The 72,089-nt window shown below is 41.1% G+C and overlaps 2 protein-coding genes and 1 long non-coding RNA gene across 4 annotated transcripts in view; 2 read left to right on the top strand and 1 right to left on the bottom strand.

The window, feature by feature from the left end:
- Positions 1-2,805: 2,805 nt before the first annotated feature.
- On the bottom strand, positions 2,806-44,516 carry LOC109871008 (ras-related protein Ral-B-like). Its single transcript, XM_020461751.2, has 5 exons — positions 44,348-44,516; positions 6,144-6,360; positions 5,246-5,454; positions 4,845-5,022; positions 2,806-4,660 (listed from the first exon to the last, which is right to left on the bottom strand). The coding sequence occupies exons 2-5, from the start codon at positions 6,255-6,257 to the stop codon at positions 4,535-4,537; spliced, it is 627 nt and encodes a 208-aa protein (XP_020317340.1). The 5' UTR covers positions 6,258-6,360; positions 44,348-44,516; the 3' UTR covers positions 2,806-4,534.
- A 7,950-nt stretch (positions 44,517-52,466) lies between these two features.
- LOC109870648 (uncharacterized) lies at positions 52,467-60,473 on the top strand. Of its 2 annotated transcripts, XR_004205643.1 has the most exons (5): positions 52,467-52,896; positions 53,369-53,555; positions 56,928-56,963; positions 57,634-57,748; positions 58,524-60,473. It is a non-coding gene; the product is annotated as an uncharacterized LOC109870648 (long non-coding RNA). The 2 variants fall into 2 exon arrangements; XR_004205644.1 differs by lacking the exon at positions 56,928-56,963.
- Positions 60,474-68,146: 7,673 nt separating this feature from the next.
- The window catches only part of LOC109871248 (inhibin beta B chain), an 11,750-nt gene continuing 7,807 nt past the window's right edge, over positions 68,147-72,089 (top strand). Inside the window, exon 1 of the mRNA XM_020462057.2 lies at positions 68,147-69,251. Within this exon, the coding sequence (XP_020317646.1) occupies positions 68,852-69,251 (400 nt within the window). The 5' untranslated portion in view covers positions 68,147-68,851. The remainder of the gene's footprint in view (positions 69,252-72,089) is intronic.

Below are 72,089 nucleotides of genomic sequence, written 5' to 3' on the forward strand. Positions count from 1 at the left end.
GGCACCTACTCTCATACCTGGTTCAAAGGCACTTGTCTTTTGTCTTACCCATTCGCCCTCTGAATAGCACACAAACACAATCCAAGTCTCAATTGTCTCAATGCTTAAAAATGGTAGTAGACATCAATAAAGATCATAGCTTTCACCTGGTGAAAATGGTAGTAGACATCAATAAAGATCATAGCTTTCACCTGGTGAAAAAGGTAGTAGACATCAATAAAGATCATAGCTTTCACCTGGTGAAAATGGTAGTAGACATCAATAAAGATCATAGCTTTCACCTGGTGAAAATGGTAGTAGACATCAATAAAGATCATAGCTTTCACCTGGTGAAAATGGTAGTAGACATCAATAAAGATCATAGCTTTCACCTGGTGAAAAAGGTAGTAGACATCAATAAAGATCATAGCTTTCACCTGGTGAAAATGGTAGTAGACATCAATAAAGATCATAGCTTTCACCTGGTGAAAATGGTAGTAGACATCAATAAAGATCATAGCTTTCACCTGGTGAAAATGGTAGTAGACATCAATAAAGATCATAGCTTTCACCTGGTGAAAAAGGTAGTAGACATCAATAAAGATCATAGCTTTCACCTGGTGAAAATGGTAGTAGACATCAATAAAGATCATAGCTTTCACCTGGTGAAAATGGTAGTAGACATCAATAAAGATCATAGCTTTCACCTGGTGAAAGCAAGTCTATTGCAAGTCTATGTCATGGAAAGAGCAGGTGTTCTTAATGTTTTGTATACTCATTGTGTATATAACCACCTCTTCCTCTCTTACTAACAATAAAACTGTGTACGTTGCAATTTTATTCTTATGATATGCTTAGGGAAATTACCAAAGTCTAGCTAAGAAGTTTTGGGGTTCAAAGTCCAGTATTTATTATGTTTGAAATTACGGATGTAGCTAGCAAAACTCGTGTTTTCAAACCAGCTAGCTAGCCCACGAGTTGTCACGCCGTCCGGTCACTTTTTGGAGTCCGCAATGTGAACGTGGAAGGCAAGAAGGAGCGCTATAACGCCTAGCCAGTTAAGCTTCTGGTGTTCAAAGTTTCATGGAAATATGCTCAGTTGTTACAATATTATCCACATGTTGTTACAATATTATCCACATGTGCATGGCTTACATATGAGGTTGAGAGGAAATATCCTTTTAGCAGATCATCCGAGCAGCCCAAGCACCCGCCATTTTCCCCAATCCTCTCCTCCTTCACATGTTCGAATATGCCCAAAACTAGAACGGAATTTTTCAGGGAGCGAGCGAACTAGCCGGCAAGAGAAAGAAAAAAGATCCACACGGTCCCGAAATATTGGTAAAATTGAGAAGATACCGTATCTGATTAAATGTTTGTTAAAACATCTCCCGAAATGAATGCACTTTTATTTACCAACATAATCATTCAAATGGATATCTATAAGCAAGCTAGACAGCCCATGCCATTCTAAAGCCAGCTAAATCCGAATAAAAATAATTATTGGTTAATGAAAAATTCACCTGAAAATCTTAACAATATAACCATCAAAATCTAGATAGCTAGCTTGATATTCCAAGCAAGTCTATTAATATAGAGCTGTAAGGCAGTGGCCTGCAGTCTTAGGGGTATTGAGCTGTCAAGCCAAGGGCCTTAATAACTCTTTCTGTAAACTCCTGGACAATATCTTAGTAACATCTGTATGCTTTATGAATGTAATGAAATAAGCAAGTATAAACCAACATAATAACATAAATGCTTAACGGCTACAATATTTTCAGCATTTAAAGATATTATTTAGTACTCTTGTATACTTTTTAGTCAGTAGTTCTGAAAGTAGCACTCACGAGACAAAAGTGGTCCCCGACAATTGCGGACTACGTCACATATGTGCAGAAATGTCCACCATGTCATTGGGCTCTCTGCTTTGTCCACTGAGCAGTTGGGCCCGCCCTACAGCTTCATTGGGTAACACTGGGAAGGCCTCTTGCTAGCAGTCACTCAAATGCGAGAGGCTGAAGCTCATTGGCTCAAGCTTGTTGGCTTCCCCGTGGGGGGAAATGTAGGGAAAACAGTCACTTTTAAACTAAGTATTCCATGGCTAATTGAGGCACAACAGTAATTATGCTCATAAATTAAGCAAGTATGAAATGAGGACACATTGACACATCCAGCCCAAAGTGGGAGGTTAAAAAATGACTTTCTTAGTCGCCAAAGTACCGGAGCATGCCAGGGCTCTCTGGCCCCCGTTCCTGGAGCGCTACCCTCCTGTAGGTTTTCAATCTAACCCCAGTTGTAACTAACCGGATTCAGTTTATCAACCAGCTAATTATTCAAATCAGGTTTGCTAGATTAGGGTTGGAGTGAAATCCTACAGGACTGCAGGTCTAAAGGAACAGGGTTGGAGTGAAATCCTACAGGACTGCAGGTCTAAAGGAACAGGGTTGGAGTGAAATCCTACAGGACTGCAGGTCTAAAGGAGCCCTGTTTTTTTGCACCATCATAACACGTGACATGTATCCATCTAAATAACAGCAAATGACTAGCTAAGGACACCGTCTGGTATTTTTGCTTCCCTGGTCCATAACAACATGATGCAAACCATTACTTTACTTACGCTAGGAGGGTAACTGTAGGCTACTGCACATGCATGCAATCAGAAACACAGTTGAGAGGTATATCAAGTACTGGAATACTAGTATGCTTTTCCAAATATACATTCCAAAAAGTACATCAAAAGGAAATATTGTCTACTCCCATTTGGTTGAATCAAATACATTTTACACACTATAGTGACAATTTTACTTTAAGAAGACCATGCCAATATTACTAAGAAAAAAGCATTTATTTGGCAACATTTTGAAGTCATTTTTTTGTTCAGAAGACAGTGAAAAACCTAGCAATAGTAGACTAGCTTTAAAACAACAGAAGAGGACACACATTTTTATAAAAGAGCAGAACAGTTAGGACAGTTGTTGGAAATATTACTTTACTGTTGTAGGGCAGAACAGAGTGACTGATCCAACAATAACAGTGAACAAACTGTGTCCCTCACCAGAGTGGCGTTCATTAGGGCACAATGTTTTTCAGCATCAACAAAAAAGTCCCTTCCTGTTTCAGTCAATTTTCTTCCATTTGGTGCCAAATAACATGACCCAGGTTTCATTCACACGGACACAAAGGAACCAGAAGTATCAACTGTTGTCTGATGCACATACATTCACTCAGTTAATTAACAAACATTATTTATATAGAGATTAGTTGGTAGGCGATATCATGTTATCCTTGTGTTGATGGCACAAACTGCTTTAGCATTCTCTAGCATGGGAACTCTGAACAGTTATTTTTTTAAGGTATTGGCAACAATGTAGTGCACTTTCTACAAAAAAAAGCATTTGAATAAAACCCAAAATAAGTACAAATATTAATAACCCAAAACTGAAGGTGACTGGCTGATAGTTATGGTGCCAACTCTTATGGTGCCAACTGACCCATATCGAAAGGACTAATCGATGTGGGGGCAGTTCCATTTTCAGTTCCTGTATTTACCAAGGAATGCCAGCAGGGGTCTCCAGAAACACTGCCTGTCCATTACCACAGGACCTCTGGTTAGTAAACTGTTACAAATTCACACTTCAACATCCATCCTACTTAGACCAGGGCCAGGAGTTTTTCCTGACAATGTAAACTGACTGGCCCTAATAATATCACATGTGCTTTGAATCCTAAGACGATGAGCCTTCTTGATTGACAATTGCTTTATCCTATTGTAGAGGAAACAATTACACGTTCAGTCCTAGTCCCTCTTACTAACTGGTAAATATTTCTTTTTTAAATCATTAACAAACTAAGCTTAGTCTGATGTCCATACCACAAACAGACATCAGTGAAAAGCATTGAATAGAGTTTCGCTACATTTCTGTCCTTGACTGAACCTATCCCCATTCACAGATCCATTCCCATTCTAGATTAAAATCACCATGCACGTTGTAGACTAAAATAAATGACATGACCATCTGTTGATCATAAAGGACAGACATATTGAGATAGACAGAACAAGATCCAAGCAGACTGAAGTTAGTGTTTGGGGCAGTTTGGTAATTGGTTTGTTGTTATCAGGGGAGAGGTCATGCATTGCAGTCCATGTCACAGAACAGTGGTCACCTTCCATTAAAAAAAATAAACGTCCAGAATATCTATCAAAGCTTAAGTTTTAGATGCAAAAACAGTGGTTGAGAATGTGGTAAACACCTGGGTTGGAAAAAAAATCCATTTCACTTCAACAAGTAAACTGAAATTCCAAATTCCAATTTTCTGTATTAAAAAGCAATGAGCAAAATTGCAATTGGAATATTAGTTAACTTCTGGAATTGACAGTTTAAATAGAACTGACCCCAAACCTGCTAAACAGCACTAAAAATATGGCCAGATTCAATACTAACAGACACATATTTCAACTCAACGTGAGGATGGATGCTCTGTGATTCTGGTCAAGTTGGTTCCTCCTCGTAACGATAGATTGTGGTGTTTTGTGTTGTAAAGGTCCATGTTGCGTTCAGAGTAAACAGCATCGCTCTTTGAAACTCTTCTTGTTCTTATTCTTGTGCTTCCCCTTGCCGTTTTTGTCCTTGTTTTCCGACATCTTCTTTCCCCGCACCTCCCGCATCAGGTCAAAGAATACCTTGAGAATGAAAAGGAACCATGTTACCACACACATTTACCTGAACAGACAATTACTCAAGTGATAGTCCACCACTATTTCTGAATTACTTGAGCACCTTGAAAATTACATATAGAAGAGAATTGTCTGCAATATGTAATTATAAACACGCCCACCCACCCATACACACAAACACACACAGTACCTTGTCGACGTTGGCTCGCGTCTTGGCTGATGTCTCCACATACTGCACCCCCCACTCCTCTGCCTTGGCTCGGGCCTCGTCTACAGACACCTGTCTGCGGTCCTCCAAGTCAGACTTGTTCCCCACCACCAACAGAGGAATCTTATCCTCTTCCGCTTTCACACGCAGGATCTGCTCTCTAAAAAACACACATTATAAAGACTTATTAGGATTGTAGATCCACAAACAAGCATTTAAGGTACACAGGTCCTAGATGCATGCACCCCCCACACACACACACACACACACATCACGGCTTGGGTCTTCTATCGTTACTGTCATCATTGTGACTCTCCAATCTGACTCACCGCCATATGACTGTCATCACTGCCATACATGCTAACTAATGAAGGATCACCAACCTGAACTCTGCTGTGGCTGTGAAAGACTCGTGTTCTGTGATGGAGAAGACGAGCAGGAAGCCCTCTCCACTCCTGAAGTAGTTGTCTCTGATAGCAGCATAGTCCTCCTGTCCAGCCGTGTCCAGGATATCGATCTGGACCTCCTCTCCATCCAGCACTACCTTCTTCCTGTAGCTGTCTGCCTTGGTGGGCTCGTAGTCCTCTACGAACTAGGAGGAGGAAACCACAGAACCGTCAGAATGTCTCCAACAGACAAGACTAAGTTAGGCAGATAGTATGTAGCTGTCTGCCTTGGTGGGCTCGTAGTCCTCTACGAACTAGGAGGAGGAAACCACAGAACCGTCAGAATGTCTCCAACAGACAAGACTAAGTTAGGCAGATAGTATGTAGCTGTCTGCCTTGGTGGGCTCGTAGTCCTCTACGAACTAGGTGGAGGAAACCACAGAACCGTCAGAATGTCTCCAACAGACAAGACTAAGTTAGGCAGATAGTATGTAGCTGTCTGCCTTGGTGGGCTCGTAGTCCTCTACGAACTAGGTGGAGGAAACCACAGAACCGTCAGAATGTCTCCAACAGACAAGACTAAGTTAGGCAGATAGTATGTAGCTGTCTGCCTTGGTGTCTCGTAGTCCTCCTCAAACTGGGCAGAGGACCAAGACGAACACCTCAACCACACAGTCATTGTGTCTCAGTACTTAACGGGAAACAGTTGAACTTTGGGTAATGTGAACTTTTATTTAATTCTTGTCAAGTTGGATAACAGGGTTCAACACAATGTAACAATGATGTATGATAGGCTAGCAAACATGGAATGCTCAGTTTGTGTGAGCATGAACCGTGTCAATACTGCTGTAGCTATGCAATGAGTTGAGCTAAGTGTGTGTGTGCATGTTCTCACCTCGTCGTACATGAACTGCAGTGTGAGTGCAGACTTGCCCACACCACCACTGCCTACCATGATGACCTTGTGCAGGGCCAGAGAACTCTGGGTCTTATTCTTACTGGCAGCCATCGCTGGTCTCTGTCTCACACACACACACCGTCACACACACACACACCGTCACACACACACACACACACACTGTCACTATGCCCAAAACACTCACTGACACCACCTGTGGACACAGAGGGCACAACAGGTAGACAGTGAGTAAAACACATACAAACAAGCAATACTGATATTACACACAGTACTACACACAAGGCCCAGTCAACAGTCTACAGAGCTTGGGCGGTATATTGTATATACCGTATACTGTGGTATCTGGAAAAAGACACAGGGTGGTTTTTAAATACCATCAAAACTATTTCTCTGGAGTTCTCCAATAAATGTCAATATTCGTAGCTACTTTTTAAGTTGATACCCGCAGTCAACTTGTGCAATACGTTAACAGAGAAAGTAGATTACGTTCTTCATTTCACCTGTCACATTATTTTACATTATGAAGCTCACCGTAGTTCTGCAGAACAGTTGGGCCAGTCACGTGTTTGTAAATAGCACAACAAGAGAAAGCGGAAGCCGGTGAGTCCATAACCTTCTATATCTATCGGCATGTCTCTGTTGTGCGGTGCACATGAGGTGATGAAGGTACACTTTTATGCAATTTCCTACTACATGTTTGCCATCAGATATATTATAATGGCTTTCTGCCAGATGTCAAATAGCTCTAGATGAGTTATATGTACAGTTGCCATTTTTTCCCTGTGCTTCCTACTAGTGTTTTATTCTCTGCCATTCTTCTCCCCTCTGCACATGCTGCTCTTCCTTCAGAAAAGCTGGCATCACAACTTTGTTAATTTGCGCAATTTCTCTCATTCACTTTCGTTTGTAAATGTCCACACTATCCGAAAATGACATTCGGTAGCTACTGGCTTGTATAACTTTATCAACTGTATTTGCCTGTCTTTGCCATTTAGTTTATTTTCGCTTTTGCTCGTTAGCATTTGTGATTTCGCTATTAGTTTGTTCTAATTGTGTTAGCATTCTGGTAATCTAGGCCCAATGGGCATTTCTTGCCTTTTTAGCACCCCCTTGTATGCTATGCTGGTAATACTGTAAATCCCGGGATGAAAGACAGTATGATGATATGAAAATCTTTATGATGATATGAAGCCATCATGCCTACTCCTGTTGGGTGTCATTTTTAAATAGGATAAATCCCTCTTAAGGACAGCCTAACTCATAGAAAACCTCAGAAAGATACAGCCACCTTCAGGGCAGGGCAATAGCTTTGCATATACAGAACACTGTGCAGTTACTGTCAGGTTACTTTTAGTGCCAAGAGACATTATGTCAAAGTAGTTCAGTGGGTGAAATTATAATATGCTCTGGCCAACTGATATCCCTTGACAAGGCTGTTTAATAACATATCATCTGCCATATATTTGAACCATCATGGCCTTTGAGCTTCAGTGAGAACAGTTTCAGAAGTTTCAAACTGAGAACAGTTTCAGCAGTGTCAAACTGGGAGTTATCAATAGAAAGAGTCATGGAAATAGTCATCTCCAAATGTTTCAACAACTACCCTCATACAGAGTCATACCCTCATACAGCATCATAGCCCCACCCCCCCAACAACACATTGTCTCAGCTCCCCCGCCCTCCTCCCCCAGCAAGGGCATCATGTGGGTAGGCAACAACAACAAAAAATATCTTTTTTAAATCCAATCACGATTTAAAATGCAATGGCTGTTTACTGTAATGGCTGACTTTATTACCATGTGGAGCATTGCTGCCAGCCTGTGCCCCTTTTAGAGGGCAGAGACAGTTCCATTTGATTTACTGGTCAGTGGTTTAGGCAATGTTCCAATTGCCTTGAATTTGATGTCAGCATTTGAACTTGGCCTAGTAAACCTTGTTGTAATCTGATAGCCAGGGGTTAATTTAATAGGGAAGTGGGGAGCCCTCCTTTTTGGTGACCATTCAAAACCAAACGCTGTTTTGTTTGCTATTAGCTGTGAGCCTAATTGTTATTTTAATTTATTCACCCAACGGGCTACTGCAATTTTGGTTTCATCTAAGCCTATTGGTATGAAAATATACTGAACAACTTGATATTTAGAACATTTCCCCAAAATACATGTCTTGTTTTTGGCTTCAAAGACAATAACAATTTTAGGCTATAACAAATGATGATGATAATTGAGAATGCAAATAATGAATGATTACCTAACTTTTTTAACTTCTTGCTGTAGGCCTACATCATCATCCCTACATGTACAGTGGCAAGATAAGTATGTGAACCCTTTGGAATGACCTGGATTTGCATACAGCCCCAACAGATCCACAGATGATGCAATCTCTATTGCATTCCAAATGGTCCTTTCCCACCTTGACAAAAGGAACACCTATGTGCGAATGCTATTCATTGACTAAAGCTCAGCGTTCCACACCATAGTGCCCTCAAAGCTCATCAATAAGTTAAGGACCCTGGGACTAAACACCTCCCTCTGCAACTGGATCCTGGACTTCCTGAGGGGCCGCCCCCATGGCAACTGCTTGGCCGCAAGGCACTACAGAGGGTAGTGCGTACGGCCCAGTACATCACTGGGGCCAAGCTTCTTGCCATCCTAGACTCCAGCCACCCTAGTCATAGACTGTTCTCTCTGCTACCTCACGGCAAGTGGTACCGGAGCGCCAAGTCTAGGTCCAAGAGGCTTCTAAACAGCTTCTACCCCAAGCCATAAGACTCCTTCCTCCCAGTCAGTCCTGACCTCAACCCCATTGAGATGCTGTGGCATGACCTCAAGAGAGCAGTTCACACCAGACATCCCAAGAATATCGATGAACTGAAACTCAAATGAGTTTTGTAAAGAGGAATGGTCCACAATTCCTCCTGGCCGTTGTGAAGGTCTGATCCGCAACTACAGAAAACATTTGGTTGAGGTTATGGTTGCCAAAGGAGGGTCAACCAGTTATAAATCCAAGGTTTCACATACTTTTCCCACCCTGCACTGTGAATGTTTACACGGTGTGTTCAATTTAAGACATGAAAACGTATCATCGTTTGTGTGTTATTAGTTTAAGCAGACTGTGTTTGTCTATTGTTGTGACCTAGATGAAGACCAGATTTTATGACTAAGTTATGCAGAATTCAAGGTATTTCAAAGGGTTCAAGGACTTTTTCTTGCCACTGTATTATACCTGCCTGCCTTTGGTATAATGCATTTCCACCTCTTAGTCTCGCTTGTCCATCTTCCTGAATTAAAACAGATTAATCTTGCTGGCAAAACGTCATTAAACATAATTTAGCTTTAGTGTGGATGTAGGGCTGGTTTTTGTATATAGTGAGCACACAGATACTGTGTAGGCAACACAATAATATCAGAAAGAGACAAGCTGCCTCTGCGTTGGCTACTATGTTGCAATATGAATATTCTCAGAGCAGTCTTGTTGATACAAATGTTTCAATATTCTCTGAGCCGCCTTGTTCCGTTATACAATGTTTCAATATTCTCAGAATGTTTCCCTTTTCTAGTGAATAATGCAGACAGGAAAATACAAAAATGAACTGGGTGCACACATTATAATGAGTCTCTGAGTCACATTATAATGAAGTCTCTTCCCACCAACCATTTTGGTGGGAAGCGTACGAGACATTTACACTGTCATAGTAGACTGTGTGCACCGTTCCACAAGGGTGACTTCATATAGCAGGGGGTCTGCAACTTACAATTGATCCTACAATTTCTAAAGATATGTGTCCAGTCAGGATTTTCATATGAAGCATTGTAGGCTACTCAACTGTGCCCAGAAAATGTCTAATTGCCCACAAACTGAATAGCCTAATTCTTGCTGGGAACTAAACAGAGACACTGTCCATTCAGCCACACCCCACGGAGCTCCACTATGCCTACCTGTACCGAGGAGCTGTCCATTCAGCCACACCCCACGGAGCTCCACTATGCCTACCTGTACCGAGGCGCTGTCCATTCAGCCACACCCCACGGAGCTCCACTATGTCTACCTGTACCGAGGCGCTGTCCATTCAGCCACACCCCACGGAGCTCCACTATGCCTACCTGTACCGAGGCGCTGTCCATTCAGCCACACCCCACGGAGCTCCACTATGCCTACCTGTACCGAGGCGCTGTCCATTCAGCCACACCCCACGGAGCTCCACTATGCCTACCTGTACCGAGGCGCTGTCCATTCAGCCACACCCCACGGAGCTCCACTATGCCTACCTGTACCGAGGCGCTGTCCATTCAGCCACACCCCACGGAGCTCCACTATGCCTACCTGTACCGAGGCGCTGTCCATTCAGCGGTGCTGAATCACGGGTGTGGCCTTAATGTGTAGATTTGTCTTCATTCCTTGGTCGAGTTTGTTTGTCTTGTCGCTGTCAATTGTAGGCCTTAGTCATTCCTTTTGATGTATGCCTTATTTCAATGCATGTGTAGGATTTACCTGGCATAGCCGTTTTATGCTCTGGTTACTTTTACATTGACGTCGGTATTTGAAGTCAGCCTTGATAGCGAGTATTATGCATCTATTTCATGTTGCACTGTATGCACTGTTCCACAAGTAGGCTAAATTAGTCAATGTAGCCTATGTATAATGAGGTTGAGTAGTACATTGTACACACCATTCCACAGACCTTTAAACCTAATATACTGTAAACCTAATACTGCTGTGATACTGTCTGGGGGACATTTTTTGGTTGTGTTTTTGCTGTTCTCCAAATAGCATTTTAGAGCAAAACAAACACAGCACCCCCACCCCAAACTAGTTCCTGCAGCTATGTACAGAGTCACTGTAATGAGGATAAATTGGATCTGGAAAATTAACTGCGTCCTGTAACATACTGTAACAACTCCCTTCACACTGTGAAGGCTTTGTCAAGGAAGGGACCAAGCCCTGTCCTTCCTGCTTCTGTGTAGCATAGCCTACTGACACACATCTTTCTCTCTCCTCTCTACCCCTCCCTCCCTCCCTCCAGGCATGGCCACAACCAAGCTTAGCTGGTTACCATGACAACCTCCACCCTGCCCCAGTACAGGTAATGTCTTGTTGACACATGCACATAACATAAATGGTTGTCGCATCTGTCGACCGACTGTGGGATGCAAGACTAATGAGGAACTTTGTTCCAGTACACTGATTTTGTCACTGATCATTTCAAGGGGACATTTAGCCCATTGACTTGTCATAGACTTGCCCCAAACTGGCAGAACTTTTTCCGTTTAGAGGGGTGGCGACTTCACTAGTCTCATTAGTACATTTTCTAACACATCTTCCCAAAGAATTTAATCGAACATCTGACACAATTATGCAAAACATTTTGTTCTGGGTATATAGGTAAACACATGAACTGTAACTGCTGTAAAATTGATGCCCGGTTTACATTGTGACGCATTTCATCATCACAAATTCTACTGAACGGACAAGTGTGGTGTTTGTAAAGCAAGATGGAGGTGAACCCATCTACCGTCAGAGATCGCTTTTATTTTGGGAGATTGCAAAATATGACCTTTTTATTCAAGACATGATATATATAATAGATCGTTTCAGGTGATAATAAAACATGTTTTGTTAATTTTTCCTCAACTTTTTTCTCTAACTTTACAGCAAGTCAAGCTAGCTTGCACTGCAGAGCAGCTAGCTACCTAAAAGCTAGCCTAGGTTGAAGATACCACTGTAGCTAACGACCTATATCTAATAATTATCATCAAAAACAAACATCACAGCCTCCTGAGTGGCGCAGAGGTCTAAGGCACTGCATCGCAGTGCTTGAAGCGTCCCTACAGCCCTGGGATCAATCCCAGGCTGTGTCGCATCCAGCCATGACCGGGAGACCCATGAGGCAGCGCACAATTGGCCCAGTGTCGTCCAGGTTAGGGGAAGGTTTGGCCGGCCTGGATGTCCTTGTCCCATCGCGCTCGAGCGACTCCTTGTGGCGGGCCGGGCACCTGCAAGCTAACTTTGGTCGCCAGTTGCATGGTGTTTCCTCTGACACATTGGTACGGCTGGCTTCCGGGTTAAGCGAGCAGTGTGTCAAGAAGCAGCGCAGCTTGGCAGGGTCGTGATTCGGAGGACGCATGGTTCTCAACCTTAGCCTCTCCCGAGTCCGTACAGGAGTTACAACGATGGGACAAGACTACCAATTGGATATTAGGGAGAAAAAAAAGTGAGGCAACAGTCATAATATAAGTGGCTTAGCAGCCAAAGTGTATTATTTAATACTACTATTAATATAGTACTCACTTGTAGCAATGGGTAATTATTAACAAGTTGCAAGCTATCCCATTAAAACTTCTTAGGGCTGCAATCCCGTTAACGGGATCAATATGACAATAGCCAGTGAAAGTGCAGGGCGACAAATTCAAAACAACAGAAATCTCATAATTAAATTCCTCAACATACATGTGTTTTATATCGTTTTAAAGGTAATCTTGTTGTTAATCAGTGTCCGAAAACAAATCTCAGTATACATTGGCGTGTTACGTTCACTAGTTCCAAAAACATCCGGTGATATTGCAGAGAGCCACATCACTTTACAGAAACACTCATTATAAATGTTGATAAATACAATTGTTAGACATGGAAATATAGATATACCTCTCCTTAATGCAACCGCTGTGTCAGATTTCAAAAAAACTTTACAGAAAAAGCAAACCATGCAATAATCTGAGAAAAAAAATATATATCCGCCATGTTGGAGTCAACAGAAATCAGAAATAACATTATAAATATTCCCTTACCTTTGATGATCTTCATCAGAATGCACTCCCAAGAATCCTTCTTTGATAATGTCCATTATTTATGTCCAAGTAGCTACTTTTGTTAGCACGTTTAGTACACAAATCCAAACGCTCGTGCAGGTCCAGCCGAACGTAGGATGAAAACTTCAAAAAGTTATATGACAGGTCGAAGAAACTTGTCAAACTAAGTATGGAATCAATCTTTAGGATGTTGTTATCATAAATCTTCAATAACGTTCCAACCGGAGAATTCCATTGTCTGTAGAAATGCCATGGAACGCAGGTCGCTATCATGTGAAATGCGCATGACCAGGACCTGGCTCTCTGCCAGACCACTGACTCAAAGAGCTCTCATCCGGCCCCACAATACAGTAGAAGCCTCATTCAAGTTTCTAAAGACGGTCGACATCTAGTGGAAGCCTTAGGAAGTGCAACATAACCAATATCCCACTGTGTATTCAATAGGGGCTGGATTGAAAATCGACCAACCTCAGATTTCCCACTTCCTGTTTGGATTTCTTCTCCGGTTTTTGCCTGCCATGTGAGTTCTGTTATACTCACAGACATCATTCAAACAGTTTTAGAAACTTCAGAGTGTTTTCTATCCAATACTAATAGTAATATGCATATATTAGCAACTGGGACTGAGGAGCAGGCCATTTACTCTGGGCACCTTTCATCCAAGCTACTCAATACTGCCCCTGCAGCCATAAGAAGTTAAGCCTTCACCGAAAACCACATTTAAATCTTCTTCTGTGGTTTGGTAACTTCCTGTTCTTCGACAGACTCTGGCTGGACTGAAGACAACATAAAGTTATTTTTTGTTGTTGAAATATATGGAGTCCGTCTCGCAACGGATCCTTCAAATGCAAGGGGGCATTGCAATTCCACTCGATTGTGGACGTCCCCAATTGAAATGCATGACATCCGGCGCAACGTAATTGAGTGCTTATGGGTAATGTGGAGGCTTGACATGACACTTTGCTACTTCAGCTTGGTTTCTGAGTAAAGGCTCACACACATCGCACCGAATGTGGATCTAGCGTTCTTCTGCCGATTGTTCAGCACTCTGTGTTTAGGGACCACCCGCTGCAGACTTGTTGGCTGACTGCCAAACATGATTCCACATGTAAAATCGGTGTCCACTCGGTTCGCAAATTACGTTCAGAGGTGCTAAGTACTCTTGGCCAGCAAATGCTATCGGTGTGTCTGAGCCCTAAAGACAGACATTTCCATTCAAAAACTGAGCACACTACCAGCACATGACAGACAGACAGAAGAAAAGAACAACAGGAATCAATTCATCATACAGTCAGCACACAGAGATAAGAAACAACTGTCTCTGTTAAGGCAGAGCATTAAGCCAGTCTTAAGTCTATTTCCGAAGCATCTGCATGTCAACCAACTCAAGTTGTCATATCTTTACCCCTCCCCATACCCCTCTCTTTCCCTCTCTTCTCTGTCCTGCCTCAGGGGATTTCAGTCACATCTTTCCCAGGTTCATGTGAATGTCTCCAACAAACATGTCAGCGCAACATAAACAAACACAAACACTATTTCACTAAACTGTGCATATTACTGTTTGACTAGCTGCAAGTCAAATTAATGGGATCCGGGATAGAGAATTTTAAATCCAAATGGAGAAAATGACACAAAACAAATGTTTCATTACTATTGTGTATATTGATTAACATGCATCTGTTTTAATGCACACTTGGCCACAGTTAAGTTATAATTTATCTACAGCAGAAAACGAATAACTCCATTAGGTTAGTTGATTATTGCCAAAGTGATACATGAGAAACACTGACACACACAGGTTCCATAATAAATTGATTAGAGCAGATGTTTTGCTGTGGGGCATCACAGTCAGCTACGGGCTACGGTCAGCTGGGCCTAGCCTATACTGCTGGGACATGTAGGCCTAATGTCAATGTAAAACTCCACTGACTCGGGGGCTAGGGCAGAAGTAGAGTTATTTTCAAATCTAATTTTATTTGACTGGTTGTGGTGTGTACGTACAGAACTGTTGGGACGAAGTCATCAACGCACTTATTGATGATGCCAGTGACTGATGTGGTGTACTCCTCAATGCCATCGGAAGAATCCCGGAACATATTCCAGTCTGTGCTATCAAAACAGTCCTGTATCTTATCATCTGACCGTTTCAGGAGGATAGAAATATGGTCAGATTTGCTAAATGGAGAGCTTTGTACGTGTCTCTGTGCGTGGAGTAAAGGTGGTCGAGAGTTTTTTTCCCCTCTGGTTGCACATTTAACATGCTGGTAGAAATTAGGTCAAACGGATGAGTTTCCCTGCATTCAAGTCCCCGGCCACTATGAACGCCACCTCTGGATGAGCGTTTTCCTGTTTGCTTATAGCCGTATACAGCTCATTGAGTGCGGTCTTAGTGACAGCATCGGTTTGTGGTGGTAAATAGACAGCTACGAAGAATATAGACAAGTTGCTTGGTAAATAGTGTGGTCTACAGCTTATCATGAGATAATCTACCTCAGGCGAGCAAAACCTTAAGACTTCCTGACTATTAGATTTCATGCACCAGCTGTTTACAAATATACACAGACCACCACCCCTTGCCATACCGGAGGCGGCTGTTCCATCTTGCCGATGCAGCGTAAAACCCATCAGCTGTATGTTATTGATGTTGTCGTTCAGCCACGACTCTGTGAAACATAAGATATTACAGTTTTTAATGTCCTGTTGGTAGGATATTTGTGATTGTAGTGTGTCTATTTTGTTATCCAATGATTGTACGTTGGCTAATAGTACTGATGGTAGAGGCAGATTAACCACTCGCCATCAGATCCTTACAAGGCACCCTGAAGTGCGTCCCCGCTATCTCAATCTCATCTGAATCACGGGGATTTGGGCCTTTTCGGGTGTCTGAAGTAAATCCTTCACGTCCAACTTGTTAAAGAAAAAATATTCTTCCAGTATGAGGTGAGTAATCGCTGTCCTGATATCTAGAAGCTCTTTTCGTTCATAAGAGACGGTGGCAGAAACATGTACAAAATAAGTTACAAATAACGCCAAAAAACACACAATAGCACAGTTGGTTAGGAGACCGTAAAGCTGCAACCATCTCCTACTGTGCCATTATTACATTTACGGGATGTAACTTATTTTACCCCTGTGTAACTTCCTGTCTTTGTTTCTAGTAACCATGGCAACATGGAGGCCGACTGACAGAGGCAGCCCTGAACTGACAGGAAGGACACACCGGCTGGCAGCAGTCATCAGGCCCTTCTGGCTGACTGCAGAACTCAGCACTTTTAAACAGGAGGCACATGTGTTACTAACTTCCATCCAACACACAATGAGACAGGGCAAGAGAAGCGGACCTGCTACACTACAACTCAACCTAGTTAATCACTCGTTCACTTTCAGTTAGGTCTCAGTTTAAAATGTTGTACCAATACAATGCTACTGCCTAATCTACATTACAATACCTTAACAGTTTCATTACAGATAATGTCATTGTAGGCTCATTGAAGAACAAACCGTGAATCGCTTGTGAATGAGTCAGAGTCATGGGATCCCTTCTTCGTGTCCTTTAACTTCACGGCCAGGCAGTGACAGTCTCAGCTAAGTTTAAATGGAGGGTGGCCCCTCGTGCCAGGCCTCAGCAGAAATCACTGCCTTCTACTTGACCTATATATACAGCCTAGTACAGTACAGGGCTGTAAGGATGTACTAGGCCTATCTGACTGGTCCGTCTGTGTCTGGCAGCTAGAGGCTGTGGAAATATAAATGACCGGAGCGTACAGCCAGGCTAGAGGAATTCAGTTGGATTCCCTAGACCAGGTATTCCCAAACTGGGGTACACGCAATGCCATCAGGGATACGCCCTATAAAAATGTGATTCACATTTTTTTTTAATTAGTATTCTCGTTTCACTGCCGAAGATAAAACTAAACCATCTAGTGTCCAGCAGTACTACACTGGCACCTGTCAACGACACAAGTTGTTCTGCTTCCATGAGCACATCCAATGCTAGCATCAGTAATTTTACATTTGTTGTTAGCTCACCTAGCTCACCCCTTACCCAGGAAAGCACCGAACAACAGGCAGGGACAATGGACCGTCGACGAGGCGCAAATATGATGAGAACTACATTGATTTGGGGTTCACTTATATTGGGAGTAGTGCCTTTCCTCGGCCAGTGTGTTATACAGCGGTTCCTCCTTTAAAAGTTGCGAGCTTACACCACGGGACTTAGAAGTACCCAGCGTCACAGCTTCATTGCTCCAGACCACCACAAGGGGGAGTTAGAGCACTCATTATGCATTTGAGTCCCAAGGTTTTTATATGAACAATCATATCGAGTGGTTGACGAACAATGATGAATTTGACGCGGGAAACCAGTCCCTGGCAACTTTCTTCAGCAAAGATGGCTGACAAAACATTACAGTGGAAGCAAATGTAAGCAGTTATAACGTCATAATGAGTCAAGCAAAACATTTACAATTGAGAGGAATATGTTAGTTAATGTAGAGATAAACAATTGTGCATATGTTTTTGTCAAAGTTAATTTGCGAAAACCGATATTTAGCAAGTTAGCTGACTAGCTGACTAGTTTACCACTCCTGCTCCTGGGAATCAATGATTTCACATTGTAAGACTGATGTAATCCTGCATTAATCTAAGGACACAGAATAGGTGTAGTATTCTAATGAGATACTTCATTTCAACCAGTGGAGAATGTGAAATGCTTTATTGAAAGTTCATTATCCAGGTGTTATAAATACATAATACATTAATTATAAATATTATATTTGTAAAATTCTAAATACAAGTTCAATCTGTACTTCAATGCACATATGGTGTGCATTATTATAAGAGGAAGAAAGGTGGGGAGAGGGGTGTAGAAGACAGAAAAGGAAAGAGGTAAAACAGAGAAGCAGGGAAGACAGCATGATTAATGAATTACAGTGCTACCCTAATATTCTCTCAGTTCATCACAATTCCATAGTGTCTCTAGCGGTGTCTCCTAATCAGCCTTGGGCTCCCAGTCGGCCCGAATCTTAAGAGTGGGTGAGGTGGCGATGACGGGACTGGCTTCCTCTCTCACATCAAAACATACCTGTAGACGAGAGGCCGATGGATAGAGAGAGAGAGCGCATGATTAAGCTGTTTTGTTTTTTATTCTAACATGGTCAGTCATCATAATCATCAGGAGGTGAAATGCAAAACTGACCTTGGATCATTAACTCTGGGACTACTACATCTCTATCTGTATTTCAATGTTTTTTATTTGGTCTTTTTTTTATTTCACCAGGTAGGCCAGTAGAGAACAAGTTCTCATTTACAACTGCAACCTGGCCAAGATAAAGCAAAGCAGTGCAACACAAACAACAACACAGAGTTACACATGGAATAAACAAACGTACAGTCAATAACACAGTAGAAAAGTCTATATACAGTGGGTGCAAATTAATTGAGATTAGGGAGGTAAGGCAATAAAAGGTCGAAGTGGCGAAATAATTACAATTTAGCAAATAAACACTGTAGTGATAGATGTGCAGAAGATGAATATGCAAGTAGAGATACTGGGGTGCAAAGGAGCAAAAAATAAAAAATAACAATATGGGCATAAGGTAGTTGGATGGGCTATTTACAAATGGGCTATGTACAGGTGCAATGATCTGTAAACTGCTCTGATAGCTGATGCTTAAAGTTAGTGAGGGAGATATGCGTCTCCAGCTTCAGTGATTTTTGCAATTCGTTCCAGTCATTGGCAGCAGAGAACTGGAAGGAAAGGCGACCAAAAGAGGAATTGTCTTTGGGGATGACCAGTGAAATATACATGCTGGAGCGCATGCTACTGGTGGGTGCTGCTATGGTAACCAGTGAGCTGAGATAAGGTGGGGCTTTCCCTACCAAAGACTTATAGATGACCTGGAGCCAATGGGTTTGGCAACGAATATGAAGCGAGGGCCAGCCAACGAGAGAATACAGGTCGCAGTGGTGGGTAGTATATGGGGCTTTGGTGACAAAACAGATGGCACTGTGATAGACTGCATCCAATTTGGTGAGTAGAGTGTTGGAGGCTATTTTGTAAATGACATCGCCGAAGTCAAGGATCAGTAAGATAGTCAGTTTTACGAGGGTATGTTTTGCAGCATGAGTGAAGGATGCTTTATTGCGAAATAGGAAACCGATTCTAGATTTAATTTAGGATTGGAGATGCTTAATATGAGTCTGGAAGGAGAGTTTACTGTCTAGCCAGACACCTAGGTATTTGAAGTTGTCAATATATTCTGAGTCAAAACCGTCCAGAGTAGTGATGCTAGGCGGGCGGGCGGGCAGGTGCGGGCAGTGAACGGGTTGAAGAGCATGCATTTAGTTTTACTTGCATTTAAGAGCAGTTGGAGGCCACGGAAGGAGAGTTGTATGGATGGCATTAAAGCTCGTCTGAAGGTTAGTTAACACAGTGTCCAAAGAAGGGCCAGATTTGACACACAGAACTCTATCTGAGAAGAAGTTGGTGAACCAGGCGAGGCAGTCATTTGAGAAACCAATGGTCGGTGATCTGTAAAGCATCTCTTTAATAATACTTCCTGTATAATATCACTTATAACAAATCATGATAACATTGGATAGATAGATGCATGTGTAGCATGTGACAATAGCAGAATCATATCAAGGATAGCGTCACAAATACATAAATATCACTTGAAGCTTGATGATGAGTTATTAATTTGAATCAGAGCTAAGGCAAAAACAGGTCCAATCCCCAGGACCAGGACTGAGAACCACTGCTTTTCATTGGGACCTCTTCATCTGCAGACAGGCTTTCACAGCTCTCTGTATCTGAGGACAGAAAACCTCACAAGAAATAGAATACACAAAAGTACCTGCTCTATCCAGAATAGTCTACTCTCTGGCTTTGACAGCTGGGCCTGCTATCCTTTCACCCTCCTCCAAAAAATACAAATGTTAGCCATTATCAAGAGTGGCACTGGGGCTAAAACAATATCCTATATAGTGTGGGAGGACTGCACCTGAAAAGGCTGGAGACTCATAACTAATCGAAGCGCATGCATCAAATCAAATCAAATGTATTTATATAGCCCTTCGTACATCAGCTGATATCTCAAAGTGCTGTACAGAAACCCAGCCTAAAACCCCAAACAGCAAGCAATGCAGGTGTAGAAGCACGCATGCATACATAACATGCATGCATATGTCCTGACCAGTGGTAGGGTTCACTTGACGTTGCATCACAGCAAGATTCTCAGTAGACAGGGGGCATGGTAGGTCAGGAACAATGACCCCATTGTCACTGTTTCCAGATTCCAGATTATCCTCCCAATAAAGCAGGTCCTCCGCCTGCTGAATCTGGAATGCTCAAGAGAAACAAATCTGTATTAGTGAGGATAAATTTGGCAGCAACAGGGGCTTGATAGTCCAGGGACAATGCCAATGTTTATGTGGTGTCAATCTTAAAATTAGCAGCTGACATCTTAAGAGTTTTTTAATGAATGCATGTGAGACAGGTTCCATGTACAACAAGACAGGCAGAGAGGAAGAGAGAAGAAGAACACCGAACAGTTTAATTACCTCTGGTTATGGACACTTTTGGCAGCAATAAAGCTTCCACAGCCTGTTCCTCGGACAGTGAACATCTGGAAATATCTACATTTTTGACCTCTTGATCAGTTCACACTCTGAAAGTAAAGAAAATAGCTTATTTTTTGTAGATATGAAAACAATAACTGAGATATGACAGTTCGATCTAAAGCAGCAGATGTCATTTTCAGGATACGTCAATACAACACAGAAAGCAATCTTACGAGGTTTGATGAGGAAGATGTCAAGGGTTTCTATACAGAAAGTAACTCCTCACAAGATGTTAGAATATACATAATACAAGTCATTATTTATTTAATTCTAGCAATATTTACCTTGAAGGCCATCCATTGCTGCCGACTCCATCCATAAAGTATCCAAAAGCAGTTGCTGCTTTGTTATTGGCCGCAGTGTCCAGATAGAACATCTATACAAGAGTTAGCCTACGCTTAACACCAGACTGGTATTGTGGTTGTTCATTAGGTGATGGGAAATATGCAATATGCATACAAAATAATAACTGCCAAAGATGACAATGTTGTATCTTGAAAAAAAAGCATTGGAATTAAAAGTGAAATGTTTAACCGATTTAACCTGCTTCATTATTTATGTATTACTAGTTGATGAAGATCAACTCCAGTACATCATTGAAAATTTGTCTACGAATAAGTACGAATAAAAAAGTTTAAATAACTTCTTAGATTTTATGAAGACATTATACATCTTAGTACCTTATCAATTTATGATTTGTACCAATGTGGATGAGGGAGCAGGAACAGAGCATCATTGCCGAGCAATGCAACGAAGCTGGATCATTCTGGCAATGATACCTGCACCATCTACACTCTGCAAAGACTCCTTAACTCTGCGCCATTGTACACGATGGCCCATGGCTTGGAGACTTCCTTTGACCATTCTAAAGCTTGCATGGGGCACCATCTACACTCTGCAAAGACTCCCTAACTCTGCGCCATTGTACACGATGGCCCATGGCTTGGAGACTTCCTTTGACCATTCTAAAGCTTGCATGGGGCACCATCTACACTCTGCAAAGACTCCCTAACTCTGCGCCATTGTACACGATGGCCCATGGCTTGGAGACTTCCTTTGACCATTCTAAAGCTTGCATAGGGCACCATCTAAATGCTACGAAGACTCCCGCACTCTTCACCATTGTACACGAGGGCCCATGGCTTGGAGACTTCCTTTGACCATTCTAAAGCTTGCATGGGGCACCATCTAAACGCTACGAAGACTCCCTAACTCTTCACCATTGTACACGAGGGCCCATGGCTTGGAGACTTCCTTTGACCATTCTAAAGCCCCCATGGGGTATCTATGCCTTAATGGCTCTGACTTTCTGGTCTAACTCTTCATCTGACATATCAGAATAGGATTCCCTGACAGACATATTGTGTTCTTTCATTCTTCTGTAATAAAAGCTAACCGTTACACTGTCATGAAATATGATTATATATCGACTATGAAACAAAATATGACATGACCTGCTTATGAGTTGCAAGAAAGTTAGATGAATTCAACTGAAAATGGCGAGAACAGGCATTCTTAATTCAAATGTTTTTGGATCGCTTGAGAATAATAATTGCATGATTTATCATTCTACGGTATGTATGTATGTATGTATGTATGTATGTATGAATGCATGCATGTATGTATGTATGTATGTATGTATGTATGTATGTATGTATGTATGTATGTATGTATGTATGTATGTATGTATGTATGTAATATAGTATGTATGTATGTATGTATGTATGTATGTATGTATGTATGTATGTATGTATGCACGCACGCACGCATGTATGTATGTATGTATGCATGCATGCATGCATGCATGTATGTATGTATGTATGCATGTATGTATGTATGCATGTATGTATGTATGTATGTATGTATGTATGTATGTATGTATGTATGTATGTATGTATGTATGTAATATAGTAGAATGTTATGAAACGACACTGAATCGTAAGAGCTAACTACTAGCTATGTAGAAGTTGGACAGAAGAACGCCCAGTGCTGCTTACCTGAGATGCCATCATCACACAGTCCTTCATAGGTGTCCGGATATGACTTCCTTTGTGTTGGTAAGAAAGGCTGAATAGTATTGGTTGTAGCCAAACCAACACTCAAAAAATTGCAAAAATGGAAAGTGGTTTATAGCGAAAATAAATTGGAGTTTAATTGAACAATTTAGCAACCGAAGATGCTGCCGTATCCTGCACAGGCACAAGTGAGCCACTCTGGTGGAGAATGACACGTGGAAGAGGGCAAGGACAAGATGGGAGTAACAACAATTTGTTGCAAGTTGGGGAGGGGGGCTAATAGCTGAACAATAGACTATTCAACCTTACTAAAGAATAGTCTAAATAGCCGAGCTAGTTGAAAAACCCCTCTCCTATCACAGACCAGATTTGCCCTAACGACCAAGGGGGAGTCAGAGCACTGATTATGCTTTTGGGTCCCAGTGCACTACTGTGTTTCTAACTGACAATGAATGGGAAATATAAACCAAATAATAAACTGATAGTTGTGCATGACTTGAAATGAAACAAGTAGGGAGCAGGTTTCCAACCCTCAACCTTCTTGCACGAAGTCCAGCGTGCTATCGACTGTGCACCAAAAGCATGCTCAAGCCGCAGAGTTGATAGAGTGCGTCCTCGCGGTAGCTTGCTGCTCAATGTAATAAAGTAATGACTTTTCAAACAAATTACCTTACACGTTATGTTGGCTGACAATGTTAGCTATGTTGTCCTTACGAACCACGTAGCATATCATTACAGCAGTATGTTAGCCATCTACCTAACGTTAGTAGTTATGCATCAAACTTGACAGTATATTAACTATAGGATTATTCCCGTCATTCATAGCTTAGCTAAATGGTATAGTCGTTAGGCGTTCTCAATGGACATTGGGGTGCTTTCGTAAATCCGCTCTGGCTATCTACTCCAATTTCAGAGCGCTATCCTCTGAGTGTACCAGAGAGCAGAATAATTCATTTATGAACACTCAACACCTGTCCTTCCTCCCCGTCTGAGAATTGAATCACGGTCTTCCGCGTGCCCTGCCCGCACGACACAGGGATTATTTAGCCAAATAGCCCAGTGATGTACTATGCCTACCCAGGACTGTACTATGCTACACAGTAGCCTAATAAACAAATACAGGTGGCTTATCTTCAAAATGCGTTAAATGCTTTATTATCCAAATGTAAAACATATACTGCACAGTGCTGTATTTCTTCACTAGCATCGTTATGCTTTCGTTAATAAAGTAATGATGAAAATACTCTTTCAAAATGCAGATGTTGATTTAGTCATGGATCCATAGCAAATTACTATGGGAATAAATATCACTGATTTACAGAAATATTGGAACAAAGTTGTCTAATGAAGGCAAACAATTTAGAATCCTCTTATGCTGTAGCCTACTCCTGACTGTCACACTGTACAGTGTCATATTTTCCATTACATCCTAATGGAAACCCTGAGGGTTTTGTTTATCTCGGAATAGAAACACCATAATATTAATCAAGCCAAATTTCTTAAAATCAATCCCATATACTATGTTATTACAAAAAAGGTTTTAAATTCTCTTGTAATGCCAATATGGAAGTCTATCAAATGCTTCTCAAAGATGCCCTCTGGTGGTCAAACTAGCTCTAACTCACATTAACAGAAGTATTGGCTGACAATTAGATAAAGTGCCTCAGAATGCTGCTGCAGCAGCCCGCAAGGTGTACTGCAGCATGACGCAACTTTTAAAGGAGCAACCACTGTCTGTGCAAAAGTAATATCTCACAACTCGATGAAACCGTCACTCTTGCACAGACATTTAGAAACAAAACCTGCCAATTTGAAATATAAGCCACGGATGTTTTTGGAGCGAAAGAAGATGACTTTCGAGTAGTAAGACATGTATAAAAGCAACATATATCATTAATAATAAGGGGCTAGAAGAGTCTTATATGGTGAGCTACCGAGTGGCTAGGACAGGCAAACCCCATACTATTGGGAAGGACTTAATTTTTCCTGCTGCCGGATATGGCTGGGGAAATGATGGGGGAAAAGACCAAAAAAAACTATACAGACAATGTCTTCATCAAACAAGACTGTTTCACGATGCATCAGTGACATCGCAGGAGATGTTTTGAAACAATTACAGCTTCGCGTACAAGTCAGTGAATTCTATGCGTTCCACCGAAGGTGGCTCCTCTCCCTGTTCTGGCGGCGCTCGGCGGTCGTTGTCACCGGTCTACTATCTGCCACCGATCCCTTTTCCTTTTCTGTTGGTTTTGTCTTGATTGTTTTCACCTGTTGCTTATTTTGGTTCATCAATGTTCTATTTAAACTTCCAGTGCCCGCCTGCTTTTGTGAGGGTTTATTCCTACTGTCAGTGGTGAAGTTGGTTTCCTTCTGTGTAATTTGTTGTATGTTATTTCCTGGTTTTTGGAGAAATACCTGATTTATGGTCTTTGCCTGATGGTTGGCTAGGCCAAGCGAAATAAAAGCATCCGTCGGATGTATTGCTCTCTGTGTCTGACTCTACACCTACCACTCCTAGAATTCCGTGACAACTTGTCTGTCTGCTTGCATGATGACGAGTTTCTCACACGACTGGCGTATTTGGGTAATGTTTTTTCCTCACCTGAATGATCTGAATCCAGGATTACAGGGACTCTCAGCAACTATATTCAATGTGCTGGACAAAATTGAGGCTATGATTAAGAAGTTGGAGCTCTTCTCTGTCTGCATTAACAAGAACAACACACAGGTCTTTCCATCATTGTATAATTTTTGTCTGTGCAAATGAACAAGTTTACGGACAATGTCAAATGTAATACAGCGAAGCACCTGAGTGAGTTGGGTGCACAATTACACAGGTACTTTCCCGAAACGGATGACTCAAACAACTGGATTCGTTATCCCTTTTATGCCCTGCTTCTCGTCCACTTACCGATATCTGAACAAGAGAGCCTCATCGAAATTGCAACAAGAGGTTCTGTGAAAATTGAATTTAATCAGAAGCCACTGCTAGATTTCTGGATTGGGCTGTAGTCAGAGTATCCCACTTTGGCAAATCGCGCTGTTAAGACACTGATTCTCTTTGTAACCACGTACATATGTGAGAGTGGATTCTCGGCCCTCACTAGCATTAAAACTAAATAAAAGCAGACTGTGTGGAACATTATTCAAGACTGAGACTCTCTCCAATACAACCCAAAACTGCAGAGTTATGTGCATCCTTTCAAGCACACCCTTCTCATTGACCTGTGGTGAGTTATTCACACCCTTCTCATTAACTTGTGGTGAGTTATTCACACCCTTCTCATTAACTTGTGGTGAGTTATTCACACCCTTCTCATTAACTTGTGGTGAGTTATTCACACCCTTCTCATTGACCTGTGGTGAGTTATTCACACCCTTCTCATTAACTTGTGGTGAGTTATTCACACCCTTCTCATTGACCTGTGGTGAGTTATTCACACCCTTCTCATTAACTTGTGGTGAGTTATTCACACCCTTCTCATTAACTTGTGGTGAGTTATTCACACCCTTCTCATTAACTTGTGGTGAGGTATTCACACCCTTCTCATTAACCTGTGGTGAGTTATTCACACCCTTCTCATTAACTTGTGGTGAGTTATTCACACCCTTCTCATTAACTTGTGGTGAGTTATTCACACCCTTCTCATTAACTTGTGGTGAGGTATTCACACCCTTCTCATTAACCTGTGGTGAGTTATTCACACCCTTCTCATTAACTTGTGGTGAGTTATTCACACCCTTCTCATTGACCTGTGGTGAGTTATTCACACCCTTCTCATTAACTTGTGGTGAGTGATTCACACCCTTCTCATTAACTTGTGGTGAGTTATTCACACCCTTCTCATTAACTTGTGGTGAGTTATTCACACCCTTCTCATTAACTTGTGGTGAGTTATTCACACCCTTCTCATTGACCTGTGGTGAGTTATTCACACCCTTCTCATTAACTTGTGGTGAGTTATTCACACCCTTCTCATTAACTTAACTTGTGGTGAGTTATTCACACCCTTCTCATTAACTTGTGGTGAGTTATTCACACCCTTCTCATTAACTTGTGGTGAGTTATTCACACCCTTCTCATTAACTTGTGGTGAGTTATTCACACCCTTCTCATTAACCTGTGGTGAGTTATTCACACCCTTCTCATTAACCTGTGGTGAGTTATTCACACCCTTCTCATTAACCTGTGGTGAGTTATTCACACCCTTCTCATTAACTTGTGGTGAGTTATTCACACCCTTCTCATTAACTTGTGGTGAGTTATTCACACCCTTCTCATTAACTTGTGGTGAGTTATTCACACCCTTCTCATTAACTTGTGGTGAGTTATTCACACCCTTCTCATTAACCTGTGGTGAGTTATTCACACCCTTCTCATTAACCTGTGGTGAGTTATTCACACCCTTCTCATTAACTTGTGGTGAGTTATTCACACCCTTCTCATTAACTTGTGGTGAGTTATTCACACCCTTCTCATTAACTTGTGGTGAGTTATTCACACCCTTCTCATTAACTTGTGGTGAGTTATTCACACCCTTCTCATTAACCTGTGGTGAGTTATTCACACCCTTCTCATTAACCTGTGGTGAGTTATTCACACCCTTCTCATTAACTTGTGGTGAGTTATTCACACCCTTCTCATTAACTTGTGGTGAGTTATTCACACCCTTCTCATTAACCTGTGGTGAGTTATTCACACCCTTCTCATTAACCTGTGGTGAGTTATTCACACCCTTCTCATTAACTTGTGGTGAGTTATTCACACCCTTCTCATTAACCTGTGGTGAGTTATTCACACCCTTCTCATTAACCTGTGGTGAGTTATTCACACCCTTCTCATTAACCTGTGGTGAGTTATTCACAATTTGATGAACAAATAAAGTTTTATATGTAAGATGGCAAAATAAAAGAGCAAAACTGATTATTATTATTTGTGCCCTGGTCCTATAAGAGCTCTTTGTCACTTCCCACGAGTGGGGTTGTGACAAAAACTCACACTCATTCCTATGTTTAATAAATGTACTGTATAGTGTGTGTGTGGCAGGCTTACAATGATGGCAAAAAACAGCATTTGAGAGTGCGCTGACCCTGGTGCTAGAGGGGGTACACAGCTGGAGGTTGAATGTTTGAAGGGATACGGCACTAACATGTTTGGGAACCACTGCCCTAGATGAAACAATGAGTCCATATAGCAGTTAGAGGGAAGCCCATGTTGTCTACTCAGATGATACAGTGAGCCCATACATCACAGCCTAGCGCAGGGCCAGGCAGCCAATGTTCCCCACTGCCTTCCCCCCTTCCACATCACATACATACAACAGATAGCACAGTGATATAGTAGCATAGAAGAGCCAGGCAGCCCATGTTCTCTACTACACTGTCTTCCTCCCTGACACCTGGAATAGCCTACCAGCCAGTGAGACACACATGTTCACTCTTCAACAGCGACAGGGGTTTCATACATTCAAAGCAGGGTGATGATTAATGAATCTGATATATTGAGTCAAGATGGGCCTACACACTAATGTACACAGGATTTATAGTCATGTCAGTCGACGACACACCTCACAATGGGGAAAGTCCTTATTAATTAAGCCTGCCAAGGCAAAGTTCTTTTTAATCAAGCAGAAAGTGAATAAATAAGTTAAATATGTAAAAATCCCAAGCCTAGCCATAGTCATCCACAGCCAGTCCCTGTAGGCCTATTTATTAGTGTAATATGCAGAGTAGTATCAGCATATAAAATATGTCTCAGTCAGCATTCATTTGCATGTGTACTACACTGTACACTATTTTTTTATTTTTTATTTAACATATATTTAACTATGCAAGTAAGTTAAGAACAAATTCTTATTTACAGTGGCGGCCTACCAAAAGGGAAAAGACCTGCTGCGGGGACGGGCCTGTGATTAAAAATAAATATATATAAATATAGGACAAAACACACATCATGACAAGAGAGACAACACAACATTACATAAAGAGATACAGTGGGGCAAAAAAGTATTTAGTCAGCCACCAATTGTGCAAGTTCTCCAACTTAAAAAGATGAGAGAGGCCTGTAATTTTCATCATAGGTACACTTCAACTATGACAGACAAAATGAGGGAAAAAAAATCCAGAAAATCACACTGTAGGATTTTTTATGAATTTATTTGCAAATTATGGTGGAAAATAAGTATTTGGTCACCTACAAACAAGCAAGATTTCTGGCTCTCACAGACCTGTAACTTCTTCTTTAAGAGGCTCCTCTGTCCTCCACTCGTTACCTGTATTAATGGCACCTGTTTGAACTTGTTATCAGTATAAAAGACACCTGTCCACAACCTCAAACAGTCACACTCCAAACCCCACTATGGCCAAGACCAAAGAGCTGCACCAGGTTGGGAAGACTGAATCTGCAATAGGTAGGCAGCTTGGTTTGAAGAAATCAACTGTGGGAGCAATTATTAGGAAATGGAAGACATACAAGACCACTGATAATCTCCCTCAATCTGGGGCTCCACGCAAGATCTCACCCTGTGGGGTCAAAAATGATCACAAGAACGGTGAGCAAATATCCCAGAACCACACGGGGGGACCTAGTGAATGACCTGCAGAGAGCTGGGACCAAAGTAACAAAGCCTACCATCAGCAAGGGCATTGAAGATGAAACGTGGCTGGGTCTTTCAGCATGACAATGATCCCAAACACACCGCCCGGGCAACGAAGGAGTGGCTTTGCAAGAAGCATTTCAAGGTCCTGGAGTGGCCTAGCCAGTCTCCAGATCTCAACCCCATAGAAAATCTTTGGAGGGAGTTGAAAGTCCGTGTTGCCCAGCAACAGCCCCAAAACATCACTGCACTAGAGGAGATCTGCATGGAGGAATGGGCCAAAATACCAGCAACAGTGTGTGAAAACCTTGTGAAGACTTACAGAAAACATTTGACCTCTTTCATTGACAACAAAGGGTATATAACATGGTATTGAGATAAACTTTTGTTATTGACCAAGTACTTATTTTCCACCATAATTTGCAAATACATGTGATAGCAGCACAAAACATGGTACAAACATTATTAGGCACAGTCAACAGCACAAAAGGCAAGAAGGTAGAGACAACAATACATCACCTAAAGCAGCCACAAGTGTCAGTAAGTGTGTCCATGATTGAATCTTTGATTGAAGAGATAAAACTGTCCAGTTTGAGTGTTTGTTACAGCTCGTTCCAATCGCTAGCTGCAGTGAACTGAAAAGACGAGCGACCCAGGGATGTGTGTGCGTTGGGGACATTTAACAGAATGTGACTGGCAGAACGGGTGTTGTATGTGGAGGATGAGGGCTGCAGTAGATATCTCAGATAGGTGGGAGTGAGTCCTAAGAGGATTTTATAAATAAGCATCAACCAGTGGGTCTTGCGACTGGTATACAGAGATGACCAGTTTACATAGGAGTATAGAGTGCAGTGAGGTGTCCTATAAGGAGCAGTGGTGGCATTTCTAATGGCTGAATGGTAAAGAACATCTAGTCGCTCGAGAGCACCCTTACCTGCCGATCTATAAATTATGTCTCCGTAATCTAGCATGGGTATGATGGTAATCTGAATCAGGGTTAGTTTGGCAGCTGGGGTGAAAGAGGAGCGATTACAATAGAAGAAACCAAGTCTAGATTTAACTTTAGCCTGCAGCTTTGATATGTGCTGAGGTGTTCAGAACAAGGTTAAGGGTAGAGAAAGCTTGTTGGACACTAAGAACGCTTTGTCGTAGAGCATTTAACACAAAATCCAGGGAGGGGCCAGCTAAGTAGAAGACTAACATCTGCATATAAATGAATGAGAGAGCTTCCTACTGCCTGAGCTATGTTGTTGATGTAAATTGAGAAGAGTGTGGGGCCTAGGAACAAGCCTTGGGGTACTCCCATCGTGACAGGCAGTGGCTGAGATAGCAGATGTTCTGACTTTATACACTGCACTCTTTGAGAGAGGTAGTTAGCAAACCATGCCAAAGACCCATCAGAGACACCAATACTACCACTACTAAATGCTTATCTCTGGATCTGTGCATGGTTGGATGAGAGGTCCTTGACCAGGGTGACCTCACACCCTCTCCATAGCAGAGAGGAGATAAGTGGGAGGGCTGGGGCCGATCAAGGCACATGTCAGGACAGGAGCTCAGCCCAGGACACGGGGGAGGGGAATGAGTGCAGGAAGAGGAGGAGCAGAGCAGGTGACTGCTGCTGGAGACATGACAAGTTAGATTGGTGAGGGTAAAGTCAGGCAACAGGCGCCATGCTGTTTACTGGTTACTGCACTCATGACACATAGTTCAGCCTAGCAAGTGGCGCTAAAGCTACTGTGGTATTTGATCCAAAATAAACAGCAGTCAACCGAATAGAACATTAAGTGCTATATTTTAACAAACCGAACCCAATTGTAAATCTATGCCCTGACAGTAGCACTATAGGTCCGGGGGTGTGTCAGAAATTATTTTAGCTATTTTCACAGCCGTTATTATGAGCACAATAGCTGGTGGTGGCGCAAAATGGTGGGTTTTTGATGAATAATCTAGTTTTAGGTGTGACAAGGGCTTGGACACTTACTGACCAATCAAGGCATTCCATGGCTTAATACTGCACGAGTTTGTCTCAAATTCTGTAGATTAACTCTAATTCAGCTGGGGGCACAGAATATTCTCGTCCTAGTCCATTGTGGACTGATACAGTATTTTATGTTACTTAATAAACTGTAGTAACAAGTGATAGCAACTGTAAAAAATTATAATAAATAACATCCAGTGTTTGCTCCATATGTTTGGAGTGTTGACAGTCAACATTGGTGTAACTGGCTTTAATGAATATTAACCGGACAAGTGTCTCTCTTTGGAAATGGGGATGGGTACAAGCCGAATCGAGTATGTTCTGCAGGTAGGTCTATATGAATTGGGAATAATGCAAAAGCCTCATGAGTAGACCATTTAGAAATATTTTATGGATAGGATACTTGGGTAATGCATGTCTAGGATAAGAAAGACACTAGACACATTGCTGTTGAACCAACTTTTGTTATAGGCTACTGTAAGGGCTTGTTTTCTGATCAAACAAACAGAAAACAAGCAATTGTTAAAGGAAAATAATTGAAATGTTTCTAAATATGAGCATCACCGGATTATCCAATCTCTCGTTCCATAGCCTTCATGTATCTTTTTTTTTAAATGTTTAAAACACACATCCAAAATAATAACAGGAGCTGGCTAAAATAATGTACTTGCCTACACAGATAAAACGGTGATGTCTACTCACTGTTTTGCTGTTGCCAAACTTGATCTTTTAATTAAGCTTATTTTCAAAGCAGTCTCAGGAGTCAAACCCTTTATTGATAGTCTTAACTACTTAGCGAATGCATTGGGCAGGACCGAAAAAACTGCCTTCGCTGAGAGAGGAGGCTATTTGTTTTTTATGTTTCTAAATACGAGGTTTACGGGCACAAAAAAACTATTGTGCTTTGGAGTGCCAAGATTTTCATATGTATATTTTCGTGGAAGTTAAGTTGAATTTATAATAGTCTTCATATCTCAATGTCATGTGGTTAATAAAAATGATATCTAAATGAAAATGATACAAATCTAAAAGTAACTTCTATTGCCAATATGTAAATATAGCCTACATAAAGCCAACAAATAAATACATTGCAGCCCACAGGTAGAAAATATCCTGATAAAAATATATATCCTTTATTTTATTTTTTTACCCCTTTTTCTCCCCAATTTCGTGGTATCCAATTGTTGTAGTAGTTACTATCTTGTCTCATCGCTACAACTCCCGCACGGGCTCGGGAGAGACGAAGGTTGTAAGTCATGCGTCCTCCGATACACAACCCAACCAAGCCGCACTGCTTCTTAACACAGCGCGCATCCAACCCGGAAGCCACCTGCACCAATGTGTCGGAGGAATCACCGTGCACCTTGCAACCTTGGTTAGCGCGCACTGCGCCCGGCCCTCCACAGGAGTCGCTGGTGCGCGATGAGACAAGGACATCCCTACCGACCAAGCCCTACCTTAACCGGACGACGCTAGGCCAATTGTGCGTCGCCCCACGGACCTCCCGGTCGCGGCCTGTTACGACAGAGCCTGGGCGCGAACCCAGGGACTCTGATGGCCCTTGACCACTGCGCCACCCGGGAGGCCCCCAAAAATATATATACTTTAAATCACATTGGCTATGCATGGACTGTCTGCAAGGAACTTGAAACATTGTATCAACTATTAACTTGGTCCAGCCTGCTCATGCTAGCTAACTTACAACATTATGTAAAATATTATTGGACCTCATAGTTTCCTGCATCAGTGAGTTCCGGACAGACAAACACAACTATTTTCACAACGGATAAGAAGTAATCGGGTAATTTTATGACGTTTCGACAGGATCAGAGCATGACATTTTTTTTCGCTTTCATGCAAAATCCTGGTCGACCAACAGCCCATCGACCAAACAAATCGACCAGTGGACTAAATGGGGTCAGCCCTAAGGAGAAGATAAACTATTATTGGGATACATCCCTTGTTTATGATCATGGAGTAGGTATTCATAATGTAGGACAGAAACGGGTTTTACTTTTACTTTAATTGCACATTTGTCAACGTTTACTTTCTTTAAAGATCATGTTTGAAACAGTACGTAAGGTTCATTCAGTTAAAATACAGATTCTGTAGCTAGTTTGTGATATAAGGCAGCTCCCCAATCTCAGCCGCCCGACACCCCACAATGCATACTAACCATCCCCAGCAGAGGGACACACAAAGGACTCTTTGACTCATTTTGGCAGCAGGATGCTAAACTCTGTCTCTCTTTCAAGCCTGAGCCAACCACCCTAGTCGCTTAATAGTAGATTCACTCTTCCGAATTCTTAACCCCCCTAATTCACTTCATTCATAAATTCACTTGTGAAGTGCCTTCCCTCGTATTTAAATTGAGGGAATAGATAAGGGCTGATCTAACACACTTGCACATATATGTCTTAGAGCAGCGGTGGGCAACTCCAGTCCTCCAGGGCCTGATTGGTGTCACACTTTTTCTCCATCCCTAGCAAACACAGCTGATTCATCAAACTGCATTCTAAACTGAAGATCATGATTAGGTGATTATTAGAGTCACGTGTGTTAGCTGGGGCTGAGGCAAAACTGTGACACCAATCAGGCCCTCAAGGACTGGAATTGCCCACCCCTGTCTTAGAGGAAGATATAGTAAATGCACAAAGTTCTGGAATATATAGAGCAAAAACACCATGTGATGACATCAGGGAGAGTAGTCTTTCAGCTGGGGGCCAGTATTAGAGAAATGGCTCATCTGAGTCATCTGGAAATTATTAAGGGAGTTACTAATAGAGGGGATACAAGGAACCTCCCAATGACTAACACCCTCCTACATTCTCGAACACTCACCCCCACCCAATCCCAAAATACTGTCCCACACTGCCACACACTCATACTCCCAAGTAGGGATGGGCTTTTGAAATTATTTTACCATTCGAATAATAGTACATTTTTTTCAGATTTCCCCCAACAACAAAAAAATTGCGCTTAAACTCTTGGCTAATCAGAATGACACAAATCCACATGGCAGAGGTAAACATCGGACACGCTGCTTGCTTTTCTCTGGTCATTTAGCCAACAGTAACAGCAAAAGAAAAGTCTGATTTCCGCTATGATAGAACTGATTTTGTAATTGCTATTTGAACTGGGGAATAAACAATAGGGCTTAATGCACAGCAGTAGCTCCATGCACCGTTATTCAAATTACATTAAAAGTTTGTTTAATTAAATTAAGAATTGGTATATCCTTGTAGGTAAAAATCTGTTGGCCCAATCCAACACACAAAGCAAAGAAATCAGAGTGATGGCAACAATCACATCTGACAAACGAAGAGGTGTAATGGGTTCACACTCAAATGTTGCATAAAGCTTCATTAATCAATGTTTTACATTTTTTACTGTATTGAGGATAGCGTACACAGACATTTTGGCTTACAGCCTTCAGTGTGTAAGTACAATTTTCTTTCATTCAAAACAGCATTTTTAAAGAATAACAGATGGGCAGAAAGTGCATCTAATCAGGGTTGCCACTCATCTGCAAATCAGGGACTACCTGTATACAAATTAGTCACAAAAAGATAGAATTATAGGATATGGGAGCAAATCAATCGCCGCAGGTGTCCGCTCACCTAAATACATCACATCAATTCATGTGAATTGCTGTCCTTGGTGGTGGGAGAAGACGTTCAGAAATATGTGGGGCCAACTCATAAACAATATGTTAAATCTAATATGGACAGTGTTCTTGTATAACAATCTAAACGTGGCTTATAGGAAGGAGGTGAAATCGAATTCTTAATTTTAACACTGTGGAGATGCAGAATTTAATGTATACACTACCGTTGAAAGGTTTGGGGTCACAGGGGCATCCCGAGTGGCACAAGGGTCTAAGGCAATGCATCACAATGCTAGCTGTGCCACTAGCGATTCTGAGTTTCAGACCAGGGTCTGACCAGGAGACCCATGGGGCGGCGCAAAATTGGCCCAGCATCGTCCGGGTTAGGGGAGGGTTTGGTCGGCAGGGATGTCCTTGTCCCATCGCGCACTAGTGACTCCTGTGGCGGGCCGGGCGCAGTGCACGTAGACACGGTCGCCAGGTGTACAGTGTTTCCTCCGACACATTGGTGCGGCTGGCTTCCGGGTTAAGTGGGCATTGTGTCAAGAAGCAGTGCGGCTTGGCTAGATCGTGTTTCGGAGGACGCACGGCTCTCGGCCTTCGCCTCTCCCGAGTCCATAAGGGAGTTGCAGCGATGAGACAAGACTGTAACTACCGATTGGATACCACGAAATTGGGGAGAAAGTTTATTAATTGAATAGTACCCGCAAAAAAACAGTCTCAACGTCAACAGTGAAGAGACGACTCCAGGATGCTGGCCTTCTAAGCAGAGTTCCTCTGTCCAGTGTCTGTGTTCTTTTACCAATCTTTTATTTTTATTGGCCAGTCTGAGATATGGCTTTTTCTTTGCAACTCTGTCTAGAAGGCCAGCATCCCGGAGCTGCCTCTTCACTGTTGACATTGAGACTGGTGTTTTGAGGGTACTATTTAATGAAGCTGCCAGTTGAGGACTTGTGAGGCGTCTGTTCCTCAAACTAGACACTAATGTAATTGTCCTCTTGCTCAGTTGTGCACCGGGGCCTCCCCTCTTTCTATTCTGGTTAGCACCAGTTTGCACTGTTCTGTGAAGGGAATACTTCACAGCGTTGTACGAGATCTTCAGTTTCTTGGCAATTTCTCGCATGGAATAGCCTTCATTTCTCAGAACAAGAATAGACTGACGAGTTTCAGAAGAACGTTATTTGTTTCTGGCCATTTTGAGCCTGTAATCGAACCCACAAATGCAGAGGCTCCAGACACTCAACTAGTCTAAAGAAGGCCGGTTTGTCACGCCCTGACCTTAAAGATCCTTTTCATGTCTCTATTTGGTTTGGTCAGGGTGTGATTTGGGGTGGGCATTCTAGGTTTTGTTTTCTATGATTTTGTGTTTCTATGTTTTGGCCGGGTATGGTTCTCATTCAGGGAGAGCTGTCTATCGTTGTCTCTGATTGGGAACCATACTTATGTAGCCCTTTTCCCTCCTTTCTGTGTGGGATGTTGTCTTTGTTTGTTGGCACTATAGCCTTAAGCTTCACGGTTGGTTTTTGGATTGTTTATTGTTTTTGTCGGCGTCATATGAAATTAAGGAATATGTACGTTCACCACGCTGCACCTTGGTCCAGTTCTTTCAACGGCCGTGACACAGTTGTATCGCTTCTTTAATCGGGACAACAGTTTTCAGCTGTGCTAACATTATTGCAAATGGGTTTTCTAATGATCAATTAGCTTTTTAAAATTATAAACTTGGATTAGCCAACACAACGTGCCATTGGAACACAGGAGTGATGGTTGCTGATAATGGGCCTCTGTACGCCTATGTAGATATTCCCCAAAAAATCTACCGTTTCCAGCTACAATAGTCATTTACAATATTAACAATGTCTATACTGTATTTCTGATCAATTTGATGTTATTTTAAAAATTGACAAAAAAATGTGCTTTTCTTTCTTTTGAATGGTAGTGTATATCCACATGGCTTCTCTTTGGAGTCATTTGTTGTTATAGTCACCTCCTCTACATGGTGGTTGAACTTTTTCGATCCTGACGCAGCGCAATTAATTAACAGAATGATTTTGTTCTATAAATTGTCTCGCAACTGGCGAAGGGTGATATCTTGACATCTAAAAGTGAATTTATGCTCTCCAAGACATACGTTCAAGGCGCTGGATGTTTTTCCCAATATTACATCTTATTACAAGAATACTTTAACATATAAATAATTCCGTTAGTAGTGTAAGTTATACATGACTATCTCATAGGTCCTAGAAGTCTGAGGACATACAAAGTTACATTTCCTTATGGTGCTACAAGATCTACAGGGGAAGCATCCTTTTATGAATGCCAGTTCTCTCTCTGACCACATCTGATTGTGACACTCAAATCTATCCCACACATCCCACTCACTCAGATGCTATGTGGCCATAGTGGCTTGAAATCAAACCATCCCAGTGAGAGCAATGGTGATGGAAACAGACATATCAGCCCCACATCCCACTGACACAGCCGGGGCTCTCATAGCACTGATCAGACTCCAGACCCCTGTCTCTCTGTCTGGACTCCCATAGCAATGAGCAGACTCCAGACCCCTGTCTCTGTCTGGACTCCCATAGCAATGAGCAGACTCCAGACCCCTGTCTCTCTGTCTGGACTCCCATAACAATGAGCAGACTCCAGACCCCTGTCTCTGTCTGGGCTCTCATAGCACTGAGCAGACTCCAGACCCGTGGCTCTGTCTGTCTGTCTCCCACTACTGCTTTATAACACGCTGCTAGTGCAGCTCTGGTACCATAAACCACAGTTCCATTTCCATGATAGAGAGAGGGGCTGCTGGCGCTCGACATGACCGGGAGAATGTCACACATCTGCAGTGGCATGCACTGTAATCAGCCTGAGAGGCACTCGAGCAGCATCCCCCGGCACAAGCAGGCAGAGAGACATTGATACACAGCCAGAGTCAGTCAAATGGGATTCAGGCCAACTACCTCAATAGAGCACAGGCAGGCACAGAGACACTACCATACAAAGCAGGCACAAAGAGAGATAGTCTAACATACAAATGTGATTGAGGCCTACCTCAACAAAGCACACAGGCAGGGACAGACTGATGGCAGAGGACAGAGGAATGGCTCCCATGTGCCTCACTTAGTAGAGCATGGCACTTGCAACACCAGGGTTGTGGGTTCAATTCCCATGGTGGACCAGTATGGAAATGTATGTACTCACTACTGTATGTCACTCTGGATAACTGCATCTGCTAAATGACTAAAATCTAAAGGTGGGCCTAGGCTATGAGACCATGGGACATTGTTGTTCATTGAGAAATTATAATGTAGCATGATAGCCTTGTTTCACAATGATGGTTCTGCACTGACCTACAGCCCTTTTTGCTTTTTAGTAATTTTGCTTGGTGATAAAATGAAAATAATCACAAAAAGGTTAAACACAGACTCAAACATTGGATTCCATTCCATTTAGGCCTAAGGAGGACACGACTGATTCTTGTCGAAGCCTGTTCCTATGGTAGTGAGCCTATGCTTAGACCTAACGTTCTGTGTTAGGAGCACTGGCTCAGGGGGACCAGCCACCTCCTAGGACTTGCTGGGACAAGCAGTAAGAAAATAAGCATTTTGTGAATACATCCCCAGCTTCAATCAGAGAGATCTACATGGAAGGAAGGAAAGAAAGAAAATGAGAGAGAGAGACATAATATGTATTAGAGGTCGACCGATTAATCGGAATGGCCGATTTCAAGTTTTCATAACAATCGGAAATCTGTAATTTGGACGACGATTTAAATAAATAAAAATTGACACCTTTATTTAATCTTTATTTAACTAGGCAAGTAAGTTAAGAACACATTCTTATTTTCAATGACGGCCTAGGAACAGTGGGTTAACTGCCTTGTTCAGGGGCAGAACGACAGATTTTTACCTTGTCAGCTCAGGGATTCAATCTTGCAACCTTACGGTTAACTAGTCCAATGTTCTAACCACCTGTCTCAAGAGGAGCCTGCCTGTTATGCGAATGCAGTAAGAACCCTAGGTAAGTTGCTATCTAGCATTACCCTTAATCAATCATAACCACTAGTTATAACTACACATGGTTGATGATATTACTAGTGTATCTAGCGTGTCCTGCGTTGCATATAATCGATGCAGTGCGCATTCGCGAAAAAGGACTGTCGTTGCTCCAACGTGTACCTAACCATGAACATATTTTTTAACCTGGTGAAATTGTGTCACTTCTCTTGCATTCATTGCATGCAGAGTCAGGGTTATATGCAACCGTTCTGGGCCGCCTGGCTCATTGTGAACTAATTTGCCAGAATTGTACGTAATTATGGCATAACATTGAAGGTTGTGCAATGTAACAGGAATATTTAGACTGATGGATGCCACCCATTAGATCAAATATGGAACGGTTCCGTATTTCACTGAAAGAATAAACCTCTTGTTTTCGAGATGATAGTTTCCGGATTCTACCATATTAATAACCTACGGCTTGCATTTCTGTGTGTAATTATGTTATAATTAAGTCTATGATTTGATAGAGCAGTCTGACTGAGCGATGGTAGGCACCAGCAGGCTCATAAGCATTCATTCAAACAGCACTTTTGTGCATTTTGCCAGCAGCTCTGCTGTTTATGACTTCAAGCCTATCAACTCCCGAAATTAGGCTGGTGTAACGATGTGATGTGAAATGGCTAGCAAGTTAGCGGGGTCTCTATGACCTTAGATGGTTTACCATGAGGTTCCTGGTCTCGAATCGGAGCTAACTGAACCGTGGTTAGGTTAAACTGGAAATAAAGCACCCTGGAGGAAACCTATCGTTTTGGCTCTCCTGCTACTTGTATATCAGATAATAGTCCTCATATTCTTTCTGCTTTAACAGAAAGTAACCATAGGGATTACATTAGAAAGTAACATTCTAAACGAAAGAGCCTCGAGTAGCTCGGAGACAGTGAAAATAAACATCCAGTAACTGAGTTAGTGCCTTGGGGTCCGGGGGGAGAGAAGGAATTCAGGGCCAGTTGAGTCCCATTCTCAGGACATTTCTCCACTTCTTAAAAACAGAGATGCAGCCAGTCCTTCACAAGCAGTCAGCGAAATAAAGCGGCTTCTCTGGGATAGAACAGCAGCAGAATGTCAAGTCCGAATTCTTGACAGTTTCTCTTCTGAAAAAGTAATTCCTTTCTGATAACCATGCCATACCCAAAGCCATTACGGCAGGGTAGCCTAGTGGTTAGAGTGTTGGACTAGTTAGTAACCGAAAGGTTGCAAGTTCAAATCCCCGAGCTGACAAGGTACAAATCTGTTGTTCTGCCCCTGAACAGGCAGTTAACCCACTGTTCCTAGGCTGTCATTAAAAATAAGAATTTGTTCTTAACTGACTTGCCTACTTAAATAAAGGTAAAATTACCACTTCACAATCCTTGTCATAAGACATTCAGAACCCTTTCACTGTTTATTCAGGTAGGGACAAACCTACCACGAACACTCCTGCTGTGAGAATGTGAATGCCTTGTCAGACTGGTTGTCTGAAGTTACTCCAAAATATGTGAATAAAGACTAGACACGACACCTGCTGTAAAAATATCTGTCATCTTGTTAAGAGGACCTAAATGAGGATCTGATAGTGCAGCCTCTACACTCTGCCTTCAAAGACAGATGAATGCTCAGAATGCAACCTTATTTTGGGTGCTTTCTGAAAACTAGAGAACACAAGGAAGGGAAAGCACAAGACGACACCAGCTGTACGAATATACTGAACAAAAAATAAAACGCAACATATAAAGTATTGATCCCATGTTTCATGAGCTGAAATAAAAGATACCAGAAATGTTCCATATGCATAAAAAGCTTATTTCTCTCAAATGTTGCGCACAAATTTGCTTACATCCCAGTTAGTGAGCATTTCTCCTTTGCCAAGATAATCCATCCACCTGACAGGTATGGCATATCAAGTTGCTGATTAAACATGATCATTACACAGGTGCACCTTCTGCTGGGGACAATAAAAGGCCACTAAAATGTGCAATTTTGTCACACAACACAATGCCACAGATGTCTCAAGTTTTGAGGGAGCGTGCAATTGGCAAAATCATTGAATGTTACGTTCAGTGTAGGCCTGTTCACATATGCAATATCTAGCCAGATAGACTTCTTATTTCATTGTGATTCCTTTCATTTCCTTGATTTTGTAATGATTATTTCCTACACTATTATTAGTATTATTATTTTTTCTAGGCAAGTCAATTAAGAACAAATTCTTATTTACAATGACAGCCTACCCCGGCCAAACCGGGGCCAAACGCTGGGCCAATTGTGTGCCACCATATGGGACTCCCAATCACGGCTGGATGTGATGCAGCCTGGATTTGAACCAGGTACTGCAGTGACACCTCTGGCACTGAGATGCAGTGTCTTAGACCACTGCGTTACTCGGGAGCCCAAAGGAGGTGCCTATAAGAACCTTTTGGGTTTCAACACCAGCGGAACCTTTCCAGTTGAGAAGGTTCCTCAAGGAACCCCTCTGAAAAAGGTATTTGAGGAACCCCTGTGTAAAGATTCATACCGGAACCTTTTTGTGATTGGTGGGATTAAATGTTTTACCTTTTTAATAATATATTGTAGAAGTGGCAGCCTATCATATTTGCGGTGTGGCTTATTGGAGGCGTGGCTTTGAGGTAGTTATTTTTGTTCAGCCATTAGCATTAATGCAATTCCCGTTCATCATGTTAAGTTTGTACACTGCTAACTAAAAATGTTCCTTGAATATTTATGCATATTACATATTCTAATATAATATTAATATTGCTGATTACATACAGTAATAGTGGTAAATATTCCATATTTGAGATTTGCATAGGCTCTTGAGGAACTCGTACATCTCTGTTAGCCTCATTGATGCTACAAAACTGTGTGTTCAAACTTAAGATCTTCTTCTTCGATGAGGTTTAACGGTGGTTGGCATCTGATAAATTAAATGTTGCATTACCACCACCAACTAGACTGGAGGATAACTCCCTTATACTTGTGATCAATATTGATGTACTATTATTTATCTTTTCACATCTAGGAACCTCCCTCCTACAGACTGCTGTCACATCCACATAAGCTTGACACCTGTAACAACAATGTGTTCGGCTCAAAAGCTCGTACAGGATAGGTGAAATAGCCTAACATCCCTTTGTCAGGCAAAGAACCAACATCAAAACTCAAAAGAACAGACATTGACTCTTCTGTTTCACCACTCACGACACCTTGTCTGCGTCGCACCAAACGACGAGCATCACAAACACAGGGAATCTTCCCCTTCAGTTGGTCCACTTTCACATTTACCACTACCCCAGTAATGCCTCCTTTAAATGGCGCCCTTTTCTTGAGAGCAAAACAAGTCACATCCCGTCCCCACTCGTTTGGCACAGAGCGCCTGCTCCCTCTGACCAGCAGAAACACAAACAATTATCACAGGACCATTTCGAGTTACCTTCTCCGATTCCACTTCACCAAATATCAACCCTAAAACCAAAAATGGATCAGCTAGCTGAAAGGCAGGGATCCAATTTCTCCAAAAATTGAGAGTTCCTCGAGTCACCACAAGAAAATGCAATAGTGTCAGCAAAACGCATCACATGGGGATGATTTCTGTATTTTAAAAGTTACATATCTTGAAAACTTGATTGATAACAGGCAAGATATTTTGACAAGCAAGAGAGATATATATATATATATATAGATAGATAGAGAGAGAGAGAGAGGAGAGAGAGAGCGAGAGAGAGTTTGGGGTGGAGTATCCTTTAAGGTTGCTGCGCTCCAGAGTCCAATGTGGCATTAGCACATGAGAGAACAGAGGAACATATAACCTAGTAAAAATGTCTGGGTCTTTTCCAGGCTGTATTCCTTCAGGGACCAAATTAAACTAGGACTTTCTAAACTTTGAGCCACAGAGAGCTTCATAGGGAATGTTCCTACTACACAGCTCAGTGTCTTATATTACCATATCACAGTGTGTGTGTGTGTGTGTGTGTGTGTGTGTGTGTGTGTGTGTGTGTGTGTGTGTGTGTGTGTGTGTGTGTGTGTGTGTGTGTGTGTGTGTGTGTGTGTGTGTGTGTGTGTGTGTGCGTGCCTGCCCTCTCACACCCTGGTGTGATGTTCCACACCATACGGTCCCTCAGACTGTCATGTCATGTGATAAAGGCACATGTAAAGGTTACACCCAACCCTAACAATAAAGGTAACAGCCAGCCACAAAATAACTGATCAAAACACAACAAAAAAGCAATATTGAAGTAATTTCTAAACTTCCTAAAGGTTACATGACATGATTGTTAAGATGATTGCTAACATAATTAACCATTAGGACCATAAATACTCTGCATCGGTTTCAGTACCAAATTAAAATGCCATTACTTAAAGGGCCTAAGTAGCCTTGCTCTGTTGGCTTGGTGACATATTTTGACCAGGCAGTACACATCATTCCTTTTCAGAGAGCCAAGATACTAAGCCATGATTATTAGGTGTGTCCTAACGTACAGACAAGATGAGCAAAATAGAGTTTTGCTGACTGGTCAGATTTCACGAAACACACAAGTGTGTGAGCTACCTTGGGAGTGTCCACCTCATTAGACATGGGTAAAATCAATGTATGCATGATACAAACCATGTCGGCAGCACAGTGTTTACGTGCATAAGGCAAATAAGGAACAAACTGTGAAGTGTCCACTTCTACAGATTCTCGGGTAGATGCAGTCAGAGTATTCCTAAATAACTGTTAACAGTGTTTACCTACAGCATGGTCAGTTAAAATCATCCATGGTAGACCCTAGGAGAGATGAATGAAACATTCTATCTGGGGAAGTCATCAGAGGAAGAATTGCCTAACACACTGTTACTGTATCTAATGTGTAGCCTAGTTAATCTGTTACCGTAGGCTATTTAAAGGAAAAATATATCAGTGACCTCTACAGGATGAAGGCGATATTGGCCACTGAGAGCGTCACTGGGAAAGCATCAATCAACATAACATTTGTAGACTATGATTAATATGATTTGTTAGTTGAGGTTATTAAAACAGCGGACTACCATACCAAAAAAGAAACATAAGAAAATACTGCAGTGATAGAGTAGCCTACCCATCAATGATCGTTGTTTGGGCCTTGTTACAAGAGCAAAATGATAGCAATATTGTTCGCTTTAGTCCATAATACCGCCGACTGCAACAATGTATCAAAATACAAGGACATACTGACTGTCTCCAAATGACGTCTATTATACTCGTGCCACATATCCGTTACCGCCTGCCTCGAGGAGTGTGCTTTCAGTTGGATCAGTGCAACTGGGAAAGGCCCTACCACTATTTTTAATAATTGTATTTTCTTCGTTTCAAAGAGCAGTCACAAATACGGACATGTATTATATAGTCCGTAAATCAAAATATTTGCAGATTTCAATCTAGGCAGATCTTCCTTCCTTCCCTCTCACACTGTAAGCACAGAGAAGTAACGGCCACAGCCTATGTCTAAATAAATATTCTGTAATAAATATATATATATATGATATATTTATGAAAGCTTACCAAAGCAGGATTTTGGCCTCTCCCCTTTCTTGCTGCTATCTTGATAAGCGCGTTAATGGTGCATACCGAGGCATAGGGCTGCTAAGTACCACTGATTTAACACAGAATGACTAACTGTCCGCTACAACACAAAACCCCACCTTCCGGACGTGCACGGAGGAAGAAACCCGACAGGATATGATGTAGAGAGCCTATCGTCGTCAGTAGTTACCACAGTCACAAAGTAATAAACCCTGCCTATTTTCACAATTTATCTTCTTAAAATGTGATTTTAAACCTAACCCTAACCTTAACTACACTGCTAAACTTAAGCCTAACCCTAACCTTAAATTGAGATCAAAACTTAATTTTAGTTGTCTAGAATTTTTACTACATATCCAATTTTGTGGCTGTGGTAACTATTGGAAACCAGCTCTCAGGCGCTGGCGTTCTCCAAATGGGCCCGTTTCAATACAGTTAGATACATCAAATCCAAATCAAATCAAATCATCCTTCCTTCCCTAATTACTTGAAGTACGGTTATCTCTGATCGGGCGTGACATGGATGGGTCAAGTCTATGGGTTAAATCTCTCATTTCACCAATCTATCTATTTTATGGAAGTGAGGGTTGTGTTTGAAAGCATTTGAATAGGCACACAGCACTCTGTGTGAATATTGATATTAGTTATATTTTGTGTGTGTATAACTCATTCTGCACATATTTTTGTGTGTTCATAAATTATCGGTTATATTTTGTCTGTCTTTCTTTATGGATTACATACGGTAGATGATTGAATAAGATGTGTAGAATGTCTCTGCTGAGAGCCTAGGCAAGGGCTCTCCAACCCTGTTTCTGGAGAGCTACCCTCCTTTAGGTTTTGAAGGAGAGTTGGAGAGCCCTGGCCTAGGCCTATACGTTTGTATTATAGTGCCACCTGTTGATAAGAATAGAATAGGATCGAATCTTAGAATAGAATCTTAGAATAGAATAGAGTAGAATAGACTGACATGTCAAAGGAATTTAGACAAAAATGCCGTGACCTATTATGAGGAATAATTAAAATAAATGATCACACTCTATCCCTCCAAGAAAATAATGTGTTATAATTATTTAACATTGCATTAAGCAGCTCTTTGTCTCTAATTGGCATATTTACACAAAATATAGGGGCAAAATAAACTGCATTGTTGGTTAGGGGCTTTCACTATTGTATTCGGCGCATGTGACTAATCAAATCTGATTTTAATTCAAATTATGGAGATGACAGATAAGATTTGACAAATTATTTTAGAAATATTTATTTTTGATAGTTTTACAATGACAGAAGATATTCGACTGAAATTTGATTGACTGGTGATTTGATAAGGAAGATGAATCAGAGTAGCATAATTGTCATATAGTTATCTTTATAGTGTCAAGGACGATGTTGAATGGAATATTTCAGTATGGTAAATAATCACGCTATTCACAGTGTTTAAAGTGGTTAAAGTCCAGATGGATTGGCTAAAAGCCTATGTTGTCTTTTTCCTTTTATGTCTTGGACATATTTTTACTATAGCCTATATAGAAATAAAGTCAATTACACTTACAGGCAACATTTCCATTTGACTATATGCAACTGTAAATTATAGGCTATCACATGCTTTTCAGTGTTGGGCAATGGTTTCTCATATTCAATTGAGACACCCACCCTTCCTGCTCAAACTACAACATGCCCCTCCTTCTGAAATGTTCTTAAAGCCTGGATGATCACAGAAGAGCAGCAAAACCTAAAGAAGAGGAACAGATGGGATATCAAGTATCAAATCCGTAAGTATGCTCTCTAATATGTAACTAAAAACTAAAGTATCAATGTATAGGTTATTCAACGATGCAGTAAGTGTGCTGCGTTCAGGGGATCTACGTGTTTGAGAGTGTGAGTTGGAAGCAGACGTTATAGTAGCCTAGGCTATGTCAAATGTAGCCTAAAATAAAATCTAATATGTTTTTATTAGGCTATTGCAATTGTGTTGTTTAGTTAACTAGTTTAAAATCATAATATATGACAACATTATAAAGCAAAAATTATTGCAATGTAATGAGCAGGCAATGCAAATCATCTCTTGATCTCATCTTGAACTGTGAAAAGTTTCTGGGACTCACACTGTTGCTCAACTTCAGTCACTTTTGTGTTTCACTTCGGTAAAATGCACTTACTATAATGTAGTATAGTAGCCTGTTGGCAAAGGAGTTTTGTACAGTAAGTAGCCTATCCTTCATCTTGAGATTTTACTGACTAGGTTATAGTACTGATGTAGTTGGGAAATGTACACTGTATTGGAAAACATGTCAATTATATAGTCATTTTGGGTATTATCAACTATGAAATACTCTGAAACATTTTACTGCAGCATACTGTAAATTCTGGTGCATTGTGTGAAAATGTTGTGGGCGGGGAAAGTAATTGCTGTATTTCAAATTGTACTATAATTCCAACCTACAAAATACAGTACCGTACCATATTGTTGGAGTGCCAAAAACCTTTTGACCACTACTGTGTGCATGGTAGTGTTGTTTCTGGCTCATTAACATATTTTGAGGCCTGCCTTGTAAGAGGCTAAATTTATTGCACTTGTGAGTGAGAATGCCGCACCAATTTAACTCATATGTGATTGTAGTGCACCATGTAAGCTGGACAGATTGGAGTGGCAGCAAGTCTTAAACCTTAAACGGTTGAACATTTTGCCATGTCCTTTTGGTCAGAGTGCCCCATGGTGGAGGGGTAATGGTACGCTCAGGCATAAACTACATAGAACGAACACAATTGCATTTTATTGATGGCAATATCAATTAACAGATACCTTGACGAGATCCTGAGGCCGATAGTCATGCTATTCATCTGCCGCCATCACCTCATGTTTCAACATGATAATGCACAGCCCCCATGTCGCAAGGCTCTATACACAATTCCTGGAAGCTGAAAATGTCCCAGTTCTTCCATGGCCTGCAAACTCGCCAGACTACAGCGTGTTCCAGTTCCCGACAATATCCAGCAACATCACACAGCCATTGAAGAGGAGTGGAACAACATTCCGCAGGCCAAAATCAACAGTCTGATCAACTCTATGCGAAGGAGATGTCGCATTGCATAAGGCAAGTAGTGGTCACAGATACTGACTGGTTTTCTGATTTACGCCTACTTAAAAATAAAAAAGGCATCTGTGACCAACAGATGCATATCTGTATTCCCAGTCATGTGAAATCCATAGATTAGAGCCTAATGGGTTTATTCAAATGGACTGATTTCCTTATATAAACTGTAACTCTGTAACAACTTTGAAATTGTTGCATGTTGCGTTTATATTTTTGTTCAGTGTAAATATCCATAGCCTTTTTTGTAAAGGGCAATCCTTCACACAGGCATTGGGATGTGTTTATGCATCTCAATATAATCAGCTTCATATCTATGTAATGAATATGATCATTAATATATATATATATATATATATTTATATATATATATATATAGTATCCATCAAAAGTTTGGACACACCTCATAATTTAAGGGTTTTTCTTTATTTTTACTATTTTCTACATTGTAGAATAATAGTGAATATATCAAAATGATGAAATAACACATATAAAATCATGTAGTAACCAGAAAAGTGTGAAACAAATCAAAATATATTTTACATTTAGATTCTTCAAAGTAGCCTCCCTTTGCCCTTTGATAACTGCTTTGCACACTCTTGGCATTCTTTCAACCAGCTTCACGAGGTAGTCACCTGGAATGCATTTCAATTAACAGGTGTGCCTTGTTAAAAGTTCATTTGTGGAATTCCTTTCCTTCTTAATGTGTTTGAGCCAATCAGTTGTGTTGTGACAAGGTAGGGGTGGTATACAGAAGACAGCCCTATTTGGTAGTCAGTAAGTAAGTAACAATACTTCAAAGTACTACTTAAGTAATATTTTGGGGCATCTGTACTTTACTTTACTATTTATACTTTTACTTTTACTTCACTGCAATCCTAAAGAAAATAATGTACTTTTTACTCCATAAATTTTCCCTGACACCCAAAAGTACTCGTTACATTCTGAATGCTTAGCAGGACAGAAAATGATTAAATTCACACATTTATCAAGAGAACATCCCTGGTCATGCGGACTCACTAAACACAAATGCCTTGTTTGTAAATTGTGTCTGAGTGTTGGAGTGTGCCACTGGCTATCCGTACATTTTTAAAAACGAGAAAATTGTTCCGTCTGGTTTCCTTAATATAAGGAAGTGTTTATTATTCATACTTTTACTTTTACTTTTGATACTTAAGTATATTTTAGCAATTACATTGACTCACCCAGTAAAATACTCAAGTAGTATTTTACTGGGTGACTTTCCCTTTTACTTTAGTCATTTTCTATTAAGGTATCTTTACTTTTACTCAAGTATGACAATTGGGTACTTCTTCTACCACTGCTAAAAGTCCAAGTCCATATTATGGCAAGAACAGCTCAAATAAGCAAAGAGAAACAACAGACCATCATTACTTTAAGACATGACGGTCAGTCAATCTGGAAAATGTCAAGAACTTTCTTCAAGTGCAATCGCAAAAACCATCAAGTGCTATGAGGAAACTGGCTCTCATGAGGACCGACACAGGACAGGAAGACCCAGAGTTAAATATGCTGCAGAGGATAAGTTAATTAGAGTTACCAGCCTCAGAAATCGGCAATTATCTGCAGCCCAAATAAATGCTTCACAGAGTTCAAGTAACAGACACATCTCAACATCAACTGTTCAGAGGAAACTGCGTGAATCAGGCCTTCATGGTCGAATTGCTGCAAAGAAAACACTACTAAAAGACACCAATAAGAAGAAGAGACTTGCTTGGGCCAAGAAACAAGAGAAAATTAGACCGGTGGAAATCTGTCCAAATATGAGATTTTTGGTTTCAACCCCCTTAATTAACTTTCTGAGACTCAGACTAGGTGAACGGATGATCTCTGCATGTGTGATTCCCACCGTGAAGCATGAAGGAGGAGATCTATTGGTGTGGGGGTGCTTTGCTGGTCACATTGTCTGTTATTTATCTAGAATTCAAGGCACACTTAACTAGCATGGCTACCACAGCATTCTACAGCAATATGCCATCCCATCTGGTTTGCGCTTAATGGAATTATAATTTGTTTTTCAACAGGACAATGACCCAAAACACACCTCAAGGCTGTGTAAGGGCTATTTATTTGACCAACGAGAGTGATGGAGTGCTGCATCAGACGACCAGACCTCCACAATCACCCGACCTCAACCCAATTGAGATGGTTGGAATGAGTTGGATTGCAGAGTGAAGGAAAAGCAGCCAACAAGTGCTCAGCATACAGTTGAAGTCGGAAGTTTACATCCACCTTAGCCAAATACATTTAAACTCAGTTTTCACAATTTCCGACATTTAATCCAAGTAAAAATTCCCTGTCTTAGGTCAGTCTTAGGTCACCACTTTATGTTAATAATGTGAAATATCAGAATAATAGTAGAGAGAATGATTTATTTCAGCTTTAACTTCTTTCATCACATTCCCAGTGGGTCAGAAGTTACCATACACTCAATTAGTATTTGGTAGCATTGCCTTCAAATTGTTTAACTTGGGTCAAATGTTTTCGGGTAGCCTTCCACAAGCTTCCCACAATAAGTTGGGTGAATTTTGGCCCATTCCTCCTGACAGAGATGGTGTAACTGAGTCAGGTTTGTAGGCCTCCTTGCTCGCTATCGCTTTTTCAGTTCTGCCCACAAATTTTCTATAGGATGGAGATCAGGGCTTTGTGATGGCCACTCCAATACCTTAACTTTGTTGTCCTTAAGCCATTTTGCCACAACTTTGGAAGTATGCTTGGGGTCATTGTCCATTTGGAAGACTCATTTGCGACCAAGCTTCAACTTCCTGACTGATGTCTTGAGATGTTGCTTCAATATATCCACGTAATTTTCCACCCTCATGAAGCCATCTATTCTGTGAAGTGCACCAGTCCCTCCTGCAGCAAATCACCCCCACAACATGATGCTGCCACCCTTGTGCTTCACAGTTGGGATGGTGTTTTTCGGCTTGCAAGCCTCCCCCTTTCCCTCCAAACATAACGATGGTAATGATGGCCAAACAGTTATATTTTTGTTTCATCAGACCAGAGGACATTTCTCCAAAAAGTATGTTCTTTGTTCCCATGTGCAGTTGCAAACCGTAGTTTTTTTATGGCAGTTTTAGAGCAGTAGCTGCTGAGCCGCCTTTCAGGTTATGTTGATATAGGATTCATTTTACTGTCTGTATATAGATACTCTTGTACTTGTTTCCTCCAGCATCTTCAGAAGGTCCTTTGCTGTTGTTCTGGGATTGATTTGCACTTTTCGCACCAAAGTACTTTCATCTTTAGGAGACAGAAAGCTTCTCCTTCCTGAGCGGTATGTCAGCAGCGTAGTCCCATGGTGTTTATACTTGCGTACTATTGTTTGTCCAGATGAACATGGTAACTTCAGGAATTTGGAAATTGCCAGACTTGTGGAGGTCTACAATTTTTTTCTGAGGCCTTGGATGATTTATTTTAATTTCCCCATGATGTCAAGCACAGAGGCACTGACTTTGAAGGTAGGCCTTGAAATACATCCACAGGTACACTTCTAATTGACTCAAATTATGTTAATTAGCCTATCAGAAGCTTCTAAAGCCATGACATAATTTTCCGGAATTTTCCAACCTGTTTAAAGGCACAGTCAACTTAGGTTTTGTAAACTTCTAACCCATTGGAATTATGATACAATTAATTATAAGTGAAATAATCTGTCTGTTAACAGTTGTTGGAAAAATTACTTGTGTCATGCACAAAGTAGATGTCCTAACCTACTTGCCAAAACTATTTTTTGTTAACAAGAAATTTGTGGTGGTTGAAAAATGAGTTTTAATGACTCCGACCTCAGTGTATGTAAACTTCCGACTTCAACTGTATGTGGGAACTCCTTCAAGACTGTTGGAAAAGCATTCCAGGTGACTACCTCATGAAGATGGTTGAGAGAATGCCAAGCGTGGGCAAAGCTGTCATCAAGGCAAAGGGTGGTCACTTTGAAGAATCTCAAATGTAAAATATATTTTGATTTGTTTAACACTTTTTTGGTTATTCTCTCTACTATTATTCTGACATTTCACATTATTAACATAAAGTGGTGACCTAAGACTGACCTAAGACAGGGAATTTTTACTTGGATTAAATGTCAGAAATTGTGAAAACTGAGTTTAAATGTATTTGGCTAAGGTGGATGTAAACGTCCGACTTCAACTGTATGCTGAGCACTTGTTGGCAGCTTTTCCTTCACTCTGCAATCCAACTCATTCCAACCATCTCAATTGGGTTGAGGTCGGGTGATTGTGGAGGTCTGGTCGTCTGATGCAGCACTCCATCACTCTCGTTGGTCAAATAAATAGCCCTTACACAGCCTTGAGGTGTGTTTTGGGTCATTGTCCTGTTGAAAAACAAATGATAGTTCCATTAAGCGCAAAATGCAACTCAATAACAACTGTATGACACAAACATAATGATCCAACAACAATCCAAAACTCTTCTACACCTCACAAGAGAGGTGTTAATAACACATGTTCAAACTTGCATCTGACATTTAAAATAGGGAGTGACATCAAAGAATGGCTGCCATTCAGCCTCTGTTTCTCTGTGAGTCCTGCACAGTTTCAGTGTCCTTTCTCTTATCCCTTGCAGTGAAAGAGCAGTGGGTGTATTGGCAGGGGAAAGGGAACAAGCCTCAGGCATGTACTGTAATGGAACGCTCCACATACCAGGGAAATTGAGAGTGTTAACATGTAAACACATAATCATGCTTCCTCTCTCAACAATGCTTCCTCTCTTTTGCACAACTAGCTCCCATTCATACAAAGGCACCACTGTAAGCATTCTTAAAAGAACAGTACATATACATTTTTATAAACTTGGTGGTTCGAGCCCTGAGTGCTGATTGGCTGACAGCGGTGGTATATCAGACCGTATACCACTGGTATGACAAAACATTTATTTTTACTGCTCTAATTACGTTGGTAGCCAGTTTATAATATCAATAAGGCACCTCGGGGGTTTGTGATATATGGCCAATATATCACAGCTAAGGGCTGTGTTCATGTACTCTGCGTTGCATTGTGCATAAGAACAGCCCTTAGCCGTGGTATATTGGCCATATACCACACCTCCTCAGGCAATATTGCTTAAGTACACCCTCATATATCAAGAATATCAAGTATAACTGAAATTAATGAAAAACTAAATAAATTGTTTAACTAAATGCAACCACAGCATATGGCAGCTCTATAAATTGGCCCATAGCATGATCAATAGTGGAATCTGTTTAGGTAGGGTTTCCATGTCTTGTTACTGTAATTGATGACAACCCCTCATGGCGGTCCATTTGTTAAAAATGTTCCCAGAACCAGGTGCCAGTCAACAGGAATGGCCAAAGTGCCGTGGTGTTTGGCTCTGCTATGTACATCTACGGGGGATACATTGACATGATAGGCTCATCACAGGAGTTTTGGAAGTTAGATTTTGGTGAGTTAGAAGTTTTGGTCGCACTTTATTTGAAGTGCATCTTATGAAGGCTTCATAAAGTATGAATTAAGGCTTTATAAGCACTGTATACATGGGTCAGAAATCATCTGTAACCTTATTTCATGCTGTGGAAAAATTCATAATGTGGCATAACTGTCCGACATAACCATCAATACATTTTTTCACATGTATTAATTATTTATAGAGCATGAAATACAGTTATATATGATTTGTGACCCATTTATGTAGAGGTTTTAAAACCTATATGAATGCTTTATGAAGCCTTTATGAGCTGTATTTCAAATAAAGCGTAGGTATATCCTTTGATTTTCGTGACTATCACTTCAAAAACAATGCTGATGTCATGACTGGAATATGTTTTGAATTGGCCGACACTTCCCCTAACAATGCGTGTGTGTGTGTGTGTGCCTGCGTGCGTGTGTGCCTTCGTCCTTCCATGTATGTGTGTCAGACACCAAGTTGTGGACCCTGCTGGACTGCATCCAGATGGAGGTGGGTCCTGGACCCAGACACAGCCACTCTGCCATGACCGTCCTGGACTGCATGTACCTGTTTGGGGGTCTGAGGGGCCTGAGTGAGCAGAGGGACCTGTGGAGGTGGAACTCCACATGTCACTCCTGGAGCTGTCTCAAAGCCATGTTAGTACCCTGCTCTCTCTATCTCTTTCTCTCTTCCTGCTTCCGGAGTTTCTCTGGGTACTGCAGATCTATAACAATGGGTTTTGAAAGGTTCCATCACTGACAACTTTCAATACCCTTATGGAGGACACCTCTGAGACTATCCCATTGTACGGGGCAAGCTAAATCAATATAGGCATGGTTTCCGGATGGGGAAAGAGGATACGAGCTGGTGGATGTAGACCGAGGGGGAATGGGCTGGTGTTATATTAATTTATCTTTGATTTAAAAAAATTGACCTGTAACCCCCCCCCCCCCCCCTCCCATAAAAAAAGACTAAAATAAATAAAAAGTTGGTCACAAAAAAGAAATTGAAGTGAACTACCTCAATAGCCTTATAGAAGACACTTTCACAGTGAAGATGCTTCTAAACCAGCATAAAAAGTACCTTCTCTTCATTGGTTTTATTTGCTTAATCATCATTCACTATCAATTGTTACTCTTGAATTTAAAAAACGGCGGTTTGAGTACACACAGCACGAGGTAAATCAACATTCTAAGTTATGTGATCTTTGCCACACAAAGAAAAAAAGAAAAACAATAGACAAATTGTGTTGGTTGTTTAACAATGGCATTGTGTTTTTTTGTTTTTTTGTTTTTGGGGGGGGGGTAGATCAGCTTCAATATTGCAGATAGATTGTAGCTTCCATCAATGTAATTGTCTGCATTCTTCCAATCCACCATAAATATATATACAGCACGAATCAAACGTTTGCACACAACTACTCATTCAAGGGTTTCTCTTTATTTTTTTGTTATGTTCTACATTGTAGGATAATAGTGAAGACATCCAAACTATGAAAGAACACATATGGAATCATGTAGTAACCAAAAAAGTGTTAAACAAATCAAAATAGATTGTATTTTTGATTCATCAAAGTAGCCACCCTTTGCCATGTTGACAGCTTTGCACACTCTTGGCATTCTATCAACCAGGTTCACCTGAAGGCTTTTCGACTCGTCTTGAAGAATTTCCCACTTACGCTGAGCACACCAAACCATCTCATTTGGATTGAGGTCGGGTGATTGTGGAGGCCAGGTCCTCTGATGCAGCACTCTTTCAGTCTCTTTATTGGCCAAATAGCCCTTACACAGCCTGAATGTGTGTTGGGTCATTGTCCTGTTGAAAAAGAAAGGATAGTCCCACTAAGCAGGTAGCCTAGTGGTTAGAGCTTTGGACTAGTAACCGGAAGGTTGCAAGTTCAAATCCCCGAGCTGACAAGGTACAAATCTGTCGTTCTGCCCCTGAACAGGCAGTTAACCCACTGTTCCTAGGCCGTCATTGAAAATAAGAATTTGTTCTTAACTGACTTGCCTGGTTAAATAAAGATAAAAAATCAAATTAATAAATAAGCGCAAACCAGATGGGATGGCATATCGCTGCAGAATGCTGTAGTAGCCATGCTGGTTAAGTGTGCCTTGAATTCTAAATGATAGTGTCACCAACAAACCATCCCACCTCCTCCTCCATGCTTCACGGTGGGAACTACACATGCGGGGACCATCCGTTCACCTACTCTGCATCTCACAAAGACACAGCGGTTGGATTTCAAATTTGGACACATCAGACCAAAGGAAAAGTCTCCACCAGTCTAATGTCCATTGCTCAAGTTTCTTGGCCCAAGCAAGTCTCTTCTTCTTATTGGTGTCCTTTAGTATTGGTTTCTTTGCAGCAATTCGACCATGAAGGCCTGATTCACGCAATTTCCTCTGAACAGCTGATGTTGAGATGTGTCTGTTACTTAAACTCTGTGAAGCATTTATTTGGGCTGCAGATAATTGCCGATTTCTGAGGCTGGTAACTAACTCTGCAGCAGAGATAACTCTCTTGTTGGGTGTTCCTTTCCTGTGGCGGTCTTCATGAGAGCCAGTTTCCTCATAGCGCTTGATGGTTTTTGCAACTGCACATGAAGAAAGTTCTTGACATTTTCCAGATTGACTGACCTTCATGTCTTGAAATAATGATGGACTGACGTTTCTCTTTTCTTATTTGAGCTGTTCTTGCCATAATATGGACTTGGTCTTTTACCAAATAGGGCTGTCTTCTGTATTCCACCCCACCTTGTCACAACACAACTGATTGGCTCAAACGCATTAAGAAGGACAGAAATTCCACAAATTAACTTTTAACAATGCACACCTGTTAATTGAAATGCATACCTCATGAAGCTAGTTGAGAGAATGCCAAGAGTATGTAAAGGGTGGCTACTTTGAAGAATCTCAAATATAACATATATTTTGATCAGTTTAACACTTTGGTTAATACATAATTCCATATGTGTTATTTCATAGTTTTGATGTCTTCACTATTATACTACAATGTAGAAAGTAAGAAAAAAAATAAAGGAAAACCCTGTATCTTGCCTATGCTGCTCTGTACCATCACTCATTCATATATCCTTATGTACATATTCTTTATCCCCTTACACTGTGTATTTTTTGGAATTGTTAATTAGATTACTTGTTCGTTATTACTGCATTGTCGGAACTAGAAGCACAAGCATTTCGCTACACTCGCATTAACATCTGCTAACCATGTGTATGTGACAAATAAAATTTGATTTGATTTGATTTGATTCGATTTGAATGAGTAGGTGTCCGAACCTTTGACTGGTACTGTACATACATACAGGGCGGCAGGTAGCCTAGTGGTCAGAGTGTTGGACCAGTAACCGGAAGGTTGGAAGATGAAATCCCTGAGCCGACAAGGTAAAAATCTGTCGTTCTGCCCCGTGTTCACACGGCAGTAAATCCACTGTTCCTAGGCCGTCATTGAAAATAAGAATTTGTTCTTAACGGACTTGCCTAGTTAAAAAGAGGTAAAGAAATACACATAGAGTATATTCACATATATGTGATTTTATTACTTTGTAACCCTACCACCCCTCCCCTAATTGGAGTAAACTAGTGAACAACAACGCTTAGGCTTCTACTTGCAGCTCATACATACTATATACATTTTACGGGAACAGAATATTTTACAATAGTTATATTTTGTTTGATTTTACTCCTCTAACAACCTCTCCCATCTATTTCTTTCACAGACGTTTTGAACCTATATACGTTTTATAGACACAGTATGTTATACATTAGTTATGTTGCTGTTATTAGTTGTTATTATTCCCAACCTTCAGCTCCATTCAACCACTCCCAAATATCACTTAACACCATCCATATTGGATTTCTATTTGCCATATATTTTTCAACTGTGCTGTGATGTTTCACAAAAGTTCTGAACCTTTCTATTCTCATAATTTCAGATTGTAAATTAAGAACAAACATTTTTGATAAAAGTACTATTATATTATTGATTGATTGACTATGACTTTTCAGATCACCCAGTAGTGCTATCTGCAGAGTTAACTCCAGGTAAATGTTCCAATTCTTCAGCCATTCCTGGACCTGTAACCAAAAACAAGCTACATATGTACCAAAACAGTACCAAAACAAATGATCTAATGATTCTGTCTCTTCGCAGCTAAATCTGTAGAGCTGGGAAGTTTGTATCCCCCATATATATAACATTCTATTGGTTGCAAGAATTTTGAATAATCATGTAAAATGAATAATTATATGTTTTGAATCCAGCATCATTTTGTGTATCAGTTCATAAACCATGTGCCATGGAATCAGTAAGTCAAAAGTCTCTTCCCAACTATTTTACAATCTATATTGCAGTTGTCCATTTTTTGGTCTTTAAATGAAACTGGTATGCTTTTTTGTTTATCACAATTTTCTTGAACCAATTCTGGTCTTTAATGCAGGGCCGACAGACTAGTTCCTTACTTCCCCCCCTTCCACATTCCTCTTCCATTTTTGCGGTAGTGCTGCAATTAGTTGGTTGTAATTTTGGGTAGAGAAGAAATGTCCATATATATTTCTGTTAGCTGCATGTGTGACATAACTCCACCAGTCCTATTTATGATATCATTTACGAAGATTTAAAAAAATATATATTATTACTTTTTATTTTTTTTGTCTAGTATATTTGAGTTTAACCACAATATTTGTTGTATTATTTGTTCTGTTTTGACATCAGCAAACCTCTCACCCACAAGACGAAATACACGCTGTCTGCCATCTAGCCAGTACAGTTGATACCGGGATTCATCTATGAAGAGCACACTTCTCCAGCATGCCATTGGCAATCGCAGGTGAGCATTTGCCCACTGAAGTCGGTTACGACACCGAATTGCAGTCAGGTCAAGACCCTGGTGAGGACGACAAGCATGCAGATGAGCTTCCCTGAGACGGTTTCTGACAGTTTGTACAGATATTCTTTGCTTGTGCAAAATCAGTTTCATCAGCTGTCCGGGTGGCTGGTCTCAGACGATCCCGCAGGTGCAGAAGCCAGATGTGGAGGTCCTGGGCTGGCGTGGTTACATGTTCAGCGGTTGTGAGGCCAGTTCGAAGTACTGCCAAATTCTCTAAAATGACGTTGGAGGTGGCTTATGGTAGAGAAATGAACATTAAATTCTCTGGCAACCGCTCTGGTAGACATTCCTGTAGTCTGCATGCCAAATGCACAATCTCTCAAAACTTGAAACATCTGTGGCATTGTGTTGTGTGACAAAACTACAAATTTTAGAGTGGCCTGTTTTAATCAGCTTCCTGATAAGCCACACCTGTCAGGTGGATGGATTATCTTGGCAAAAGATAAATGCTCACTAACAGGGATGTAAACAAATTTGTGCACAAAATATGAGAGAAATAAGCTTTTTGTGCGTAAGGAAAATTACTGGGATCTTTTATTTCAGCTCATGAAACATGGGACCAACACTTTACATGCTATGTTTATATTTTTGTTCAGTAAATCAGTCAGAATTAAGAGAAAGATCTAGAGTGTGTTTGCTGAAGCAAATTACACTAAATATATGATATAATAATATAATGTATGCCATTTAGCATGCATTTTCTCCACAAGTACAGCTTCACCACCCAGACCTGGGTGAAGCGAGCCGTGCTACCCAGCTCCAACCCTCCACCCCACAGGATCTACCACTGCTGTGCTGGCCTAGGCCCCAGCTACCAACCTGTCGTGACCACCACCACCAGCACCACCCTGACCCCCAGCATCACCATCAGAAACAGTCTGGACAGCAATCTACAGTCATTCCAAAACAAATGCTTCCCTTCCTCCTCAGAGTTAGAGGGCACTATAGAGCTACGTTAAGTAGCTCAGAAAAGCTATTGACTGAACTGGGGGACTATTGTAATGGTCTAAGTGGGAACAATGCAGATAAAGTTGAATCATAAAGTTACTGATCCCGTCCCCCATGTCAAACACTTGGATTCTGAAGGTGGGATTTTTAAGGGGATAGGGTAACATCACACTAACTCTTATTTTAATACACTATTGGTAACATGATATTATATTACCTAGCTTAAATAAGTAACGCCTTGTAAGCAACATCAGAGAAGGCGTGTTTGCAGAGGGGTCGTAGTTTATAAAGCTAGATAGCTACTCTACTGGTGCCAAAATTGGACTGTATGGTGTCAGCAAATGTAATTAAAAGATGACACTTCACCTATGGCAATGATACTTATATGTTTCCCCTTTCATCTGTGTCTGGTGTTAACTAGTTAATGGCTAGCTAGATCTTCATCTGTGTCTGGTGTTAACTAGTTAATGGCTAGCTAGATCTTCATCTGTGTCTGGTGTTAACTAGTTACTGGCTAGCTAGATCTTCATCTGTGTCTGGTGTTAACTAGTTACTGGCTAGCTAGATCTTCATCTGTGTCTGGTGTTAACTAGTTACTGGCTAGCTAGATCTTCATCTGTGTCTGGTGTTAACTAGTTAATGGCTAGCTAGATCTTCATCTGTGTCTGGTGTTAACTAGTTACTGGCTAGCTAGATCTTCATCTGTGTCTGGTGTTAACTAGTTAATGGCTAGCTAGATCTTCATCTGTGTCTGGTGTTAACTAGTTAATGGCTAGCTAGGTCTTCATCTGTGTCTGGTGTTAACTAGTTACTGGCTAGCTAGATCTTCATCTGTGTCTGGTGTTAACTAGTTACTGGCTAGCTAGATCTTCATCTGTGTCTGGTGTTAACTAGTTACTGGCTAGCTAGATCTTCATCTGTGTCTGGTGTTAACTAGTTACTGGCTAGCTAGATCTTCATCTGTGTCTGGTGTTAACTAGTTACTGGCTAGCTAGATCTTCATCTGTGTCTGGTGTTAACTAGTTAATGGCTAGCTAGATCTTCATCTGTGTCTGGTGTTAACTAGTTACTGGCTAGCTAGATCTTCATCTGTGTCTGGTGTTAACTAGTTAATGGCTAGCTAGATCTTCATCTGTGTCTGGTGTTAACTAGTTAATGGCTAGCTAGGTCTTCATCTGTGTCTGGTGTTAACTAGTTACTGGCTAGCTAGATCTTCATCTGTGTCTGGTGTTAACTAGTTACTGGCTAGCTAGATCTTTATCTGTGTCTGGTGTTAACTAGTTAATGGCTAGCTAGATCTTCATCTGTGTCTGGTGTTAACTAGTTAATGGCTAGCTAGGTCTTCATCTGTGTCTGGAGTGAACTAGATAACGGCTAGCTAGGTCTTCATCTGTGTCTGGTATTAGCTAGTTAATGGCTAGCTAGATCTTCAGCCAGCATGGAACAAGATGGTTGTTGAAAACTCTGACGCAGTTGTCATGTCAACACATCTGTCAGTGCTGCTGTGAACTGCGTCAATAAAAGACATGCCAAAAGGGAGATGTGTACATATAGATTTTCCATAATTGATGCAATTTCAATGTTTGTTGCTTTGCTTATTTCCAATTTGTTTTTATACGTTTTTACTGAAACACTGTCAGTCAAAGTGAGCTCATGATTATTGGCTCCCCGCTCACTTAGCCTCCTTTCAAAAATGGTTGTGTGCATTTCTTTCCCCAAAAAAATATTACGGTTGATATTTTAATCGCTCAAAATACTATTTTATATGGGAATCAGAATGATTGTTCGGGACCTTTTAGTGGTTGAATATTTACCCATGTCCATTTGATCTGTTTCGCACAGTAATCACATCCAGATGAGAAGCCTTTGTTTAGGCATCTAGAAGTGAAAGTGATATAAAACACCTAGTATTTATTCAATGCTGTAATAAGCAAATGCCTACAGCTAACCTGCTTGGTATAATCTCTTGTAATTACAGTAAAATACAGTAGAAATAATTTTCTTACAGTTTAATAGAAGCATTTACTGTACTGTGTTTCATTGCCCCGGCATCATCGTGAATATCTCAGTATTGTATTGACACTATCCAGAGATATATCATAAGATTTCTTGTTGTAATTAAACTTCTTTGTGAGGTTTAAATTAACTGCGGTTGGCTTCTAATATGTTGCATTACCGCCCCCAACTGAACAATACTATAGATCTATTACACTTTACGATAAGAAATGGGAAAGGGGAACCGTAAAAATATACAGTCGGAAGTCTACATACACCCTAGACAAGTACATTTAAACTCAGTTTTCACAATTCCTGACATTTAATCCTTGTAAAAATTCCCCGTATTAGGTCAGCTAGGATCACCACTTTATTTTAAGAACGTGAAATGTCAGAATAATAGTAGAGAGAATGATTTATTTCAGCTTTTATTTCTTTCATCACATTCCCAGTGGGTCAGAAGTTTACATACACTCAATTAGTATTTGGTAGCATTGCCTTTAAATTGTTTAACTTGGGTCAAACGTTTCGGGTAGCCTTCCACAAGCTTTCCACAATAAATTGGGTGAATTTTGGCCCATTCCTCCATGACAGAGCTGGTGTAACTGAGTCAGGTTTGTAGACCTCCTTGCTCGCACACGCTTTTTCAGTTCTGCCCACACATTTTCTATAGGATTGAGGTCAGGGCTTTGTGATGGCCACTCCAATACCTTGACTTTGTTGTCCTTATTAAGCCATATTTCCACAACTTCCTGAAGTATGCTTGGGGTCATTGTCCATTTGGAGGACCCATTTGCGACCAAGTTTCAACCTCATGACTGATGTCTTGAGATGTTGCTTCAACATATCCAAAAAACTTTCCTACCTCATGAAGCCATCTATTTTGTGAATTGCACCAGTCCCTCCTGCATCAAAGCACCCCCACAACATGATGCTGTCACCGCCCACCCTTCTTTGGCAAACCTTCCCCTTTTTCCTCCAAACATAATGATGGTCCTTATGGCCAAACAGTTTTATTTCTGTTTCATCAGAACAGAGGACATTTCTCCAAAAAGTACGATCTTTGTCCCCATGTGCAGTTGCAAACTGTAGTCTGGCTTTTACATGGCGGTTTTGGAGCAGTGGCTTCTTCCTTGCTGAGCGGCCTTTCAGGTTATGTCTTTCTAGGACTTGTTTTACTGTGGATATAGATACTTTTGTACCTTTTTGCTCCAGCATCTTCACAAAGTCCTTTGCTGTTGTTCTGGGATTGATTTGCACTTTTCGCACCAAAGTACGTTCACCTCTAGGAGACAGAACACGTCTTCTTCCTGACCTGTATGATGGCTGCGTGGTCCCTAGTTGTTTATACTTGCATACTATTGTTTGTACAGATTAACGTGATACCTTCAAGCGTTTGGAAATTGCTCCCAAGGATGAACCAGACTTACCATTTTTTTCTGAGGTCTTGGCTGATTTATTTAGATTTTCCCATGATGTCAAGCAAAAAGGCACTGAGTTTGAAGGTAGGCCTTGAAATACATCCACAGGTACACCTCCAATTGACTTAAACTATGTTAATTAGCCTATCAGAAGCTTTGAAAGCCATGACATCATTTTCAGAAATTTTTTGTTTTAAGGCACAGTCAACTTAGTGTATGTAAACCTTTGACCCACGGGAATTGTGATACAGTGAATTATAGGTAAAATAATCTGTCTGTAAACAATTTTTGGAAAAATTACTTGTGTCATGCACAAAGTAGATGTCCTAATTGACTTGCCAAATTAATAAGAAATTTGAAAAACGAGTTTTAATGACTCCAACCTAAGTGTATGTAAACTTCCGACTTGAACTGTATATATACAGTACCAGTCAAATTATTTGGACACACCTACTCATTCCAGGGTTTTTCTTTATTTTTACAATTTTTTACATTGTAGAATAATAGTGAAGAAATCAAAACAATGAAATAACACATATGGAATCACGTAGTAACCAAGAAAGTGTTAAACAAATCAAAATATATTCTATATTTGAGATTCTTCAAAGTAGCCACCCTTTGCCTTGCTGACAGCTTTGCCCACTCTTAGCATTCTCTCAACTAGCTTCACCTGGAATACTTTTCCAATAGTCTTGAAGGAGTTCCCACATAGGTTGAACACTTGTTGGCTGCTTTTCCTTCACTCTGCGGTCCATCACCTTATTCCACTACTTAAACCCTATCTGATCCTACCCCAGGCCAAAAGACTGAGAGGATGTGACACCACCACTTAACACATGCTGTAACTCTTCTGAAGTCAAATCTCATACCCCCAAGCAATGTTCCCTTCATTTTTTCTTCCAGCACTGAGCAAATTCCAGGTCTGCTGAGTTCAAACTTCTGTGCAACTCCGTGCAATTCTGTGCAACTTCTTGCATGCGCTTATTGTGAACACTGAGGCTGTACCCACTTTAAGTTACAGTTATAACAGTGGCCAAGTAGACAACTGTGGCTACTTGATCATAATGTACAGTGCATTCTTAAAGTATTCAGACCCCTTGATTTTATCCACATTTTATTACGTTAAAACGTTATTCTAAAATTGATAATTGTATTTTTCATCAATCTACACACAATACTGACAAAGCAAAAACTGTTTTTTAGAAATGTTTGCAAATTTATAAAACATTAACAAAAAAGGATATTGCATTTACATAAGTTTTCAGAACATTTACTCAGTAGTTTGTTGAAAGACATTTGGCAGCGATTACTACCTCAAGGCTTCTTGGGTATGATGCTACAAGCTTGGCACACCTGTACTTAAGGAGTTCCTCCCATTCTTCTCTGCAGATCTTCTCAAGCTCTGTCAGGTTCGATGTGGAGCATTTTTTCTTTTTTCAGGTATTTTATTTTATTTTACCTTTATTTAACCCGTTATTTTCAATGACGGCCTGGGAACAGTGGGTTAACTGCCTGTTCAGGGGCAGTACAACAGATTTGTACCTTGTCAGCTCAGGGGTTTGAACTCGCAACCTTCTGGTTACTAGTCCAACGCTCTAACCACTAGGCTACCCTGCCGCCCCTACAGCGATGTTCGTAGGGTTCAAGTCCAGGCTCTGACTGGGCCACTCATGGACATTCAGAGACTTGTCCTTTGTGCGTTGCCTTGGTTGTGTGGGCCGTTGTCTTGTTGGAAGGTGAACCTTTGCCTCAATCTGAGGTCCGGAGCAAGTTTTCATCAAGGATCTCTCTGTACTTTGCTCCGTTCATCTTTCCATCGATCCTGACTAGTCTTCCAGTCCGTGCCCCTGAAAAACATCCCCATAGCATGATGCTGCCACCACCATGCTTCGCCGTAGGGATGGTGCCAGGTTTCATCCAAACGTGACACTTAGCATTCAGGGCAAAGTTCAATCTTCTTTCTCATGGTCTGAGAGTCCTTTAGATTCCTTTTGGCAAACTCCAAGCGGGCTGTCAGATGCCTTTTACTGAGGAGTGACAATTTATTTTGCCTCACGGCTTGGTTTTTGCTCTGACATGCACTGTCAACTGTGGGATCTTAAATAGACAGGTGTGTGCCTTTCCAAATCATGCCCAATCAATTGAATTTACCACAGGTGGATCCAATCAAACATCTCAAGGATGATACATGGAGACAAAATGCACCTGAGCTAAATTTCGAATCATAGCAAAGGGTCTGAATACTTACGTAAATAAGGTATTTCAATTTGTATTTGTAATAAATTTGTAAACATTTCTAAAAACCTGTTTTTCACTTTGTCATTATTTGGTATTGTGTGTAGATTGATGAGGAAATGGTTTCATTTAATCCATTTTAGAATAAAGCTGTAACGTAACAAAATGAGGAAAATGTCAAGGGGTCTGAAGACTTTCCGAATGCACTGTAGGTCTATCAGAGTGGCCTACCATCAAAAACAATCGAGAAAATGCATCCCATAACATTTAACATGGAAATAGCTGTTCTATCATTCAGCCCACAGTAGCAACCAATGTGTGGTGTTCAATTTAGGCCTATATTCCATGAGACTTTAGGAAAAAATATGCAGGGCTTGACAATAAGCTGTTTATCCACTTCTCCTTCAGACAAGGAGGTGATTGAAAATGTGTTGTTTGATCCAAGAAACGACTTCATTATTATTCCCATACCATTATTACTGAGAATCAGACTAATTTGGCTACCCTCTGCCTATTGGCTACTTAGCTTATTCAAACCTGTCTCAAAAACCAACCATTTAAGACAGAGAAATGATGTTCTTTACCTGACTCGCTTTTCAAAGATGTCTAGAAACGCTCACGTTTTGTGCTGTTGTAGGAAGCAACCACTCTCCCATTGTTGACTAGAAATTAGCTATAACTGGGCTAATAACTAACTTACTCTGGAATAATGGGGCGGTAGGTAGCCTAGTGGTTAGAGCATTGGACTTGTAACCGAAAGGTTGCAAGATTGCAATCCCCAAACGGACAAGGTAAAAATCTGTTGTTCTGCCTCTGAACAAGGTATTAACCCACTGTTCCTAGGACGTCACTGAAAATAATGTGTTCTTAACTGACTTGCCTAGTTAAATAAATGTAAAATAAAATATGAACAAATGTGCACATATGGCTACATGTAGCTCTCACTTTGATCTCAAAACAAGAGCATCTACTCATGACCACTCATGCTGTAAACACAGTCCAGTTCAAAGTGAATGGCATATCTATTTGTATATACGTTGTAGGGATATTGCAGCTCTGATTGGTTAAGCTGCACCGGAGTCTATAGAGTACAGGCTGAGTCATGCCTGTCAATGCAATAGAATCCTACTCCTGTTGTAAGAACCGATGCTGGAGATGAGAAGCAGGTTCAGGGAGTTGAACATTTAATGAACAGACAAGTGCCAGAACAAGACCATCGTCCGCACAGGGGGGACAAAGCGACAATAATGTTGAAGCGGGGAACAACCTCGGGAACAGACAGATATAGGGGAGGTAATGAAGGCAGGTGATTGAGTCCATGTGAGTCCAATGAATCGCTGATGTGAGTGACAAGGGAAACAGGTGTGCGTAATGATGGTGGCAGGAGTGTGTAGTGCTGGGCAGCCTGGCGCCCTCGAGCGCCAGGGAGGGAGAGCAGGAGCAGTTATGACAACTGTGCATTCTGCCTACAAGAACATCTCTTGCATAGTTAGTTTTGCATACTAAGTCTTGCATAGTTGGTTTTGTTTCGGTATGTTACATTGAAAGTGGCCAATATTGGCAATTCCCACAGTAGAAGGAAACGTTGATAGTGTTAATTAAAGGGGAAAACTAGAATGTTGAATGAAGTTCAATCTCATGCTTCTCTGCGTGGGCTGATATTTCTTCTGCTGCTGCAGTCCCAGGGGAGCTGCACAGCTTAAAGGGAACATTTCCCCCAAGTACTTCTCTGCAGCTGCCACCACAACATTTATTTCCTGTGACTCACGTTCTATCTCTGCGGAACAGTTGATAACCATTGCTATGAAGCCGACCTTACTGAAACATACACTGAGTGTACAAAACATCAAGGACACCTTCCTAATATTAAGTTGCACCCTCCTTTGACCTCAGAATAGCCTCAATTCGTTGGGGCATGGACTCTACAAGATGGTGAACGCATTCCACAGGGATGCTGGCCCATATTGACTCTAATGCTTCCCACAGCTGTGTCAAGTTGGCTGGATGTCCTTTGGGTGGTGGACAATTCTTTATACACACAGGAAACTGTTGAGCGTGAAAAATGTTGCAGTTGTTGACACAAACCAAAAAAAAAAGCTAAATAAAAGCTCAAAAGAACAGACTGCACCAACTCTGTTTCACCACGCTTTCCACTGGGTCTGCGTTTCACCAAACGGCGGGTATCACAAACACCAGGAATCTTCAACTTCAATTGCTCCACCTCCACACTTAACGCTACCCCAGAAATCACTCCCTTCAATGGTGCCCTGTTCCTAAGCGCAAAGCAAGATACAGGTCTTTCCCCCAAGTTGTGTCGCACGGAGTGCCTGATCTGAAGAAACACAAACAAACATCACAAGTCCACTTCGGGTTATCTTCACCGACGCAACAGCACCCACCATCTTTTCCACCCAATCTGAAACCACCCATTGATCAGCCAAAAGGCCTGGTTCCACCCTCTTCAAAAATCTCACTCCCACTGGACCAAACCTATCTTTATTATGACCATGTCCATCAATGCAAGGCTGTAATTATGCTACAACAACATTTTCAGTAATGGTTACAGAAATGTTTTACTTGCTATGACTGTGCTGTGTTTTTTGTATATATTTTTGTTAGCAACATTAGTTGAATGCACTGATTGTAAGTTGCTAAGGACAAGAGCACCGCTAGCTAAATGACCAACATCTAAATATTCAAATGAAAACTTGCATGGGTAATTTTGGTAATACATTGTAAATTAGATTAACAAAGTACTGAGCAAAGGGTCTGAATACTTATGTAAATGTGATATTTCAGTTTCTTTATGTTTTATAAATTTGTAAAATTTTATAAAAAAACTGTTTTTGCTTTGTCATTATGGGGTATTGTGTGGGAAATAAACAATTGAATCAATTTTAGAATAAGTCTGTAATATAACAAAATGTGAAAAACGTCAAGGGGTCTGAATACTTTCTGAATGCACTGTATATTTTTGTTCAGTATATATAAATTACTATTAACTCTCTCTCTCGTGTCCTTATGTGACTAACATAGGTCGTGCCTAGTCCACGACCACGCTTGACCGTTGGCTAATGCGCCATTTCACTTGTCCTACTAACCTACATCAAGGTATCGGAAGGTGTTGGTGTTTTTTGATAAACTGTTGCATGCAGACACTTTACTCAGAAATAATTAACCGAGTTTTCAGATGAATGGGCCAATAGTGTAGTGAAGGTGTTTCAACAAAGGATGGCGCTGTTTGTTTTCTTTTTTCTTGTGCGTAAAAACGCACGGATGGCACGAGTTTCCGGGAATTTGTCTTTCAATTCCAAGTTATCGACAAAACCGAGTCGTTCACCGACTGTCGGAACTTGTGAATACCTTACAAAAAATGTGATGGTGAAACACATTGGAATAGAATAAAAAAAATGACTATGTTCAATCAACCCCGAAAACTACAGTGAAGTGTGTTTAGGATATGAGGAATCGTGCAGATATAGCTCCATCTTTATCAACATTACAATCTTTTTTAGGCCTATAATAAAATATATTGTTTATGAGGTAATTTGGTGTAAAATTATAATAGAGAAATTGATATTCGGGGTTAAAAGGTGTCACTAGTATTCTCTCCATCCTGCGCTGCGCTTTTCTCCCAGCAGCACTATCCCTTGCGCGCTGTTGGTGGAACTCCCCACGTGGTTTCAACTCCTGTATAAAAACTTTCGGTGTTAGGTGGCTCCGTGTCGTGATTGCAAAGGAGAAAACTGTAAAGATAACAGCATCTCTTACTGGGCGCAGAGACGTCCTATAGCCAACTCACCAACAGACAGAGAAGACAGTGATCAAGGGATCAGTTGGTTATGAAATGGATTGCAATTTAGTTGGATTCCTAAAGTTTCGCTTATATGATTGAATTGAATGTAAAGAGCAGTGGTAACCTTATATTTGGAACTTCACATCAGACGTTTCGAATACAAAGCCAGCGTACCGGTGAGATACGTTTGATAACTATGAGTGGTTTGCAAAGGATATGGACTGTAAATAATTCGTTTTGATACGTTTGAAAACGCGGTAGAGCCATTCATTTAGTGATCATTTCAAGTTCGCCGGTCAAGACCAAAACCTCTGGAATTGTGTTTTAGATGAGAAATTGACTAATAGTGAGTTTTGACAAAAATTACCCAAGCCTAACAGGGCTGGAGATTAAGCAAATAACATAATATCTGCAATAATCATTAGCTCTTGACAGCAACATCTTTTGGAATGCAAAAACTACATGGACTGTTTTGGATTACCGTAATTTGTGCATCAATCATCGTTCCATGTGTATTCCCAGTGGCGCATAGTAGGATCATTACCGTGATACTTGTGAAGTAGCCTAACCCTCTAATTTTGCGCTCTGTATTCAGGAACCACAATTCCTTTCCAGCGTGCTTTGGAATTACAGTCTCAAAAATAGAAAATGAGAAGATATAATCTCACACTGGCTTGTTTAATGGCTTGCATACTTTCAATCCGCGGTACCTTGGGGACAACGCGGGCGCGCATAACGGGGGCAGAGACTCAAACCGTCACCCAGGAGTCGTGCGCATCGTGTGGGTTGCCGGAGGCGTCAGAACGGGTGGACATAGACCTTCTGGAGGCAGTTAAGAGGCACATCTTGAACAGGTTACAAATGAGAGAAAGACCCAACATCACTCATCCTATTCCCAAGGCTGCAATGGTAACAGCGCTGAGGAGGCTTCACGCCGGTAAGGTACGGGAAGACGGGAGGGTTGAGATCCCCAACCTTGATGGACAAGCTTCCTACAGTAACGAGGTGCAAGGGGAGACGTCGGAGATAATCAGTTTTGCAGAATCAGGTAATTATCGATAATCGTATGATTCATATCACTAATTTGATCACCCCTTTTATCTCCCTTTATTTCTAAGTTATGATTCATTCAGTGACACACAGTACATTACTGTAAAATTCTCTATATTAAACTGTAAAAAGTAAATGATACCATTATCGGAATGAATGACATTAATTGAGTGGAGGGGTTTGTATTTGACATGATTTTACTGTAATTACAAGGTTTTTGTTTGCTTGGTAAAGTGTTTCAACATTACAACATATTAATTAATAGTTGGTATTTTATATCACTTGCGCTTCTAGAGGTCTTAACAAAGGCTTCCAAACTGGCAGCAACTACAGTGCAAAACAGACCCTAAGGACATGGCAAAATGCTCAACCATTTAAGGTTTAAGACTTGATGCCACTCGAATCTGTTTTCTATATATTTTAAATTCATTGGGCACTATAACCACATAGGAGTTAAATTGGAGCAGCATTCTGACTCACAGGTGCAACAAATATAGGCTCCTCCAATGCACACCTCAAAATATGTTAATAAGCCAGACACAACAATCCCATGCATCCACTAGAGGTCAAAACGTTTTTGGCACTCCAAAGATATGGTATGGTACTGTATTCTGCAACAAGCTCTCACATTCTCACGTCAGAATTAGACATTCATCCACGTTTCTCAAAATGTTAAATGTAAGATTAAGTTTAAGCATTTAACTCTGAATGGTTAAGGTATGGGTTAAGGTTTGGGATAGAAAACAAAAATCTAAAAAACAACTTTCTGTCACTGAACGTGCAACCTTTTGCATTAGAGGCTTATGCCTATCCTCCATCCCTGTCCATAATACCCAAACAAAACTGAAAGCTACTTGAAGGTAACAGCACGCACTGTTACCCCTAGTGGGCAGTTGACGTCCTCAGACATGGATGAACTGCTAATACTGACTTGTGTCACTGGTGACCTTCTTTGGGGTGGAATTACAGTACCATTAGAAATACAACAATTCTTTCCCTGCCTAAATAACATTTCCCAAAATGCACCATCATTTGCAGTATACTGCAGTAAAATGTTTCAGAGTATTTTTCTGTTGATAATACCCCGAACTGGATAAATTACAGTTTTCCTTTACAGTGTAGACAATCAGCACGTTTTTCTGTACTCAGATATATTAAGTGCAATTGGTTTCCTCAAAACTTTTGAATAATAACAGCACATTGGGGATTACAGTGGACTCACACACAAGGCCAGATTAGCAAATCATAGATGGTTGTGCATCAGCAGTTTTTCTCTTGTTATGTCAATCACTGATAGTACCTCAATTAGCCATGTCAGTTATCAATTTCTTGATTGGTAAGTTAGTCTAGCCAGCTATCTAAACATGTAGTAATCATGGCCGAATACCGACCAGGCACGCAGGGCACGTTCTAGGGGCCCTGACCCCCAGGGGGCCCCAATTAATTGTGTTTGTTACTTTCACTCAGATATCATTAACATGCCATAAGTCATGGCAGAATGTGTAGAATCACAGGTAATTAGCATTAAAACTGTAAAAATGACTCACCTGCCCTATGATAAATAATTAAAATTGCAGATATCTTGCTTTAAAACTGAAATATTTTCTCTACGTTACCCAACCAAGGCAGGACCCCCTAGTTATCACGTGGGCCCTCCATTTCCTCTCCTCCCCCATCTGATGATTATCAGTGCGGCAGCAGCAGGCTGTCTACATTAATTGAGAGCGGGCTCCTGAGTCCTCCTGTGGTTGGTGTTAGCATTTTTTTTATATAAAAAATATATATACTACATATACAATATACAGTAAACTGTCTATTTAGTTTTTAATTCTTTATTTTGTTTCCCTCTTGGGCACCCTACGGGCCTCGGCCTCAGCCCATGTAAGCCCCTTTATTAATCCAGCCCTGTACACACACACTCTGTGAGCTCTAATCTATCATCAGTTAGATAACTGAAATCAATAATTGGCAGGTTAGTGAAGTGAGAACGTCCTAACCCTTCCCCTAACCCTAATCTTAACCCTTTAACCTAACCCCCAACACTAACCTTAACCCCAACCGTAACCCCTTACCCATAACCCCTTTAGCTAACATTAGCCACCCAACTAACATTAGTGTTAGCGACCTAGCTAATGGTAGCCACAACAAATTGGAATTTGTAACATATTGTAGGAATTGTAATAAATTGTACGAATTGCAAATGAATACATACCATATGAAACGTAACATACTAATTGGAGTGTGTCAGAATTACATTTTACTATGATACATCTACCTCTGAGTCCATGTTATGCAAGGCAATTATTAGGAGAGCGCCCCCGGGTTGTGGGTTCGGGTGATAGAGAGGTGGAGGAGGAGGGTGCATGGTGAGCCCATATCACAGTTTTCTAAAGAATGTTTTTGTCATATAATGGTTCACCAACCAGGCCTCTTTGCTTTTGCCATTATTCACGACACCTTTGAGCCTTTGTGGAGCATTGTGCCATGGAACTGGCTTTGCTCCCTGTTCTGTAGACCCCCTCTGCCTTCAAGCCAGCTGGCACTCACCCCCAGAGCCCAGAGTCCAGGCTGCCAGCCAGGGCATGGAGAGAGGGACAAGGCCCCTAGAGCGACCTGGAGAGAGGCAGCTAGACCAGGCCCAGGCACAGGCCGGGTGATGTCACAGTCAAAGATCAAGGTGTGCTGCTAGGGGCCGAGGGAAGTTTGTGCTGGGCATTACTGGATGACTGATAGGGGCCGAGGGAAGTTTGTGCTGGGCATTACTGGATGACTGATAGGGGCCGAGGGAAGTCTGTGCTGGGCATTACTGGATGACTGATATGGGCAGAGGGAAGTT

Source organism: Oncorhynchus kisutch, linkage group LG26 (assembly GCF_002021735.2).
Source record: "Oncorhynchus kisutch isolate 150728-3 linkage group LG26, Okis_V2, whole genome shotgun sequence".
NCBI lineage: Eukaryota > Metazoa > Chordata > Actinopteri > Salmoniformes > Salmonidae > Oncorhynchus > Oncorhynchus kisutch.

What these genes read in the sequence shown, in the direction of transcription:
- LOC109871008 (XM_020461751.2), bottom strand. Translation starts at nt 6,257, where the DNA reads ATGGCTGCCAGTAAGAATAAGACCCAGAGTTCTCTGGCCCTGCACAAG. An exon ending in ACAGCCACAGCAGAGTTCAG is followed by an intron (nt 5,023 to 5,245) that starts GTTGGTGATCCT and finishes TGTGTTTTTTAG; the next exon opens with AGAGCAGATCCTGCGTGTGA. An exon ending in CGCGAGCCAACGTCGACAAG is followed by an intron (nt 4,661 to 4,844) that starts GTACTGTGTGTG and finishes TTCATTCTCAAG; the next exon opens with GTATTCTTTGACCTGATGCG.